The following is a 60039-nucleotide window of genomic DNA, read 5'->3' as shown; positions in this document are numbered from 1 at the left end:
CAAACATAAGTAACTCAATATACCTGGTAAATTGAATACGCCTGTCCACAGGGTTGTCATCAAAATGTATCCTGTCAGTAAAGTTTTTCCCTGGATAAAAATTCTGGCTGGCCCCTATGACATTTTGTGTTTTATTAATTAAAAATAATGATGTAATGTTCATATAAGTGAATGCACATACGTGTTTTGAAGAAAAAGAATATAAATGAGCACCAATGAACGCTTGACTTGACTTGGGGACTATGGGCTCCTCCTACATCCCATCCTTCTGCCACCCAAAAATCATTATTATCCTGAATTGTGCTTATTGTTTCCTTGCTTATAAAAAATATTTATGCACATACAAATACATCAAGAAACAATTCATTGTTTAGGTTTTCTTGGAAAACTACTGAGCTTTATAAAAATAGAATTATACAACTATGTAGACTTCTAGGATTTTTTCTGAACAAGAATGCTCTTCGCAGCATTCTTCATAATAATCCCAAACTGGCAGCAGTCTAATTGTCCATTTAATCTCAGAAAAGGTAAAGTATATATATACACAATGGAATGCTATCCAGTAATGAAGATGAGTAAGATACTGCTACCCTCAATAATATAGATCTCACACTCATAATGTTTACAAAAGAAGCTAGACACAAAACAATTCATGTCGTATGCTTCCATTAATATAAATTTTCAAAAGAAGCAAGATTAACTTATGATGCTAGCAGTCGAAACAGAGATTACTTTGGGGGAAGTGTGTAAGTGGCTGGGAGAGGGCACGAAGGGGAGTGTCGGAGATGCAGGTAATGTTCTGCTTTTAGGTCTGACTGGTGGGGAAACGAGGATGGTCCTTTTTGAAAAACCATAAAACTGTCTACTTATGATTTATTTACATTTTAATTTTAAAAGATTTATCTATGTTGTTCCATAAGGCAACATTTCATTTTAATGGAATAGAACTGGACATTCAGTACTTGGGAGTTTGGTGATGTGGGCATAATTGAAAACTTCAAATATCTTTAATTCTGCCTTGTTAAAATTGTTGAAGCCAGAGGCCATAAGTCCAATAGCAGAGATATTAAGAACATGAAGTACTGACAGGTGTGCTTTTCAGAATGAAGAACACGAGACTTTATCTGTACTTAAATAGATAAGAAAAGGTAGTGAATATGTACATTTATTTAAACTGAATCTATATTTATTTTCACCTTGTCCTAATGCAGTTTTTTTCCCTATGTGTATATACCAGGTAGGATAAAGAGCTTTTCTGTAATCTTCAAAGATTTGTTTTAATAATTCCAACGCCCGCTGACATAAAGCCAGACTATAAAAGTTTAGGACGGGGTGCCAGGTCATGATCTCAGAGTCAGGAGATCCAGCCCCGCCTTGGGCTCCACATTCAGCGGGGAGTCTGCTTCCCCTCTCCCCACCTTGGGTGTATGGGAGCCCTGCTCTCTCTCCCTCTCTCTCTCATATAAGCAAATCTTTAAAAAAAATAAAAGAAAAAGACAAAAATTTTATTTGTTTTATATTTGCTTCAGAAGATTGTATATCGTTCACCTAACGTTGCTGTTTGTCACAGGAGGCTCATTTTGGTCATCGATCTTGTGATAATCACTTACTGTGATCTCCCAGCTGGTTATAAGGAACCAAACAAGTATTGAGCGCTTTCTTACTGAGTTACAAAACACCTAAAAGCACTCCTCTTTGCCAAAATGTATTTTGCAAGTACAAAATAAGTAAATTACTTTAGTGGATCAAACGTTAAACACAACACAAAATCCCATCCTTTCACAATACACCTTTTGGAACCCGGTAAAATATGAGGTTGAAAAATGGCTCTTCTCTTAATAAAAATATCCTGGCACTCCACCCAAGAGGTTGCTCCTCATCTCCACAAACGTACTGATATTGGAGTCTCCTGGGACTCAGCGTAAGGACTTCTGTTCTTCCTACACCCACGCTCCTGGTGAGCCGGCCCCGTGCTTTTAAATTCGGCCTGCTACGTACAGATGCGCGTCACTTCCCAACACCCGCACGCCCAGAACCGCACCCCCCGGATCCTCATCCCCAAACGCACTCCTCCTCCCTCCGGGGCCCTTCCCCTTAGGGGTTAGCGGCAGCCCTGTCCTTCCAAGTCCCTCGTACAAAGCCCTCGGAGTTACACGTGGCTCCTCTCTCTGAAACCCCGGATCAAGGCACGTCTGAAACGCACGTAACGTCAAAGCACGTTCACACCCCAAACCCACCTCCCCAGCCCTCCCCTGACCCAAGGCGCGCCCGTGCTCTCCTGGATCTCGGCCATCACCCCCCACGGCTCCCCTTCCCGGCCCTCTGTCCTCGCCTGTCCATTCTCAGCACAGCGGCCTGGGCGCACCTCCTGCAACGCGCACGCCTTAGGACCAGGGCTGTGCGCCCCACTTCAACCTCTCGGGGCTCCCCCGCGGCCCGCTGGCCACCTCCTGCCTCGGCCCTTTGGACTCGCTGCTCCCGCTCCTGCACCTTGTCCCCCGACATCCGTGCGGCCACCCCTCCGTCGCCTCCACGTCCTCATGAGGCCTCCCGCTCCGTCGCGGCCCCTCCCAACACTCCCTGGCTTTCCATCCTGCTTTATTTTTCGGCAGTGCACCTACCACCATCTACCGCATTCATATTTTGCTCATTTATCCCATTTTCTGTCCCAAATAAAAGGCAAGGTCCGCGAGAGCAGGGGCTGTTATTTGCTTCCCGGTCCATTACTAGCTCCTAGGAAAGCTCCAGGCACACAGCAGGCGCTTCATAAATACCTGTCAGACGAAGGAGGGGTGCCCCTAAAGTGCTCGCACGCAGCTGCCGCTCCACAGCGTGCTGCGGAACCTTCCGGTCAGGGACCGTTCGGCCTCTGCGGGCCTTTCGCGGGAGGCAAAGGGCGCCCTCGCCTACGTGAGCCCGGAAGGCCGGCCAGCGCGCGGACGCGCTTTGGGGAGGCGGGTGTCCTCTCCCCCCACAGCTGCAAGGCCTCGCGCCCCAGACCCCGCTTGGGCCAACCCCGGGTCTTCTCTAAACGAACGGCAGGGGCCACCGGGCACGCGCGGCCATCAGCAGCGCGGGCGGGAAGAGCTGAGGCGCGCGGGGCATGCCGGGGACGCGCGGGGCATGCCGGGGGAGCACGTAGCACATGGGGCGTGTTGGGGGTTTGTGGGGCATGTCGGGAGAAAGCACGTGCCGCACGGGCGTGGGGCAGGCAGAAAGCGGCGCCAAGAACGGCCAAGCGCAGAGGTTGCTGGGAGCACGTGGCGCGCGGGCGGTGCTGGGGGCGTGTGGGCCGGCCGGGACGGCGCGCGGGGCGTGCTGGGGGCACCGCCCCCACAGCCGCGAGGGGAGCGCAGAGGCGGCAGGGGAGGAGCGCGGGCCCTCAGAGCAGAGGGCGAACGTCCCTTGGGAGACACCCGGGTGAGGGCTCCAGAGGGGCAGCACGCAGGCCCCGGCAGGCCCCGCCGGCCGCCGCACCCCCTCCTCGCGCCAGTGCGAAGGCCTGGGGGTCCGCCTCACGAGGCGACGGCTTCGAAAGCGCTGCTGGTTGTCTGTAACCGTCAGGGGGCTAGTCCGCTTGGGGGCCCGCGCCCCGACAAGCGCGGCGCCTCTCCGCGGGGTAGAGGGGAGGGCGCGGCGGGGCCGCGGGGCCCAGTGGGCACGGCTCGTTGTCATGCCTGGAGGCGGTGCTCCGCGTGTTGAAGCTGAAGAGCCGGGGGGTGCTTCCTGCGCGGTCCGTCAGCGCCCAGAGGACACGAGGCCCGCGGGCAGGCGGGGAGGCTGCGCGGACCGCCCCCGGGGCCAACACCGCGCGTGGCGCGAGGGCCCGGGGGCAGTGCTCCGGCCGGGGTCTGGGGCGAGGCCGGGCAGGAGGACGGGCTCTGCCCGCGCGCGGTGGTGGTCCTGGGCAGCGCGGCGGCGGCGGTGGTCCCGGGCGGCGCGGCGGCGGCGGTGGTCCCGGGCGGCGCGGCGGCGGCGGTGGTGCCGTTCCCGGGCAGCGCGGCGGCGCCCCCGCCGGGAGGTGTTGGGAGGGAAACGGCAGGAGTCGCCGTCGGCGGAAGCCGGCTAGGAGCGGACGAGGGAACCGCACACGGGCTGGTCTCGGAGCCGCGTCCCTCCAGGGCCTCGCAGTTGCTCCTCTGCGCCGTCACGAGTTCTGTGCTTTCTGTCCCGCCCCACTCACTTCTGATGCCCTTTATTATAACGCTTCAGGGAAAGTGGATTTTAGGCAGAATCGCGAAGTAGGTTGTCTTTGCCTTAGAACTTGCACTTTTCAAAAAGCCTTTTCATAACAGTAAGCGTTAGAATAGGAGAGCGGAAAAGCAGAAGGAATATTTCCCTTTTTAAGGTCAGAAATCCCACTGATGAGGTCATTAATACCGCATGGGAATTTGTGTTCACCTTTTCAAGAGTATTTCCCATTTTAAAAGAACCACGCGGTCCTGGAGGGACGGAGGTTCCGAACGCTCAGAAGGAGGCGGCGGCCTGGGAGCCTGCCAGCAGGGCACTGTCCGCGCCGTCGGGTACCGCGCACCGTCGCTCCCTGCGCGCTCGCTCAGGGCTGGTCGTGCCGCAGACTCCCGCGCTGATCCTCTGCTTGCTTCTCTTCTCAAAGGGAGAGAACATGTGGATGTTTAAAGGTTGGAAGCACTGGGATCTCGGTTACCTGCCGCCTGCTGTATGTGGGCGCGTGGGAGAAGCTGATGAACTCGGCTCCTTTACCGTTCCGGTTTTCTCTAGTACACAGGGTAGGCGTCGGAGGCCTGCGCTCTGAGCTATCAGCTGTAAAATATGTCCCCAAAGCTAAGTAATTTGGGGAAAGGAAACTAGATAACAAACACTAGAGACCTTCGTAAATACTTTTCACGTAAAAAAATGAAAAATATATTCAACCTGGAAGTGCTTTACAGAAATAACCTGAAACAACAGAAGACTTTGCTATACATTTAGATTTTCAAAAAATTATTATTGTCATAGGAAATTCTTTTTTTTCCTGAAAACAAAATGAAACTTAAGAATAGCCAGGAACTTTAAAAGAAGTTTATTAAATAAAGACAAGGGGGTAGAAATATATCTACTATCTAGATCAGAGTACGCATTTAATAAATAGCTCATTTTTGTATTATTGTACTCAAATTATTTTATTTATGATATAGAACTTCAGGCTTGTAATTCTACATTATCTTTTTGGAATGATTAAAATTTTCTAGTATGTATTGTAATGATTGCATAACTGTGATACTAAAAACCATTGAATTTAATAATATAAAAAAAGTGAATGGGGCACCCGGGTGGCTCAGTCGTTAAGTGTCTGCCTTCGGCTCAGGTCATGGTCCCAGGGTCCTGGGATCGAGCCCCACATTGGGCTCCCTGCTCGGCGGGAAGCCTGCTTCTCTCTCTCCCACTCACCCACTCACCCGCTTGTGTTCCTTCTTTCGCTATGTCTCTATCTGTCAAATAAATAAATAAAATCTTTATAAAAAAAAGATGAATTGGAGGTTATTTGTATTACATCTTAATAAAACTTGTAACAAAAAGTTCTAGCAGGTTAAACAATTCGTTTTTAAAGATTTTATTTATTTAGAGAGAGTATGTGTAGGGGAGAAAAGGGGTCAGAGGGAGAGAGCATCTCAAGCAGACTCCCCACGGAGAATAGAGCCTGGCTTGGGCTAGATCTCACAACCCTAAGATCATGACCTGAGCCAAAATCAAGAATCAGTTGCACAACCGAGTCACCTGGGCTAAACAATTCTTCAGGGCAAGATGTTAGTGATATTTAAACGCTAAAGTCTGCTAATTTGTTTTTATTGTCTTATTTGAACACAATATCAAATATTCTGTGATGGGTTGGTATTAAAACCTTTATGATAAGATAGTTTACTACCATTTTATTGCTGTTTGTTTATTTTTAAAGGCCTGATAGCGGAGACATTCAGTCAACAGGAAAATATGAATGATTCTAGGCAGCAATCACTGTTTTTCATCACACCTCCAGATTTACACAAACTCTGTGCTGTCAGGATAATATTGAGTAATGAGGTGGCAGATACTGAGATTAGAAGTATACAGATGAAGATGTGCAGGTAAAAAATCCATTCTATAAGTAAGGCTTTCTAAGTTTTTTGAGATCTTAGCTGTTTCAGAAGTATCTCCTTTAAAACAAAACACTCTCATTTAATCTGTGTATATAATTTTAAATACAGGAATTCAGTTATGTTCTGACCAGGTATATTGGATTATATTTAGGGAAGGGCTTAAAATATTTGAGATTGAATGTCACATTATTCGGTTTTTATATTTGTGACTTGTGTGATCTTTTTAATTTAAATTTTTTACGGACATTGATAAGTCAGGTTCCCAAAAACTTAGAGGTAGAAATTAATAAATATTTACTGAGTACCTTCTGTTTATGGACACTTTAGGAGATACTGTAAACATTTTAGATTAATGCAGTTTCTTAATTTGTGGGTCAATATATGATTTCTGAAGAGTATTTTTCCAAGAGCTGTTTTGAAATGTCTGACCCAAGATAGTCTTTGAAAAACAGCTTGATTGAAGCCTAAAGTATAACTCCATGATTGCTAAGAACCCACCGTGTATTAATTAGTCCCTTAAATTGTTTGAGTCACTCAAAGAAGGACTCTTAGAATACAGATTATATCTGTAACTGAATTTCTTGGAGAAGAACAAACACAAGATTGCTAGGAGCCAGAAATAAGGAAAACACTCTTGGGGTGTCTTCCCATTTTGCTCTTATTTACAAAAGTTTTCTTCTCCCCATTGTATATTTTCCTAATAAAGTACATCTGGGAGCCTGTACCCTTTGTGTTAAGGTATCATTTGATACCTGTTGGACATTTACCTGTGACTCTTTTTGGAAACAAGTGGGTGGAAAACCTGAGGTTTTCTGCTGTTTACCCTCAATTTGAGGGTGGCCATGCCCACAGAGTGAGGTGTCTTGATTCACTGTCCCAGTAACTGACAAAGAGACAGGAACAGATTGAGGAGAGGCTTAGCTATGTTAGACAAAGGCAGGCCTTGCAAAACCAAGTACCTGCTGCACCTGGTTCTGCACCAGGGTTCTGACCAGAAACAGACTGGCCCTTCTTACTTTTTGAGGTAACCCCTCCCTGCCACACACACTCTTTTATTTTTTAAGAGTTTATTTTCGTGATATTAATTTTGAAAATTTTCATGTGTTTTATCCACCTTTTCCTTGATCTTTGAAACAAAATTTTTTTTTAAGATTTTATTTATTTATTTGAGAGAGAAAATGAGAAATAGCACGAGAGGGAAGAGGGTCAGAGGGAGAAGCAGACGCCCCGCTAAGCAGGAAGCCGGACGTGGGACTCGATCCCGTGACTCCAGGATCATGACCTGAGCCGAAGGCAGTCACTTAACCAACTGAGCCACCCAGGCGCCCCTGAAACAAAATTCTTGATGATAATTTGAATTATGATTTTTGTTGTGAGTTCATTTGGCTGTTGAATGCTAAAATGAAACCACTACTCACTTCATTTAGGTTTGGAAAAAATTTCCTTTTTGAAGGAAAAGCGTCTAGTCAGTAGTTCTAACCCTGAAGTAGTTGATAACTTCACTGATAGATGAATCCTTAGACTCTTGCCTCCAGTACCTCCTGACTACCACTTAAAAAAAGGAAAACAGAAGTTAGAAGAGCTGGATTCTTAACAATATTTAGACATTTTCAAATCTCTATTTGGACAGAAATGGAGTTTTTTTTTTTTTTTTAAGATTTTATTTATTTGACAGAGAGAGATACAGCGAGAGAGGCAACACAAGCAGGGGGAGTGGGAGAGGGAGAAGCAGGCTTCCCGCCGAGCAGGGAGCCCGATGCGGGGCTCGATCCCAGGACCCCGGTACGATGACCTGAGCCAAAGGCAGACGCTCAACGACTGAGCCACCCAGGCACCCCCAGAAATGGAGTTTTAAATGAAGAATTTAGGTTCACAGACGAAAGAGATTGGGAAACTAAGATGCAGGGACAATATTCTTATCAATATCTGAAAGCTTGTAACAGTCTTAAACCTTGGCTGAGTGGCTAACTATTCAAGTTACCATGTTAAGCGTGGGGAGGGATACAGAAGTCTATATAACACAATCCTTCCCTAGAAAAAAATGTAAACTTTTGAATAGAACTAAGTAATTTTCAAAATGTTCTGATAAAGTAAAATCAGACAGAGGGCAAGTCCACTTTAAAATTATACATTTCATCTCCACAGGCAATTGCTGTATTTGCACCAAGATATTCTTACATCACCTGTGCCTGGAATATTAAGCCAAATTTGGGTAGTGATGGCGGTTAGTATTTTAAAATTTTATGAAGTATTATTACTTATTATTGGGAGCAATATTGATAAACAATAATTCAAGTATTAATTTTAGCTCAAATTGAAGGTGGTTTCTGAAGCCAAATTACCTTGTGTTGTAGTTTGAACCATTTATAGACTTTAACTTTGATATACCTGATGTTTAAAACTCATTTTTGTGGTTCTAATATTTACTTTTTCGTCACAAAGGCTAAGATAAAGACTATTAATGGATAGTAAAATTATAGCATAATTTTAAGATAGCATGGGCTTAATCTTTTTTTAATATTTTATTCTTTAGAATTCCACTTAATATAAAGGAAGAAGTTTCCTATCCCAATGTATCTCCAGTTGTTTTTAAAGAATTTAGATCAACGGTTTGTTTATTTTAAATTTGATATTTCCTTTCTTCTTTCTCCCCCCAAATATTTATTTATCTATTTGAGAGAGAGAGCGTGCATGCGCTTGCACACGCACACACACAGGGAGAAGGAGAAGCAGACTCCCCACTGAGTAGGGAGCCCAACATGGGGCTTGATCCCGGGACCCTGGGATCATGACCTGAGCCAAAGGCAGATTCGTAACTGACTGGGCCACCCAGGCCGCCTGACAGTTCTTTGTTTAATTTGGAAATTTTATTTAAAAAAATTTTAGGCGCACCTGCATGACTCAGTCAGTTAAACGTCTACCTCCGGCCCAGGTCATGATCCTAGGGTTGAGTCCCACTTCGGGCTCCTTGCTCAACAGGGAGCCAGCTTCTCCCTCTGTCTGTGGCTCCCACTGCTCGTGCATGTGTTGTCTCTCTCTCTCTCTAACAAATAGTCTTTAAAAAAATTAAAAATTAAAAAAAAACAAAATAAAAAAATTTACACATAATAAAATTACAGTGAGAAACATATTTCCCAGTGCTGTATGTCACTGGGAATAATAATGAAATGCCAAAAAATCTTTATAAAAATTATATTATCCTGAGATTTTTGTCAAAAATCTTTCTGAAAATCCTCATACTCTGAGAATTTAGATCTTTCAGAATTCAGTGAAATGAACATTTTTTAATACAATCCATCAAAAAATCTAGTTCCTTTATTTTTCTTCTATTTTATGTGTGGTTATATGTTCATCTTTTATTTTCTCATTCTTGATATCCTTTTTAAGAAAGATAAGCTGTTGACGGACAAGTAAACACTACTACCTCTTATTTGTATTCTTCTCTACCTGCAAATCTTTATGGAACAAGGAGGACATTGTTTCAGTGTTCTAGTAAATCCAAGCCTCCTAATCTTAGCAAGAATATTAAAAGAAAAGTAACCATCTAAAAACGTGTTTTGCTTTCTTACAAAGATATTACATACTATAAATTTTTTAAAATATTTAAAGTAGAAAATTGGATTTTTATACACACTATTTTGAAACTTGCTTTTCATTTCTCCTTGAACAGCCTCTCCTGGATGTTGTTCTGTTTCAATACATATATCTTATTCATTGTTAAGGCTGTCAAATATTTCATTGTTTGAGTGTATAATAATTTAGTTAATATTTTCTAATGCACATCTGAGTTTCTAGTTGTACTACTACAAGACTTCAGGAAGCATCATTGAAATTATATCATTTTTATTTGGTAGTTTCTATGGTTTAAATTCCTAGAAGTGTAATTGCAGTATATTTTGAACTAAAATCTAGGTAATGCTAAATTATTCTCTGAAAAGCTTGTACTAGATAGCATTTTAATAGCATATTGAGAGAATCTGTATTTCCACATTCTCATAAACACTGGGTATTAACAACCTTTACATATCTGCCAATCTTTTAGGTTAAAAATAATATCTTCTTTGATTTCTGTTTCTTTCATTGGTTAGTTGAAGCACCTTGGTCTTTTGAACTTTCTCTTGAGGTTACATTTGTGTCCATTTTCCTTATGTGCCTGGAAACTTCTTATTAAGAAAGGTGTTAAATATTATATGAAATTTATTAGCCTTTTCCTTTTCTACATTCATATCGCTCTCAGAAAGGCTTTTCCTCATTTTGAGAATGTACCCACAGATTCTGTTTTAGGCAGAAAATGATTATCACTTGCTTCTCCAAGGAATAGAAGCTGTTAGGATGATAGCCTGATGATGGGTTGGCTGCTGTAGGTTTAAATGTTTAAATTCTTTATATTGCATTATTTAATAATATATTTGTGTTAAGTAATTTTTATAAATGTGGATTTTTGTTGATTTGTTGTTATAGATACCATTTTATAAAGCTGGAAAACTTAATGCCTATATTGAAAAATATGGAGCTAAGGTAAGTTTTTAAAAGGATAATAATTCCAAATGCTATTTATACTGATGTTGTATTCAACTTCTTTTGTCAGCAAACAAAAATTAAAATATCTTTCTCATATGATATTGCTTTGCATGTAAAAGAACCACTTTTTTAGTTTTTAGAGTTTGTATAGAATTTTTTATTTTTTATTTTTTTAATTTTTTTTTAAGATTTTATTTATTTATTTGAGAGAGAGAATGAGATAGAGTGAGAGAGCATGAGGGGGGGAGGGTCCGAGGGAGAAGCAGACTCCCTGCTGAGCAGGTAGCCCCATGCGGGATTCGATCCCAGGACTCCAGGATCATGACCTGAGCCGAAGGCAGTCGCTTAACCAACTGAGCCACTCAGGCGCCCTAGAGTTTGTATAGAATTTTTATTTCTTCCATAAATACTTAGTAAAATTCACCAATCAAATTATCTGGGCCCGGCATTTTCCTTGTGGGAAGGTTTTTGACTACAATTTCAATGTCTTTGATAGATGATAGAATGATTCAAATTATCTATTTCAAGGAATTTGTCCATTTCACCTAACTTGTTATATTTATTGACATAAAGTTGCTTGTAATACTCTCTTAATTTCCTTTGCTGGAGAATATGTAGTTATGTCACCTGTCTCATTCCTGATATTGGTAATGTGTCTTGTCTTTTTTTTTTTTTTCCTCCGTAATCAGTCTTGCTAGAGGCTTAGCAAGCTTATTGATTTGCAAAAAAAAAAAAAAAAAAAGCTTTTGGTTTGGTAGATTTTCTCTGTTGTTTTACTGTTTTGTATCTCATTGCTTTTCATTTTCGTCTTTATTATTTACTTTCTTAGGCTTACTTTGGGTTTACTTTGCTCTTCTTTTTTTAGTTTCTTAAGGTGGAAACTGAGGTCATTGATTCAAGAACATTCCTTTCTAATATTAGATACATTTAGTGCTATAAACTTCCTCCTATGTATGTGTTCTGTTTTAATTTTCCTCAGTTCAAAATGCTTTCTAATTCCCCTTTGATTTCCTTTCTAACTGTGGGTTAGTTAGAAGTGTGTTATGTAGTTTCCACATATCCAGGGGTTTTCCAAGGATCCTTCTATTGTTTTCTAATTTAATTGTGGCTAGAGAACATGTTTTATATAACTTGAACGTTTTTTAATTTATTGAGACTTGTTTTATGGCCCAGAATATGGTCTTCCTTAGTAAATATTCCTTGTCTAATTAAAAACAATGTGTATTCTGCTGTTGTGTCAAGTAGTCTATGTCAATTTGGGTCTTATCTATCTATCTATCTTATATCTTATCTATCAACAGCAGTTGATAGTGTTGTTAAGCTACTATATTCTTCTTATTTTCTATCTATCTTTTGTATCAATTATTGAGAAAACATGGCACAAAATTTGGCCCTGACTTTAGCTGCAGTGGTCAGTGACCCCATCTTTGCCCTGAAAGGCATCCAGGTCATGAATCAGGTTGGTTACGGATGACAGAATTGCCCTGCATTTCCTCCTTGTATGCCAAGGCTGAATGTACGCTGATACTTTCTACTGTATCTGGGTTAATGCCTCAGTCCAAGCAGAAAGTCAATACAGAATCAAGGAGAAAACCATTTGGCTTTCTAAGGAAGATCCTGATAGTTTATGGGATTTGTTCAGCCGTTTAGGCCTGAGACCCTGGGTTCATGTTTGAGGTTAGTGTTACAGGTTGGCTTCATCCTGCTGCTTGAAGTCCTATTGATAATATCCTTAATTAAAATATCTATGAAACAATTTGAACCGATTTGGTCTTCTTCACTGCCAACAAATTAGTTACTTGTATCCTGGGAAAATTCACCAGAAAACAAAATAATACAAAAATGAAGGGTGAATAATATTGGGAAACAATTCTCCTTGGCTCTCTCATTTTTCTGCATATCTTGCTAAAAGCAGCAATGGCAGCATTTTCTTTTGGACTGTATTTGTAAGGATATTTGTATAGAAGAAAACCTTGGTTCTTTCCCTAGCCCTGGGTATTTTCCTTACATGCATGTGGCTAATCCATACTCAGCTGATGACTCAAGAGGGACTCTGCTGATCTCAGAGTTCACTCTCTGTGCAGCTCTCCCCGGTCTAATATTTTGCCCCCAAAACTAGCTCCCTTGGCCTCCTGGACTCTCAGCTATCCCTCAACTTAGGTACCACTCGTCCAGGGTTCTGCCTCCCTGCACCACAGCCTAGAAACCCTCTTTAATTGAGATACTGGGGTGTGTATGTGGGGGGGGGGGGTAATTGTAGGATTCCCATCTCTTAAGGATTGCTCTTCTTTCTTGCTAGATGTCCAGAGTCTTGTGAAATACCGTTTCATATAACTTGCTCAGTTCTTTAGTTACCTCAAGTGGGAGGATAAATCTGGATCCTATTACTTTTTATTAGTCAGAAGTAAAAGTCTTGATTTAAAAAAATTCTCTACCCGTAGAAATAGTCTGCTGGTTTCATGTGTGCCCATGTAAGTAATTGTTTTCTGATACTGAACTAGAGTGAACAACAATGAAAATCATAATATAGTTGTGGGCTGGTTTCCTCTGTGCAGAGCAGAACACAAAGTATAGTGTAGGGTCCTAGGGCAGAAGCTCTAAAACTTTAGGCTTATTGGGACGGGATAAGGAGGAAGAATTTGGCCATTGTAGCATGATAGTCCTCGTGGTTTCAAAGCGAATATGTTTTAACACTAATTTAACTTTAGAACCAGATAGGATTAGTTGTAGTGATGACTATAATTGATATCCAAAATAACCCAGGTTTTTGGGTGGTGATCTAAACACACATTTTCTTTGAGTTTATAGGGCTTGCCAATTGCTGGAAATTTGCCTGTGTTTTGTTCTTTAATATGTTTAGGTAGCGGCTCCACAAAGAGTAATTCCTGTAATTCTTCAAAACTGCCTTTCATATTCACTCACAGCTAAACTTGCTCCAGCCTGGAATAAAACTGGCCATCTCTTGGTGCAAGGTGACTTTATATCTTTCAGTCATTGGGGGTTTCTGAATTAGATTACTTCTAGTCTGTGCATCTGTTTTAAATTTCAAGATACATTATGTTTAAGGAATAATTTTTAAAGCATAGCTCCAGCTAAGCCTTCTCAGGCAAGTCCACAACAACATAAATGTCATCTTCTTACTTAGGATTATATCCAGAGGCCTGCTGATGTTTTTTCAAAGAATTTTTTAAAATTATGTAATACTTGATGTTTACAAAGGAATAAATATAAGTTATAGAGCATTATAGTAAAATGAATACAAATTACCAAAAATGGTTGGAACCAAAAGGCTATTCTGGATTTTGTGTTGAGGTCTGACCATTTTCTAAGTACTTGATGCCAGGAAATAAATGTTAGAAGGAAGAATTGGGTATTTCTGTCCTTTTAATTGAAAAGATAGTTTTTGAGTGGTTATATTTTTTCTCTGAACTGTCTTTAGATATTCCTTTGTGTAAAACTGCATTTTAAGGTATTTTCCTTAGCTTTGATAATTAAACATAAAAAGGTTGTATTTATTAAGCGTGATTTATAAGTTGTAATAATGTGGCATACCCTATGAATTTTTTAAGGGAGAGAATTTCTTTCTCAGATGGGAAAGCAAAGTGCTGTTGGTAAGTAAAAATGCATAAGTCAATAGATAAAACATTAATATGGCTAACAGTCATTAAAGAAAACAATGTTACAGATTGTTGGGTTGTTACAATCTTGATGATTATCAGAATATAATCAGGTATTATTATAATCACAATTTTACCCAGGACATCATCTCTGGGTCACAATATATGTTCTTATTTATAAGAGAAAAAAATTTACTTCTCGTCATTGGAATAAAATCTATATTTTTAATTTCTCTACTTAATTGAAATTATTACTCTGAAGAAGTTAAATTCTGCAGGCATTTGTAATGTATAGCTTCCAGAGTCATATCACTGAAAATTCTTTAGTACTGTTGTTAAGTAAAAGATGTATTTCTTATGAGAACATAATTCTTCTTTTCCATAAAAGAGAAAAAAAAGATTGTCTAAAGACAAAGATGACCTAAAATACACAGTTTATAGTATGGTCTCATTGTTTCATTGATAAGCATGGCTGTTCAAATAGACCTGTTCCTAAACAGTAGTCCACAGATAGCAGACAAGTGGAAGTCCTAAGACCAAGTAGACAATCAGTCATGGTAGCTTTCACTGCAGTTTGGGCATAGCCTGAGATCCTGAGCTAGCACTTATAATCCACAACTATTTAATTTGAGTTGACCTTCAGGCTGAAGCCTATTTGCCCTCCTTGCACTGGTTTTAAGTTGGACACGGCAGTCACTGTGCTGTAGCTCTGGATGAATGGGTTCATTACAGAAATTCAGTTTCATCCCCAGACACTGTCAAGAGACTATAGCTGTCAGAGGTTAAAGATAAAACTTTAGAAGAGAAAAATTCCTCACTCTTGTGTTAGAACTTTTCTTTTAGTTTTACCAAATGTAATATTCTATAGCAGAACTGATAAATTTTAAGTGTATAGCTCATTGGATTTTCACAGACTAACCATATCCTCATAACCAGTTCTCAAATCAAGAAACAGAACGTTACCCCATGCTTTCTTTCAGGTACTACCCCTTCCCAAGATAACCACTCTCTGACTTATCATAAGTAATTCTAATTATGAGAAAGCAAGGTAGAAGCCTTGGGTCTCTATGAGATCTGTATTGTATCTGCTGGTATATTGATGGGCATTTGTTAGGAAAAGACTATAAAGTTAGGAGCTTGGCATGGCACCTCTCCCAATTTAAGAAGACAGTGTCCGTTTTTCACATGTAAATAGAAATCAGGCTTGTAAAAGGTACTTGTTGAATTGTTCTAACTGTGGGATGTCTCACTGTTCTTACTGTAACCTTGCCCTGTGGCCCCCCAATACATACATGTCCATATATCCATGTTGTTTCAGGCCTCTGTCTCATCTGCAGACTCTCAAACATTATATGGTGATTTTTTTGAATTTTACCATGTGAGGAAAAAATACATATTCTTAATTGAGTTTCTAATGTGAATAAATAAAGTTAAGGTTATTTTTTTGTTACTTAAAATATTAACTTAATAAAATGGAGTAATAATTCCAGAAAATTCACAGTTAAATATTTTATTTTCAGTATTAGACATCAGCGTAACCGAAACTCAAGTTTGTCTAAGTATAGAAGCTTACACAATCAGACTGCCATTACCTGAGGTACCACATATTTTGATTTCTATAATTAACTTTGCTATATTTACTATATACTTTATTACCAATATGCTAGTAGGCTTTAATTTTTAACAAGAGTGATAAGAAGGGTTTTTTTATTATCAAAATCCATATTATTAAATGCTTGATATGTTGATACTCTTCTAAATCGGTTTACTCAAAGGAAACGTCAGTTTAACAATTTTTTTTTTAATTTTTAAAAGATTGTATTTATTTGAGAGAGAGCATGAGCAGAGGGGAGGGCCAGAGGGAGAGGGAGAAGCTGACTCCCCACTGAGCAGGGAACCTGACTCGGGGCTCCAACCTAGGACCCCAAGATCGTGACCTGACCTGAAGGCAGATGCTTAGCCAACTACAATTACACATTAATAGTAACTCAATAAATATTGTTTTCCTTCTTCTGTGACAGTGGTTCTCAGTAGAGGAGGGTGGAGAAGGAAATGAATGACTTTGTTCCCCATGAGTCATTTGGTAAAGTCTGAGGAAAAATTTGGTTATGACAAAGGGGGAGGGATATTTAGTGGTTTGAGGCTAGGTATGCTGCTAAAAAACACCCTATAGTGCTCAGGACAGCAACCCCACCTCCACCCCAACAAAGAGTTATCCAGCCTGAAGTGTCAGTAGTGTCCACGTTGAGACAGATGACTCCTCCTTTGCTTAGAGTGACCCTCTCATTAGCTATACATCCTGCCCATCGTTTAAGGGCCAGCTTCAATGCTATTCCATTCATATTTCTCTTTAATTTTTTTGATTACCTGCTATGTTGAGGCAATAGACAAGTCAAAAATAAATAGGCTCTGCTATCTGGCCCTCAGGAATTATATAAGCCAGTAGGGAAAATGACCTGCATAAAAATAAATGGAATGGGCAGCATGACATGAATATCTTGTACTGCTGAGGAACCTTTCCAAGGTTTGGACCCACTATGACCTCCCAGCCTCTTTTAAACCTTCATTCTATTCTGCACCATGCTCACATACTTAGGTGTATGTTTAGAATTATACTCATTTTTATATCCCCAATTTACTTTATAATAAGCTTCTTAAGGACTAATACCATGTCTTACTGCCCTTTGAATTTTCTGCAGATGAGACTTGTGCTTTATATATCTGAGTTTTGAATCAGTTAGAGATTGACAAAGAAGAGTAAGACATAGAGAGGTCAGAATACCGTCTTCATTACTAGGATGAGAATATAACTTATGGTCCCAAATGGATACTTTTGAGAGTGAAAGGGACAGTAACCTAAGGGGATACTGGCCCAACATATATGAACTGGGGTGTGATAAAAATAAAATCAGATCAATTAAAATTGTATTTATTGAATTTATTGTACATAAAAGAATAGTTTGTGAACCAAGAGTCTTCAAACTAACAGTGTAATGAAACTCAGAAGGGTGTTGTTGCAGGACAGTTTATATAATGAAAATGTAGAAGCTATTTTATCTTTATAATGATTGGTTATAGTAATGGGGTTTTCCAGATGACAGGGAATTAGTTAAAACTGATTGTCTTACTCTGTTTTGGAAAACAATTTAAGTTTTATTTATGATTTTAAGAGGCATTTACAAGAAATAATCGAAGTTAAATTTCAGTTGTGTTATAGAATGAGCTGGATTAGGTTTTACTTATGTGCTTAACTGGTTTTGTCTGCTTAAGGGATTTTCAAGTTTGGTTTTCATTTTATTTATTTTAACAGATATATGGTCACACTGTTTATTATGGGAAAAAAGAAACAGTTGTTAGAGAATGTGTCCTATCTGAACCCTCGAATTAGGTAGCTTCCCCGCCTACTTGTGGGAGTAATGGAAACCCACAGGCTCCCTTGAGAGATCAGGAACCGTTCCCCACATGACAGAATGCAGTACCCACCTTCTGCCAGCAAGCCAGTTCCCAAAAGGAAGAAGGAATTGTCCCAGTTTTATCAGCCAGATAAGTCACCTGATCTGCCCTCGGGAGAAATGAGTGGAAGGGCAGAGAGACATCAGGAGTATGTGTTAGAGCTTTCTCAACATGGAAGCAAACACCAGAAATGGAGAAGATGTACTCCTATCTTCTACTCAACATTATATACTCAGTAGACACTTATTCTATTCATTTAAATTGATTTCCTAAATTATAATCGATAATCAGCTCCTCCAAATCTCACTTTACCTAAATTTTTGATATGGCATTTTTCATGTTCTCACTGTTATAAAAATTAGTTTCATACATGTCTATGTTCCTATTAAGTTGTGATCTCTTTGAGAGTCTAGTTTTTCCCTTATTTATCTTTGTTCCCCAAATAGACTAAAAGATAATTGCATTGAATTTTCCTTTTATCAAAATGTAGTATTGGTTATAGGTCTGGTGAGGAGAATAAAAGTGAGGAGGAAGATGTTTACCCCTTCTCTCCTTTCCAGTTTATCTTCTACATTTTCATTCCCCTTAAGTAAGCTGGGACAGAGGTTAAGTAACTTGCTCTAGGTCATAAAGGTAGTAAGAAAGTGATTTAGGATTTAAAAGTTTTTCTTTTGACTCTGTCCTTTCTGCTACACTGCATTATACTTCCTTCACCTAGCCTTAGGTTTCTTGACTCAAATTTGTACGTCCCATAGAGCCTGACAGGAGTAGGTATTTATTATGTACTGAAAAAAATAACAACAGTGTTTGATAATATAGTACCAAACTAAGCATCATAAGAACCACATGACTTTAGGAGTTCAGAAAAAAAAAAAGGAGATGTTTGAGAGAATTCATATTTGAAACCTTGGAACTGTGACATTATTTTCTACCCTTTCCTTCTTGAAATCATATCCTTTTTTGGTTTCTCTGAAACTGCTTTATCCCGAATTTCCTACCACTCATTCATGGTTTTTCCTCTCTTACTGCACCTTAAATGTTGCTGTTCCCTAGGGTTCCATTTTCAGCCCACCTTTCCTTTCCATAGCAGGTTCAACTCTTCCAGTGGTAAGCCTATACACTTACTTCCCAAATATTCTTGTATAATTGCAATTTGTCCTTTCTCAGATATTTTCACATGAATGTACTGATGATGCTCAGTCTCAGTTATGCCTGAAACTGAATTATTTGTCACCCTCACTAGCCCTGACTCTGTTCTTCCTGTATTTGCTCTTGGTTACTGGCATCAATAGCCAATAAGTTAACCAGCTAGATTGCAGAGTTATCCTTGGGTCTCAGTCCCTACATCTAATCAGCCATTAATAGCCTACCTTGGTCTCTGAAATCCCTTCCTCTCTCTCCATTTCTGCTGCTCTGATTAAACTCTCTTCTTTTGCCTGAACTATTAAAATGGTTTCCATATTGGCCTTCTTTTTTCCAGTCTTTCCCCTTATTTATTCTCTAATTCTTCTTCAAAGTATCAACAGAGTTCTCGTTCTAAAACAGATGGCCCCAACCTAAATATCTCTAGTATCTCAACATTGCCTAGAGCAAATAAAGTCCAAATTCTTTAGCTTGGCATTATAAAGAAGAAGGTATATTTACTGAGTACCTTGTTAGTGCAGGTCTGTTCAGGAAAGGACACATTATAAATATTTGTTAAGTAAATACATGTAAGAGGTTAACTTTCTCTTGGGGCATATGGTGAACACTTGGGTAGTTAGCCAGTCTTCAAAAAAATCTATGTTGAGAAAAACCAATATAGACATTAAGTGCTGGTACCATGGAGATCTCTGCAGCAATTTGCTTGAATCTCTGAATAGTGTTGAAAATAGCCAGAAGGATATAAACTCAAGCTATATAAGTGAGTGTATATGAGAACCCATAAATTGAATATTTGGACATGATACCTACCCTCTCTGAATTCAATTTTAGGTTCTGTTTTCCCTCAAATAATCTATTTATTCACCTGCAGTCAGTCTTTCCTGACATTCACAGCCATCCCAGCACTGACTACGCTTTTGTTTTTTTTTAGATTTTATTTATTTATTTGACAGAGAGAGAGCACGCACACACAAGCAGAGGGAGCAGCAGAGGGAGAGGGAGAAGCAGGCTCCCCACTGAGCAAAGAGCCCAACGTGGGGCTGGATCCCAAGACCAGAGTCAAAGGCAGATGCTTAACCGGCTGAACCACCCAGGCGCCCCATGACAATCCTTTTCGTAGGTCACAAATTAGACAACTTAGCTCCTAAGTACAGTATATCACCGGGCAAATTTTCTCCCGTGCACAGGACAATATGAATCCTTATTCATTCTTACTGTCTTTGCTTTCTTACCTCACAACATAACCAGCAGTTCTTATCTTCCTATTCCTGCATTCATGTTTTTCTGCTCTGCCCTGCTCCCTAATTTCCATTAGTCTTAATAAATGCTATTAGAATTCAGGGAGGGATCAGTCACTGAATGTAGAGGAGATGGGTCTAGCTCTAGGCCTGTAAGGCTCTTACTGGTAGAACTCAGATAAATCAGAGTAAGGGCAGTGCTTTAAGCAAGTGTATTGTTATTTATGACTTGTCTAGGCAATAAAAAAAAAAAATGGCCAGTTTAGTTGGAGTTTGTTGAAAAACAGTAGTAGAGAATGAAGTTAGAACATTATTTCCCAAAATCTGTATGATGATAGGTTAAAAAGGGGGTGAGGGATTATGAACCATTCTCTCTGATCCTAACACAGTATCCTCTTAGGAGGACATTAATACTTTACTTAAAGTCTCTCCTTATCTTTGATTCACTGTATTAAAATGCCCCACAGGGTAAGAAAACCATAAGTAGAAAAGGATTGGTAAACTATCAGCTTAAATACCCTGCAGATGGGGCACCTGATGACCAGAGGAAAAGCATTCCAGGAGATGGAAAAGGGATACAGAAGGAGAGTATTGGCTCTGTGCTCTACCCTTCAAAGACCAAATAGAAGAACAACTCTGTAACTCATCCTCCATTAAAAAAAAAAAAAAATTAAGACACTATTCTTACAAAATGTAAATACCTTCCTTTAGAAGGAATTCAACTTCCTATAAGCATAATCAAAAAGTTGAAAACCAGTTGAAATAAGTATGAGAGAGGTTCAGGGTTGGAAAATGAGAGAAAGCATGAAATACTAGATATATTGTACAGAGAGAAATAGGGAGAGCTGAAACATTGATTACATTATGTAAAGTGTTATGTATCTCCCAATTTAAAGTAAGCCTTTAAAACTACTTTGTAATTGACTATGTATGTGTTTCTTTTTGTTTGACAAATTCTTTTGAGGACTTACACATTAAATCTTATTTCTATTAAAAGCTAAGAGAATTTGGTATTTCTCAGAGTATTATAAAGGATTTTGATACTGACAAGAATGCTGTCATTGAAGGACATTCAATTTTAAGCAACTGGTGCTACGTTTTGCCAAGGTGAGATTTCAATTTGTATCATCTGGGATGGGTCCAAGTTATAGTTAGGTCTCTCTCATTTTGCTTCAGCAACAATGTATACAGAAGTATAAAGGAATTTTTTTAAAGATTTTATTTATTTATTCATGAGAGAGAGAGAGAGTCAGAGGGAGAAGCAGGGTCCCAAGGAGCAGGGAGCCCGATGCGGGACTCGATTCCAGGTCCCTGGGATCATGACCTGAGCTGAAGGCAGACGCTCAACCATCCGAGCCACCCAGGTGCCCTATAAAGGCATTTTTGAAACTGAATTTTTGAAAGCGATTTGTAACTTAAAAAACATCATACAGAAGCCCTCAATTTCCTGTATCAAATTACTAAAACAATTTTATTACACACATATACTTTTGTTAAATATAGTCTTTACAAAAGTAAAATTTCCAGATATCTCATTATGAACCATTATAATAATAATATATAATATATATAATATAATGTAATAATATCAGTAAAACCTTTTAAACTGTGCATATAATTAATGTTTCATTATTATTTGATAGGAACTGTTTTAAGTTTGTACTGTCTTTAGGGGAAAAAATGGCTTGTTATTAATATAAATAGGACTATTGGGATGAAATTTTAACCTTCTTAGGAAAAAGAACTTTAAGTAACAGAATGTGCATAATAATTTAATCATCAAAGCAGAGAGGAGGTAGCTAGAGAACACAGATTTGACTCTGATTCATTTAGCTCTTAACAGAATTTTCCTTAAAGTCTAACAGTTACTAGGCATACTTCTGTATGGCCACATTTACTAAACATTATTTTCTGTTTATAACTGGCACATTGTATTAATTCAGTTTAGTTTTTCCTAACAATTCTGGTTGTTAAGATTTAATAAAATGATGTACTTGGAACTAGGAGCAAATGATTAGTTTATTACTTATGTATTGATAGTGGCTAAATCTTTTTGAGTATTCTCTAAATTAAATTATATAATTAAATAAAATTATATCCAAGCACTGGCTCATAATATTTTATCAACTCTTATTTTTCATAGTATGAAAAGGGGACAAATAATAAGTATTCTTCACACCACACCCCCTGACTGTCCTTTTCACTCATATGAAGATTTCCAGATGCACTGGAATGACCTGGTAAGGAATAGAAATGTATATTATGTTAGAAGCTATTCTTATAATTGAACCTAAGTTTAGCTTTCTCTTAAGAGAATTTCAGCTTTGTTCTTAATTTTTAGTACGGCTATAAACTTCCAGAAGATTGTGGAAATACTAAAATATACTGCAGCATCTACTTTAAAATGATAAGAGGAAAGATCTTCACATATCCTTTTATACACCACTTATAACAGAAGCCCCTGCCAACCTCATGATCCAGTCTTACTCCTGGCTCTGATGTTGTCCTCATTTTCAAACTTCTCTATGTCTAAATGAAACTGCATTCCCCTCTACATTTTTTCCCCAGCTTGAATGTTTTTTGTTTTCCTTAGAATTTTTCTATTTTTATTTGAGAATGAGCTTAATAATGATTATTTTTTTCTCTTAAGCACTATTGCAACAATTTAGGCAACAAAAGGAAATTTAGAGTAGATAGAAAAATGTTCACATGACTGCTAGTAGACAGTAAGAAAATCTTAGGATTCTCCTTAGCCAAGGGCTCCCTCCAGTGGTATTTTGGATATTATTGAAAGGGTAAAATTAAAAGAATTAGTCTTTTTACAAAGATTTTTGTCTTTGGAAGATTATTTAATTTTACAGGCAAAATTTAGAGGATCTGACTTTCACTTAATGCACCCCAATGATTTAAGAAAATATCTGTCTTACCATTATTTTAAATAAGTTAATAATATGAGTGTTCCGGTGAAACTTTTCAATTATAATTGGTACTGATTTCTCATTCCTATCTCTGTGTTCTGACCTGCTGGAGTTTCAGATTGGAAGAAGGAAGAGCCATGGTGTTCTCTTTCTCCATTCTACACTTCCTAACCCAAATCTTAATATAAAATTGAGGTTGACAGGGATCAACTACTCCCTTTCATTAGATGCAAAGGCGTTATTCCAAGTCCTCAGAATATTTTTCATCAGAAAAAGTAACTGCTCTTCTAAAAGAATTGCTTTTGGAGCTTGAATACACTCTATATGTGTTGTTTCTTTGTATTGAATTTTTATAGCTTTTGGAGATGAAACCTCTTTATTGTTTACTATCAACACTTATTTTTGTGATCTCTAAAGGTCATAGTGTCTTTCTTATAAATTAGTTTTGGAATATCTTAGTCTGCCAGTCTATACAGAAAGCTCTATAAGAAGGACACAATGAGCAGTCTTGATTTTGAGGGTTAAAAGAGAATGAAGCAAGATCCCTGTGATAAAACACATTTTGCTTTGGAAAATATGAAATAAGCAATATATGAAATAGGATTTATTTATGTGTGCCTTTTTAACAGTTAATATTGTCATACTTTTCTAATTCCATAGAAATTGCTATCCCTTGGGGCACCTGGATGGTGCAGTCAGTTAAGCGTCCAACTCTTGGTTTCAGCTCAGGTCATGATCTGTGTTGTGAGATCAAGGCCAGAGTCAGGCTTTGCACTCAGCGTGGAGTCTGCTTGAGATTCTCTTTCCCTCTGCTTCTCCCACTCGTGTGTGTGTGTGTGTGTGTGTGTGCGTGCGTGCGTGTGCGCATATGCATGCATTCTCTCTCTCTCAAATAAATCATTAAAAGAAAAAGAAAGAAATTGTTATCTCTTAAGTACAAAAACTGTTCTACTGTTCTTTAACGTTGTTCAGATATCCTCTCAGCTGCATCAGAAGTCAGCCCATACAGTTCTTTCCAAGGGTAGATTTGGAAGGTGTGTTGAAAAGTTTCATTTCAGACTTAAAATCTAAACTGCCTCATATCTGTGGCTTTCCCATAAAGATGACAACTAAACCATGCTACTACACACAAGAACTGATGAAACCTCATGTACAGGTAAGAGATTTCATGTCCTACTGAGCTCTCTAAGACATAGCATGTACCTATCTTGGACCTCTTGCTTTCTGTGAGGGACTGTCTAACCCATTGTACTAGAATTCTTTTCTCTCAGTTCAGTGTTTCCTTTAATGTTACTTGTTATTGTACTTGACCATTTATCATTGCCGTTTGTTGTCTTTTTTGTATTTATTGTGGCATTGTAGTAATAGTTGTTTACTGGTCTCTTCTAATTAGGCATGAGCTCCTGGAGGGCAGAGATCATATTCATTTTCTTATGCCAAGTGCCTGGTACAAAATAGGTGATCATTAAAAGATTTTTTCAATGAATAAATGATTTTATAGGGCAGTTTGGGAACATTTGTCTCATACAAATCCAAGTTTACTTTGAACTGCCACTTCATTTGAGTCTGCTTGATCCAAAAAGCCTTTGTGTATAGTTCTATTTACATAAATTGAATTAATTAAACAACATTTTCCTTATAAGATGATGTGCTAAGTAAAATCTTCCAAAAAAAAGTAGCAGCAATTAAGCAATACTGATGAAGAAAATATGCTGGCCTATCTTCACACTCACTAGAATAAGATTTCTTGTCAACAGACAATAAAATTGGAAGGGAGGTTTTGGAGAAACAAATATAAGGAATTTAATTTAAAATTTTCAACAGTGACCTTTCTTGTAAATGACAACTGTGTGTTTTCATAAAAGGGAAAGACAAAAGTTTGAACAATTTGAGCAGTTTGAATTGTAATATGAATTATATGAATATTTCTGTGTCTGCTTAATCTTTTTTCTTGACTAGGTCCTCTGTTTATTGTAGTTTCCACTGCTCCAATGATTTCAGCTTTCACATGGTGTTGACTTGCTATGGATTATGGCATTTTTTCAGCTTTTGTTTCTATGCTAATTGTTTCATTCTCTTTTTGATCCTCAACTAAAATTAACCAGAGCCAGGATCTGATAGGCCCCACTCATCTTTTCAGGCCAGGCTATATCATCTGTCACCCAGCTAGTATTTGGATTTGCTATCCTTGAGTCAAGAACACCTCATGTAAATGATATAAAAACATGGCACCCCAGACAGACATCAGGGTCAATAGGCAAGGCCATTTCCTACGAAGAGAATGCAAGGGGTGCCTGGGTGACTCAGTCAGGTAAGCATCCAACTCTTGATTTCAGCTTAGGTCATGATCTCAGAGTTGTGAGATTGAGCCCCACATCAGGCTCGGCATTCATGGAGGAGTCTGCTTGAGATTCTCTCTCCCTCTGCCCCTCCCCCTTGCGCTCTCTCTCTCTCTCTCTCTCTCTCTCTCTCTGGAATAAATGAATCTTTAGAAAAAAAAAGAAAGAAAAAGAATGTGAATGGACAAATTCCAACTGGCATCCTTATGATAATGAATCTTAAAGTTTTGCCCAAACATAACATTTTTAGTAGTTCCTGGCCAAGCCCAAATCTGAGAATTTAGAAGTAAATACATCATTATATAATGCATTTTTATTGGATATATTTATCGAATACTTACTATTTCCAGCCCATGTCTGTTTTAGAAATAGTGAATCTGGACAATATACTTGTGCAAATTTGCTTAACGGTAAAATAACACTTAATTGGAAATTCTGGTCTTTGTATTGCTCCTGACAGTAAGAACTTATCCTACTCAGTTTTATTTTTTTTAAGATTATTTATTTATTTATTTGAGAGAGAGAGAATGAGAGATAGAGAGCACGAGAGGGAACAGGGTCAGAGGGAGAAGCAGACTTCCTGCTGAGCAGGGAGCCCGATGTGGGACTCGATCCTGGGACTCCAGGATCATGACCTGAGCGGAAGGCAGTCGCTTAACCAACTGAGCCACCCAGGCGCCCTATCCTACTCAGTTTTATTGAGTGCTTCTGTGTGCCAGCTTCTTTTATGTGTATTATTTCATCTTAATCATCTTGGAATAAAGAATTGTTTTCCCACTTTTTGCAGAAGAAACTGAAGTTCAGAGCATCCAAGTAATTTAACCAAAGCCACGCAGTTAAATACATTGCAGAATTAGAACTGAAACCCAGAGGAAGATTCTTAGTCATGAAATTGGGAAAAGTTTAGATTGGTGTTTAAGAGCTCTGGTTCTAGGAACCCTTACTATGTGCATAATCTTAGGCAAGTTATTTGATCTCCTTGTGCCTCAGTTTTCTTGTAAAACAGGGCATGGTAGTGGTGGTAATAATAATATTTGTCACAAATTGGGCTCTCTAGGAAGCTGACTCTGGAGTCTAGTGCACATGTTTATTGGGGACTGAATTTGGAACACCTGTGGAAGGTGAGGATGGAAGAAGATGGGGTAAAGGGAGAAGTCATTAGCAAAGCAGGTACCAGGTAGCTTTGGCCAATCTTCCCAGGAGCTCTAAGACTAAAACAGCCCATCATGGTGGTTTTGCATTGTCCAAATAGCCAGGCCTTTATAACCCCTCCTCCATCTGTCATTGGATTTGGGCCACCCAGGGATAGGCATGTCCATAGGTGAGGTAGGTTTCTGGAACTAGGGCATCCCTGCAAGGGCCAGCTCCCAGCAGTGGGGGCAGCAGCCCTTTTGTGAAGGGGATCTGAGCAGCATGTCACTGCGTCCTTCACAGTACGTCACAGGGTGTTTTGTTTTTTGTTTTAGGATTAGATAATACCCAGAAGAGTTCCTAGTACTTAGCTCATAGTAAATGTTAGTTCCTATTATTGCTACACCACATGTTAGCTCTAAGATTCATGCAGCCTAAAAAGCGTAAGTTTAAGAAATGAAAAACAGGGCGCCTGGGTGGCTCAGTCGTTAAGCGTCTGCCTTCGGCTCAGGTCATGATCCCAGAGTCCTGGGATCCAGTCCCACATCGGGCTCCCTGCTCAGCGGGAAGCCTGCTTCTCCCTCTCCCACTCCTTCTGCTTGTGTTCCCTCTCTCGTTGTGTCTCTCTGTGTCAAATAAATAAATAAAATCTTTAAAAAAACAAAAAGTGAAAAACAAATTGATCAGACTATTTAATAAAACTCAACTGACTTTTAAAAAAATTAAATTAGCAAGAGTGCTTAACCAAACTAGTTTTCTTTTTTATTTGATGGAAGTTCTCAAAGATAAATAAATTAGTATAATAAACTCTCCTATGCCTGTCATCTAGCTCTTCTTTGATGTAGTTTTTGGGTGGGGAGTAAACTGGAGTATTTTAAAAGAAACCCAAGATATGATGTTCTTTCATCTGTAAAGACTTCAGTATGCATCTCTGACAGGAACTTTTAAAAATTATTTACAATAATTCCTTAATATCATCTAATACCAGTCCATATTCCAATTCCCTGTTTATCTCAAAGATTTAGGGGGCTTTGTTTAAATCGTAATCCAAGCAAGGTCCACATATTTTCATTTGGTGGTTATATCTTTTAGGTCTCTTTTATTCTATAACATTCCAAACCCCCTTCCCTTTTTTATTTATGTCAGTTATTTGCTGGATAAACGACCATTTTCCCTGGAGAACGTTGCTAAGGCTTTTGGTTTTCTTCTACAGTTTATGTTAATGTGCCAAGTTATGTTAAGATGTTTGTAAAGTTCTAGAAATTAAAAGTCAACTTAGCCACATTTGCCAGTGACACCTGGCAGAATAATGGTAATAATGTAGTAAAATATAAGATTTTTGTTGAGTTATGACTTCATAAAGCTTTGGTTTGTTGACCATTTAAGTATTTTAGTTCCATGAATTATTTATCATCTCATCTGCTGTTTACATTGTCCTTTTTGTAGTCTTTTTATAAATTTTGAATATAAACCTAGAGGTTTCACCCTTTGGGCTATTTACTCTATTTTAGAAGTTGAAAGAATGAGTAAATAATACATCGACAGGCTATGGGGCAAAATAAGCCCTTGGAAGTTATTCTCATCAGATGTATATTTCTGAGACAGATGAAGATGAAACAGGGTGTGAATATAAACATATTTCAGACACATATTCTACATAAGTTTTATGTCAGAATGCAAGTAATTCTACTCTCATCTAAATCTACCTAGAATGAGTTTTTCTTTTGGAATCTCAAGTAGTAGATATGTTGTTTAAAAGTTACTACAGTTTATAAAATGCAGGAGTCAAAAAAATGGCTTAGTTCTTGAATCCTTTTTTCATCAAATGGAAAAAAATCTATCTAAATATTTTAAGATGACTTAGTCACTTCTGATAAAACATCTCTTTGAGGTAGAATTTCATTCAAATTTAAGAATTGTTCTTCTCCCCTTGATAGCATCTATGTGCAGGAAAAGGCTGTGTGTGGTGAGGGCATCTGGTGTATTTACCTAAAATGATCCAGGAGAATGAATGCCTTAAGCTGTTTCTGGACACCTACAAAGATGGTGAGCTGGAGACATGGATTCTGTTAACTCGGCAACTGAAAAACCAAAGACATTAGTAATTGAACTTTTCAGCAGAAACTGCAGAAGTGTGGCTTTACCTTATTTCTTCCTTCCAAATAATGTATGAGTTTGTCTGATTAGTTGATCCTAAATTGCACCTGAACCCTAACTGCAAAGGAAAAAAATGTCCATTTTAGATTTCCAGGCACCAGTTTAGGAAGGAACACTAGATGGAGGGAAGAATGGATGTTGAACTTCAGTCCACCAATATCCATCACACAGGCACAGCTGGGTAATGCAGGGGCGAGAGGGCATTCGTTTCTTGACCTGGATTGGTCTGATGTTGGTGGTCTCTTGACAAAGATGACGTATAAGGTTTTCTTCTAAGCCCCCTTGTTCAGAGAGTCCTCAGAAGAACAGCTGCATCCCCTCTTCATTGTCTTCAGAAGTATATGTCAAACCCTGTTTTGGGTTGAATTGTGTCCTCCTTGCCCCTTATTCATGTGTTGAAGCCCTAACTCCTAGTATCTCAGGATTTGACCTTGTTTGAAATAGGGTCATTGCATATGTAATTAGTTAAGATCAGGTCATACTGGAATAGAGTGGGCCTCTAATCCAAGACGACTGGTATTGTTTATATAAAGGGGAAATTTGGAGACAGACACACGTGCAGGGATACCATCATGTGAATATGAAGATGACCATCTATCTACAAGCCAAGAGGAGAGGCTTAAAACAGATATTTTCTTCATGGCCGCAATCCTAACAACACTTTGATTTTGGACTTTCAGCCTCCAGAACTTTGAGGCAATACATTTCTGTTGCTTAAGCCCCTCAATTATGATACTTGTTAAAATAGCCCTATCAAACTAATACAAACCCGTTTTTGATGAATGCTTTTTCATTCAGGTTAGCAAATCTCCAGGGGTTATAAGCCAGCTCTTATTCTTAGTCAACCTCTGTATCCCTTCATTCAGGGTCATGAAACCTGGCTGGGTCTTCTGTGCCCTCTGAAAACTATGGGGAAGTAAAGCAAGGTGACTTCTTGCTTTACTGTCATGGATAAGCCTCCAACTTGAGAAGTGAGCCCTCCTCATCTGTTTTCAGCATCAACTCAAACCTCACCCAAGATTTTTCTTGGAGTCTTCCCACTTCTCCCAAGAATAGCCAGGGTGGGAAAAAGAATATTGTTCTCTGTGGTGACTTTGTATTATGTCAACTTAAGTATGCCAGAAGTATATTTTTCTGAATTCCTTTCTCTACACAGTGCAGGCTTAGGGTGGCACGTGACTGGAGAGGTGGAAGTGAAGCAAGAACCATGTTTACACTTGGAAAGTCTATGTGAAGCCTGAAAGACAACTCAGACCTCTGGGGATGTGCTATGGCACCTTGTTAGTTGGTGTGGAGTAGGAATTAGGCCGTGGTTCCTTCATCTCCTACTATATCTCTTCTTTAAGTCTCTCTAAATACTGCATCAGGTTTTTGTGCAGCTTCATTGCATAGTGCACCAGCCCTTCAGTAGGCCACCTGTATTGTGACATTGGAGGCTTGAGGGTGGTAAGAGATGACGTGGGTTCTGGTTCGAGCCAGCATGCTTTCTGACATGTACTCCCATTTTTCAAGATGGCCACAAGATTGTCCATCCACATGCCCTTATGACCAGTGACAACACTCATGCTGTTGCGAGGTAGGGGTCTTTGTTCCCTCCTCCTGTGTTTGGGCAAGACTGTGACAGAGGTGATGCTGCATGACTTCCAAGACTAGGTTAGGTGGAAGTTGTCTGTCTCGGAACTCTTGCTCTGGGATCCCAGACCACATGAGGGGGCTGCCTGAAGTTAGTCCAGGTTACAGCCAGCATCTAGCATCACACATGAGTGAGGAGGTGACAGCAGCCCCAGGATCATCTCACTGCAGCCCCACGAGAGACTCTGAACTAAACCAAATCAGCTCCCAGAATCGTGAGAGAGAAGAGCTAATTATTGTTTTGAACCACTAAGTTTTAGTGTGACTTACTCTGCTTAATAACTGGATCTCTCACTTTTCCTTTGCCTATTTACAACTCTTATCTCCGAAAACTCTCTCCAGCTCTCCTCTCAACTCCATTCAACAACTGAACCTCCAGTAGTGGAGAGAGGCAAACCAGTTCTGGTTTGCACATTATTCCTAGCAATTTTTAAAATTTTATTTCAAGTTGTGACTCTGTTTTTGATGCCAGAGGATGAGAAAAGAACTCCCCATCCCATGTTTCAGATTATTGTCACATGTCACTTTTATGGACTCTAGGACTCAATAGATATGTATTTTAAAAGACTATAAACACTTCCCATCAATAGGTGAATGGATCAACAAAATATGGGATTTCTATATAGTGTAATATTATTCAGGCATAGAAAGAAAGGAAATTTTGACCCCTGCTACAACATGGATGAACCTTGAAAACATGTTGAGTGAAATAAGCCAGACACAAAAAGACAAATATTGTATAATTCCACTTATACAAGATACCTAGTGAGGGCAAATTCATAGACCTAGAGAGTAGCATAGAGGTTCCCGGGGGCTGCAAGGAGAGAAAAATGGAATTGTTGTTGAAGACTACTGAGTTTCTGTTTGGAATGAAGAAAAGGTGGTGGAAATGATAATGGTGATGGTTATACAACAGGAGTGCAGTAAGGAATGTACTCAATGTCACTGAACTGTATACTGAAAAATGGTCAAAATGGTAACTTTATGTTTTATCTATATTACCACAATTTTTTAAAAAGACTAAACACTTGGCTGTCTTTGAGCTGTCTGACTCTTTGTCAGTCTGACAGATTCTTGTTGAATTGCTACCAGGCACCAGCACTCTTTTAGGCAACGAGAATACAAGATCATCAAGACACAAACAGCCAATGTCCTATAGTCAAAATCCTACTTATTCTTAAAGGCCTGCTATAGATGCAACCACCTCTTCCATTCATTTAATTTCTTAGAACAAGAATTTTGTAGTAACTGTGAATGATTTAAGAATCTGAAATATAGGGGCACCTGGGTGGCTCAGTAGATTGAGCATCCAACTCTTGGTTTCAGCTCAGGTCATGGTCTTAGGGTCGTGAGATAGAGCCCTACCTTGGGCAGCAGAGAGTATGCTTGGAAGCCTCTCCTTCTCCCTCTGCCCCTGCCCCTTCTTGTGCACTAGTGAGCTTTCTCTAAAATAAATCTTTTTTTAAAAATGTCAAGTATATGAGAATAAATACATCATGGTTCCTACCCTCAAAGAATCTAGTATCTACATAAGGTGATGGAACACGCATGCTGAAAGATAAGAACACCACCTTTTACTACTATTTTTTTGGTGACAAATACTGATAGCATATTCTTAGGAAGTTGAGGGGGGAAGAATGTAAAGAAGAGGGAAAGACATTCTGAACGAGAGCAGCACGGACCTATTTGGAGGACGATGGGTAGCTAATTGTAGTTTTCATAGTTGATTTATATAGAATGTAGAACATGTCTTCATCTAAAATATCTTGAAAGGTTGGTATCTTAAAAAGGATGCAAACCATAGAAGCGTACTTGTTTCCTCAAGAAAGCTCATTGGTTTTATTTGGTTTTTTTTTCTGTTTTATAGTAGTGTTACTTTATACTCTTATTTTGATATTTTATATGTTATTTCTTTTCCATTAAGAACATTTTTACATTTTAAAAATTTCCTAATCTCTATCCTTTCAGGAAAACAAAGTCAAGGCACCTAATCTGACCACTAAACAAATGTTCAAGTTCCCTCTGACTCAGGCGCCTTTCACACGACCTGCTCTGGCTGAGAGTCTTCCACCGTGTTCAGTAGTCATGGACCACAAGGTGGAGCATTCAGGCAGCCATCTGAAGAAGCCCTGGGTGTCCTCAACTCTGCACCTCCAGCAAGAAGCTGTCCAGAACAGAAAGAAATCCGTGTCTGACAAGGCACCCCAAGTACATTTGGAAGTACCAGAGCCCAACAGAGAAAAGATTCAAGTTCAAAGCACAAATTTTAGTTCCCAGAATAATATTGCTCCTCAATTCATACCAGTTTTCAAAAATCAGTCATTGCAAATGAACAAAAATATCTTAGAACCTGGCAACCTGAAAAGAAAACAGCATGTTGTTACAGAATCTAAATTGTTTTCACTTAAAACTAGCATGATGCAAAATGACAAACTGAATTTAGATCCAGCTATTAGCAAAAGACTTAATCATACCATTCAGATGAATGCTAGAAATTTAAATCGGAAGACTTCTAGACTACAAGAAAAAAACACTGGGTCCTGTGAAAATATGATAAAATATCCCCCTTCTAATGGAGAATCATCAACTGTGAGTTTAAATGAAAGTAAACACCTGTTTAATAGTTTAGCATTTCAGATGTCAAATAACAGTTTAGGTGTAACAAACAGTGCTGTTGACTTCCAAGTGAATGAAAAAGAACATTTAACAAGCAAATATATAACACAAATTTTAGGAAAAGGCCACAAGTCACTAAAAATAAAAAAACAACCGCACATTTTTGAATCAGACACAGAAACGGAAGATCCCCAACTACTACAGCAACAATCAATAAATCAAACTATGAAAGTTGATATAAATGACCACAAATTGGTAAGCAAAACAGCCCACAGGTCTAAAAGAAAATTGTGTCAGGAATCTTCAAAAACTTCAAAGAGACCTCATTCCAATACTATCCATTATGGACAGTCCAGTTTCTCTAGGAACAAGGTAAAAAAATCTGGGGTATTTATCATATGGTAGGCCTTTCAAACCCCTAAATAAAGATTTAAATGATTTTCCCCAGATCATCTAGAAACATAAAGAGAAACAGAGTATCTACCCTAACACAACTGCAAGTATATACAGCTAATTTTAACCAAGTGTGATTCTTTAATCTGATTACAGGTACATGATGTGGCCAAATCAAAAGCTCAGAAATCTCTCATCCCTAAAGCTTAGAACATGGATGTGAAGGAAGGAAATGTCCACCAGGTAACTTAGGTGATATATTTTGATTTATTTTTTGTTACATTATCTGAATTGGTATTGCCATGTATAGGGATCCCCAACCTCTTGGTAAGAAGGAGCTGCTTTTAAATTCCCTGAAGCCTTATAATCAGCAAGGAAATAGGAAATATTGGGAACAATGCAGCCCTTGAATAAGGACTGTACACAGAATCTGTTGCGTATAGTAAAGGCCCCCACAGAGGGATGAGATGGAGAAAGGTCCCACAGCTGGCTGTCTCCCACACTGCTCTGTGGTCTTTGCAGACTAAAAAGAGGGCATAACGGTAACAGACCACCTAAAGAGATAAGATTCCGCAACCACTAGAACGTGTACCTTTGGGACTTTTACCCAAGATAATTAACCTTATATGATGTTTCAAAGGTTAATCAAGTTAAAATTTACTCCACAAAATTGCAGTGCCCGCTAAAGTGTAACTTGAGATTTAGCTGATAATGCTGAGTCCAAGGCACTGAATTCACAAACCATGCATTTGGAAATTGCATTTTATTCCATTCTGCCATCTGTTTTATTCTGAGAACAAACATTTTACTAAAATATCCACAAATACTTTTTTTTGCATAGAATTACTGGAATATTTTCAAATTCCTGTGAACTAGAAAACATTTTCTTCTTTTCTCTTATGAATGCTGTTTCTTTCTGGAATAGAATTTCAGCCTGATTTCAATTAACCAAAAGGTACTTAATTCTGTTCCTATTTTTTAAAATTATCTTGTATTTCATGTAGTTTTTGACTTATATTTTAATGCACTCAGTAGGTGGTTAAGGAAAAAAGTGTGTGCTAGAATGCCTTAAAATTTTTCATTTTCATTTTTAAAAATCTATTCCAGATTTCATAATTTTTTAGAAGTATAACTCTTTCCCACTTTGAATTACTTAAGATCTAAGATAATTTTTAAATTAAAAAAATCATTCCATCACCTAGAAAGAATAGCATAATGAGAAAAATTACGGCTATCTTTATTGAAAATAATTTCTGCGAAATGTAAAGTTAGTATATACCCCTGTAAAAACTTTGAGTAATTACAAAACAGTTATGAGAAAAGTAAAAGAACAAAAACAAAATACCTGTAATTCCTCTTTGCAGAGATAACCACTCTGAATATGGATGGACATTCACACACTCCTATGAGCATGGAACCAGGCTCCATACACTGCTGGGGAACTTCCTTTATCACTTCACAATTGTTATTTTCATGGGTGCATAGTATTTATTCCATGGCTTGTGAGTATATTATATTAACTGTCACTACTGATTGACACTTAAGTTTTGTTCCCAACTTTTCACTGTGGCAACAATATTTTACAAATGGTTTTGAACAGATATTTTTAAAATATCCAGGTGTATAGTAGTTTTGTTAGTTGAAAATACCTTTATTTTGCCCTGTTTTTATGGAGATTTCTTTGAATATATTATTTTAATTATTGAAGATTTCAAGCTTTACAACCTATAGACAATAGTGTAAAGATCCTCTAAGTAGCCATCACCCAGCTTTAACAATTAATATTTTACCACTCTATTTCACTTATTTCTCACAGATCCATTTTTTTACTACACTATTTAAGACAAATTCAGTACATCAGACAGTTCACCCATAAACACTTTACTATAGCTCTCTACCAGACGAGGGATAGCGTATTTAAAGAAAAAAAGAATATGTGTATGTATATATTACATTTTTGGCCTATCTACAGTATCTTTACTAACTCACTAAATTTTACTTTAACATGTAAACTGACAGAAAGCCCTCAGTAAACATAAAACCTATTTTACAGAACAGCTAGAGCCTTCAGTCATACAACCAAAATAATGGCGTGAAGATTTATTTGTTCAGCATACGTATGTGCTCTGTGCCAGGCAGTGGACCAAGCACTGTGCTAGTGAAATAACAAAACTGCCATTGGCTATGCAGTCTAGCCTCTAGCCAGCCCATTCTGGGTCCCTAGCAAAGACGGAGAAGTGCATGTGCCGTGAAGCAAATGCAACGATGACGTTTGGGTCTATATTACAAATAAATTATTGAGCTTATAAAAGGGAGAAACAGAAATAGAGTTTCTCACCTAATTAGTATTATTCTGGCTTTCAAACATTTTAGATGTTTAATTTGCAAAATGTGATATAATTGTTGTGTAAGATACTTAAAAGAAATACAAAATCCTCATTAATATTCTACTGAAATAATTCTTCATTAAATTTTTAAAAACCCAGCAGAGAGCCGAGTGTAAGTTGAACCTTGATTTTTTTTAATGTGATTCACTGTTTTTGCTACTTCACTAAATCATTGCAATTAAAGGCAAAAGTGAATACAAACTCTGCTTCAAAACTGTAAATACAATTCTTGCTCTTGAAGTTGTACCTGGTTGATTAATTTACTGTAAGTGTTTCCTTTTTCCCAGAGTATTTCTATTTTGAAATATTTTGTCATTTTCAGAGGGAAACACAGCTGGTTTAAAGCCCATTTTGAGTGGGTCTTGTGCATTCTAAAACTGGTATGATAGATAACTAGTAGACTGCGATAAAAAAAAAAATGGCATGTCATTGTGTTTGTGAGGCTGTGGTGACAATATTTGTTAATGAAAATACTATGAATATTTTCATTAACATATTCTGTGAATATAGGATATATATTTGGTCACTCAATCATTACAACATGTACTTCCTTGAAACCAGTCTTTCCCTCTGCTCCATGCATTCCTAGCTGCCTTCCTGCTACTGTCCTCATGCTTTAGGTAATAAAAGATTTACTTTATTATAAGACTATGCAAAATAATTAAAAAGATAAATCCACTGCTTAGTGTGTAGTATCTTCCAACTCTTTATATAAATAACCTTGCTAGCTCCTCCTCTACTCCATTGTGTCTAAAGCTAATTTATAGGATGGTATTTCATTTAGATAAATGTTAATCTACATGGCAAAGCCTGTTTATGTTAGGATCAGTCTATTTTCTGGTGTAAAGTAGGTTTCTTTTTCTACTTACAATATTTATCTTAATGAAAACTTAACACACAAAATATATGTAACGTGTATATTTGATATATATGTACATATACGTATGTACATATTATATATATGTGTATATATATGATTTACTATAGAGATACATGAACAGATTGATTATTTACTATTTCATGTTCAGAGAAGAGGTTCCAGGCCAAATTGCTGTGCTCAGACTCACTGAAAAAATTAATGAAAATTTTGGTTCATTTTAAAGATTATAATTTTGAAAGCCAGGATAATTCCAAATCTAATAGGGAAAACTAAATTGCACTTCCTTGTTTAAGTTTTTGTTGATTTATATGCATTGTGGACACCACCCCACCCTGCCCTCAAATCATTCTTCATATTCCAATTGTATGTTAGTTTTAGAACCATTACAGTTTTAAACCATAAATAATTTTATGTTTGCCTATATGCAGAACCTTAAAATATTAGGTTTCATTTCATTTAAAAACCTATGGCAATATGCCAGAATTTATGTTAAGAATCATCTTTATAGAAATGTAAACATGTTTTTCATGTGCTATTTGTATTTTCAATTTCACAGTATTTTTTGCTTACTATATTTGAATTTTTCTATTTATATTTTTTTATATATTACTAAAATTATATTACACATTATATATTATTTTCTTTGTATTTGTTGCTTACCATATCAAATGGGTAAAATATATGGGTTTGTCAATGATTATTAACCAGTTCACTATCCAGTTTTTGCTCTCTTTTTCAAATTGCACATCCCATCTGGTGTTAATGCTGGAATTGACAATATATTGTATTTACTGACACTTAAGAATGGTCGGTATTTATAACTGTTTAAAGATGTCATGGTAATTATTTATTGGTGCTTAAAATGTCCATGTTGTATCCTACATAGTGTCTTATTTTAAATAAGAAAATAAAGGTATTCAGATAGGTGTATTTTCATGTTTTGGAGAGACTACACAGAGGAATAGAAACGCTTGGATAAATTCCAAACTCTTTTACATTTATGGTTCCATTTCTTCACATGCATTTGCTGCTGGAGCCATGTAAACTAGTTAGGTCATCACCACTTCCCAGAACTTCTATTCTCAAAAGTTGCTTCTTCATTTCATTCAGCCGATATTTATTTAGTATCTATTATATGCCAAGCACTATTGTAGGTGCTTGAGATACATCAGTGAACGCTAACCTTGGGATATATCAGTGAACACTGAGAAAGACAGACGATAAACATGACAAATAAATAATATAATGTATTAGAAAGTGACAAGTATAGGGAAAAGAAAAATAGAGAAAAGTAAGGGAGATGTTTAAGGTAGGCTTCCTTGAGCAAAGACGTGAAGAAGGTGAGCTCTCCAGGCAAAAAGAACAGGCTGTGTTTGTTCAAGAGAGGTCAGGGAGCCCAGAGTGGCTAGAATAAAAAGAGCCGGGAGCGGGGGACCAGAAGATCAGATCTGATATTGGGCCGTCAGCCCTGGCGAAGACAGTCACTTCAACACTGAGTGAGACGGGTCTGGGATCAGAGGGGTGACATGGTCTGACGTGGGTTTCAACAGACTCATTCTGACTGCTGCACTGAGAACAGACTGAGGCGAGAGGAGAGCAGGAGAGAAGAAGTGGGGTCAGCCCAGAGGCTGTGCAGTCATCCAGGGAAAGATGGAAGTGGTGTGCCACCATGGCAGCTGCGGAAGAGATGAGGAGTGGTCGAGGCTGCGCATGCCGTGAAGGACAGCGTACCCTGGAGGATTGGGATTGAGGGAGAGGTGCTGCGGGTGACCCCGAGGTGCTCGGCTTGGTGGCACCTCACTTGAAATGAGAAGGAGCAGGAACGGCGTTTCACGGTGTGGAGGCCATTGATGATGAGCAACTCCACGGAGTGATGCAGGCAAAAGCCTGACTGGGTGACGGGAGGGGGGAGCATTGGAAACCCTGAGTGTAGACAGCTCTTTTGAGAAGTGTCGTCAGTGGACTTCTCTGAGTCCTTGTTAATTACCCTTGACAACATTGTCCTTTGATTATCCCCTTTTTGAAACCGTATTTTCCCCCAGCCTCCATAATCTTACGTCTCTGGACACGAAGTTTCTATTTCTCTTACTGACTGGCATTGAGTGCCCAAGGACTTTGAAGGATGAACAATAGTCACGCCAGACACATTGGGACACAGGAGGAACGGGAGGAAGGGCATTCCAAAGAGAAACCAAATGAGAAAAGGCCTGAAGAGGTACACGTGTTCGGGAGTGAACGCTGGTTCTTGTGTGGTTAGCTTGTGCTTCATATGGGGACCAGAATGACTGCAGACCAGGCCACGGTGGTAAAGAAGAGTGTTAGGCCGGGCAATGCAATCATCTGGAAGCTGTTCCAGAAACCTAGTCCAGGCAGCAGAGAAAAGAAAATAGGACAGTACTGACAGACCTACAAGTGGCCATCAGGGAAACGGGCTGCAGAGGTAGGGTCAGAGGTGAAGCTGGATTTTCAATCTTGAACCACTGTAAGAAGAATGCCACCTTCTAAAAACACAGAGAATAGGGGTGTGGTGGGGAAAATATCACAGAAGATGGCTGATTCAGTCCATCGTGAACTGAGTTAGTGGCATTAGCAGAAGATGAAGATAGACCACAGAGACAGACAATAGACCAACAATATTAAAGCTCAGGGAAATGGGGCTTGGGGTATCATTCACATAGGACTACTGAAGATGCGTGTGAGTGTAGGGAGTGAGGAGAAGAACATGAATGACAATTTTGAGGACGCAGTATTGGTGTGTAAGGAATGGGGAAAGGGAGAATGTGCAGCGAGGAGCTGTCAGGGTAAGGTCAGAGAGGTGAGGAGTCCCCGAGCCAAGGAAAGGAGAGTGTGGAGGTGGCAAGATCAGCATCAGTGCGCGGGCCACGAGGTGCCGAGAGACAGCTTTGGTCTACAGCTCAAAGGGGGGTGGTCAGGCGCGCAGGGAGCAAGTGCTGGGGTCCCTGCGGGAAGTCTGGCTGCGGAGGGAGGACCCGCACACCCTGGTTTGAAGGGATGGCAAGATCAAAGGGACATCTGTGAACAAACAAGAGGGTAAAAACACGAACCAGGAACACATACCTGGTGAGAATGAATCAAATGGGTAGGATTTTTCCATCCTGAGCTTTTCCTCTATAATTTTTTAAAATTCTGGAACCTACTGCCAATATTAACAAAAATTCATAAACAGTTCATCAGCTTATTAGCTTTGGGTTTAAAAGGAATGTTCATGATTGATTTTCTTAATACTGCATGTATCTTTCATTCTGTTTTCTGCCAGAGAAAATTTTCCTAGTTGACACACACACACAAAATGCATCAATATTTTATTGTCTTCTACGAAGATCATCCTGGCTGTTAACTATATATTCATTATATTATTAAATTTCTGAATTTATTCAAAGAATATTTTGCTATTGACATTTATCCATGAAAGAAATTACATATATGCATAATATTTTTAAATTTTGTTCCACTAGCTTTTTTCCAGAGCATCGATGGGAATTATTTCTAGTTGGTAGCCTGTATTACTATAGAAAAGTAGTAGAAATCTGCAGTTATAATTAAGGAGAAACTTGGCAAAACATAATTGGCTCTGTGGTTTATTATATAGCTACTTATCTTACCACTAAAATAATTTAGGAATAAAATATTTAAATCTCTGAAAAACATGAGTTAAGCTGCCTTAAAATCATGGGTCTACACTTGGAACATATATTAATATAATCATTTAGCTCAAATGAGTAATACAATGGAATTTTATAAACATACTGTTTTAAACCATTAAAAGTTTTATTTAAAAAACATTTTTTCCCAAATCCATTCCTAGTTTTGCTCCATACCAGTGTTGCCATACTGAGATAAATAAACATGGGACTACTTGTATGAAGCAGAGAGCCTCCCCTGCCCTCTTCTTTCAGCTCTGGACTTGGTGAACTTGTTTTGGTCTGAGTCAGAATTTGAAAACTAGCTTCCTCGACGAGTTCCTGTTTTCGATAAAGACAGGCTAGGTTATTTAAACTAAACCTGTCACAGAAAACCAATAATGATGGATACATTTTTTAAAGTTCATAGAAACATTCAAGAACCAAAATGACAGAAGGAATTACCAGTATAAATGCTAAGAGAAAACCAGAAAAGTAAACAGAGAATTCAAAATTACTTTTGCTCTTAAGATATTTGATAACCCAGACTGGAAATGTAGCTGTGTTTTGATGATGTTGAAGAGTGAGGGGAACAGAAATGTAAACCCTTGGCGCCTGTCAAAGGCGGGGAGCCTACTGGAGATGCCCACCTCACTCTGCAGTAGACGTGTTTTGCTGGGAACCTGAAGACTGTGCCCAAGGTGAAGGTACCATCAGCTACCACCCCCAGGAGCCTGGGGGGGGGTGCAGAAAAATAGGGGGAAAACATGAGCTCCAGTGAATCTCTGCCCATATTCACCAAGGTGATCCAAGAAAATTCAAACCAAGAATATAAAATAATATCAGAACTATAAAGGTGCCAGAAATATCAAAAACTTTAGGGAGGAAACTAAATGTTTTTGAATGGTATTAAAGAATATCAAAGTGAATGGAGGGCTGTGCCATATTCATAGACTGGAAACTGGGTAGTGGAAAGATTCAGTTGTGATTTTGAGCCACATTTCAACATGTTTGTTTTTAGAACTTGATAAGTTTATTCTAAAATTGATATGGGCATGCAGAAGTCACAAATAAAGACTCTTAAAAGAAGGAGATAACTTGCTCTCCAGATAACAAGATTTATACAAAGCTATGATAATTAAAACAATACGGTATTGGTGTTCAGACTGACAAACCACTGAAACAGAAGAGCCCAGTAGACTGTATATAAATAAGATTTCATACTATTACTGTTCATAATGGCTCAAAGGCAATCTAAATCGCCATTATGAATCTTACTACCATGATAGAAATGAGATGTGAATGAGCTTGCATCCATGTGAAGTTTAAAAACAGGAAAAATTCGCGGAACCGCCATCTTCCAGTAATTTGCCAAAATGACCAACACAAAGGGAAAGAGGAGAGGTACCCGCTATATGTTCTCTAGACCTTTTAGAAAACATGGAGTTGTTCCTTTGGCCACATACATGCGAATCTATAAGAAAGGTGATATTGTGGACATCAAGGGAATGGGCACTGTTCAAAAAGGAATGCCCCACAAATGTTACCAGGGCAAAACTGGAAGAGTCTACAGTGTTACTCAGCATGCTGTTGGCATTGTTGTAAACAAACAAGTTAAGGGCAAGATTCTTGCCAAGAGAATTAATGTACACGTTGAGCATATTAAACACTCAAAGAGCCGAGACAGCGTCCTGAAGCGTGTGAAGGAAAATGATCAGAAAAAGAAGGAAGCCAAAGAGAAAGGTACTTGGGTTCAGCTGAAGCGCCAGCCGGCCCCACCCAGAGCAGCACACTGTGTGAGAACTAACGGAAAGGAGCCTGGACTGCTGGAACCCATTCCCTATGAATTCATGGCATGATAAATGTAAAGAAAATAAAAGACCTCAAGACTAAAAAAAAAAATAAAAAAATAAAAACAGGAAAAATTCAACCATGTTGTTTAAGGATTTTTCGTTATAATTTTTTATTCTTCCTTTCAATGTTGTTTAAAGGCTGCAATATATTAAAGAAATCTTTGCTAATATAAGTGTTAATTCTCTGCAGACAACCATATAATCCTTAAAAATCACATAAGCAATATAAAGGTTTCTGCAACCTACATATGCCTCTTTTGGGAAAAAAGAAAAAGCAATGTATTAACAATTTAATTGGAGATTTAAAAAATGGTTTTCTTACCAAACTTTATATTAAATGAACCTATCATCAGAGCAGTGAACTCAAGTCAGATCAAGCAAAAGAACCGTGTAAAAATTATAAAGAAAATCAAGGGAATAATTATTTAAAAATTCAGCATGGTGGTGTGTCATGAGGGAGAGAAGGGGCTATGGCTGGGGCAGGTAAATGGTAGGGCAGTCCTTCTGGGATACTAGCAATATCTGTTCTGTGTCTTGTCCCTGGGTGGTAGTTATACAGGCATTGACTTAATTATTACTCATTAAACTGTACCTATACGTTTATATACTTTTCAGTGTGTGTATTATATTACACAGTGTTTTGTTTTTTAAAGAGAAAAATAAAATGGGAAAATATAACAACCTTCACATAGTGTAGAATACTGAAGGGGATTTCCTTTAGGACCATAAGAAAGTAAACTGGGGCTGTAGGTCATAAGGATTGCATTCTGACCATTCTCTGAAGAATGGCGGGTGCCCAGGACTCTCAGAATGAGCTGCTTTACAGAAATATAGGGATGAGAGGTTGCAAGATAGCATAGTAGGAGGACCCTAGGCTCAAAAAAAAAAAATCCCAACAGAGGCATCTGTGTTGAGTGGTAAGGGCAGAGGGCAACAGAAACCTGCAGCACTATAGCATGGAACTAAGTGATCAAATCAGGTCAGATGCTTTGAGAAGTTTTAACTAGAAATGGTTAGTGTGAAAAGAGTTAACTGACCTTAGGTCTACAGTCATATTGCATGGTTTTACTTTGTGGACCTCAGTTTTAAGATCAATTCATGTGAGTTCTGGAAAAACAAAAAACAAAAAACCTATAATCTCTGCTTCCAACTTAGATTTATTCAACCCTTATCCACATAATGAGGATGCTGAGGGGTCGTCCTGAGGAAGAAAGCAGGGAGGGAAGTCCCATGGCAGCTACGTGTGACCAATAAGAGTCTAAGGTATTATTTTTTTTATTTCATGGATTTGCTTCAGGGTTCAATATAAAGAAGACAGTGCATTAGAAAACCATTCCTTTATTAACTTGGAAAGCAAATATAAGTAACCATACTGTGGAATATAGGAAGTGTTATTAAGAAATGGCCAAGTCCTAGCACATCTCGTAAACTTTAAAAGAGAGGAGGGAAATGCCCCCACCCCTGCCAAAAACACAAAACCTAAATTGTTAGGGAATGGAGTTTGGGGGGAGAGAATTCACAATTAATGTCACTATTGCAAGTTGGAGGGGGAGAGTTGATGGGAAATGGACTTCAAAATTTCAGGAGCATTATTAGGAACTTGCAGGATGCCTCCCCATGATGCTCCCCTTCTGTTACTTATGGCATACGTGGTCTCTTCCCACTGCAGAGCCACTCTCGAGTCCCAGACACACAGAAGCCATGAGAGAAATACTCACGGTTGTTTAAAGCCACTGAGTTTGGGGGTTAATGGGTTACACAGCAGTAGACGAACAGTACAACGGCACAGTGTAGAAACGAGGACGAAGAACAGGGCTCACAAGCAACAGTGCTAGGCAAGCCCCTGAGAACATGAGTATGAAAGACATGAGCAGACACCTGTGCCATGCTGTCGGGCTCACTGGCGTGCTCTCCATTTGTGTAGGAGGACAACCGTTCAAAGTGGAGCCGGGAGGCCTTGCCACTGGAGTCTGATGCCCTGGGACGTTGGGACGTCTGTGTTTCCCAGTCTACCGCAGGGTGGGAAATACTGATCTGCCTGTGCTGGGAGGTGACAGAGCACCAGGTCTTTGTCCCTGGTTAGCGAGTGTTTCCCACAGATGCTAGTTCCTCCGGGAAGCCTGCTAACCCCCTACACCAGGGTTGGTGCCCCTCCCTGGTACCCTGCATTTCCCTCTCAGGGATTTGTCAGTGTTGTAATGGCCCTTCTCCTTCTCTCCCTGCCTTCTGTGGGGGCCGCGTGGCATTTCTGCCTTGGAAACACGTGGGGGGCGGGCGATGCAGAGGGACCCGATCAACTGGCCAGGGACAAACGGAACACTCATGCAGCATTCTTTCTGCTAAACTGCATTGCTTCCCATTTTCAAGATTTTTTAAATGTGTGATATAAGAAGGATTTAGAAGACATATTCACATGATCATTTTCATGGGTATTGGTGACCTCTGAACACATACAACCCTTCAAAACCTTTCCTCAAGTAAGCAGTTCTTCATCTTTTCTCTGCTTCACTGCCCCCTTGTAAACTTGCTCCCTTTAGACACTTCTCACCCCACTTAGTGGATCTCTAGATGGAGGGAGGGTTTGGCAGTGGTGCATGGAGCTTAGACATTGGCAAAAGCCCTTCAAGAACTGAGGAGTGTGGGAGGGGAATTCTTCCCTTCTCTCCTCTGTTTCCCTTGAGACTCACTCTTGGGTTAGGCCAAAATGCCCAAAAGTCCTCCCAGCTTATAGCACTGAGACCTATTTGAGAAAGTGTAAGCTTCTCTCAGTTTTCAGCAGAAAGACCTGTTCCCTCAGAGATCATGCCTGAGGCTTCCAGAGTCCATTCGGTGTTAGCATATCTCTGTGCTAACCTCACCCAGGCCACAAGATTGCCTTGTAGCTGCTGAGGATGCCACAGGCCTGGCAGAGCCATCGATGCCAGTGCCACCCACGCAGTGTCCCGGCTCAGAAGGTGCCCGTGAACTTCAGCAAGCATGCTTTGGCACTCTGTATAAATGGCAGTTAATGATTATGACCCAGACTTTCATGGCATAGCTATAAAACAAAGAACTTCTATGTTATAAAATTGAGCAAGCTCTGTATTTCCCACAGCAATAAATTCAGCTTGCCTTTTTCGTCCTAAGAACTAGTTTTGGGACTTTGTAAACTAAAGTAAGCCACGCTATATATGGGGCTGCTAAAATGAAACAAAGAAAAGTATTTTTAGTCCTATTTCTCTTTAACCACATTTACCACATTTCATTACTTCTCTGCCTACTATTGCTCTGTGGTCCCTAAGGAAATAACTAGATGAAATTGAGAATAAAAGCAACATGAAGTAGGATATTCAATATGCCAGGTTGCATATACCCAGTGAGGTCACACAACGATTAAATTTAGCTCTGGTTAACCTGATTTCCAGTGCAGTTCAATCTTGGGGGCTATGAGAAACAGAAGGTTTCTTCCACAGTGTCAGAAAATACTTATGTTGAAACATACAGTTTTGCGTGTCCCTGCCATATAAGAACATTGACACACATCAGGCAGGTTCTCCTTTGAGAGATTACTGAACATTGTATTTGTGCCATCAACTTGACAGAGATTTTATTTGGCCCAAGAGCACATTAGCCCAGCGTTCCTCTCCCCACACGCGCACTACGCATCTTCATCCTGTTGTGCTCTAGGAGCAGGTATAGAGCTCCATCTGGGTGTGGGGAGCCATGACATTTCTGACGGACAGCCCCGTTTAGTCTAAGTCTCCCCAAACTTTCCGACTTTGAATGTATTGTCCCATTGTTTGAAAAGAGGTCCCAAAGTGTAAACCAACTATATAAGTCAGAAGGAAGAATTTTCAGACATTTAAAGTTAATTACATAACAAGGCTGTGTAATTTCTTCCTGGGGAGATGGAGAATGGGATTTCCAAATCAAACTGGTTTACTTTTGTCTGGACTGGTTTTAATTAACTGGCAATTCCTCTGGAACATATGGAGATAGACCAGATCTCCTCTCAAGGTCCCTTCAAACCAGCCTGCCCTGTGCTGAATGACAATGTAAGAACAGGAAGAGATCTTGGCCGAGGAGTCCAGTTCCTTCAACTCAACTCTGAGGGAACCAAGATACACAGAGTAAGCATAGTTCACATTATTATTTTAATCCTAAGGAAAAAATAATTCTGTTGCTCTACAGTCCCATCTTAAAAAAAAAACACAACTTTTTATTGTAAAAAATACCATTAATTCAAAAGCACTTATAAAGTATACATGTGCAACTTAAAGATTAAAAATGAAACAAATATCTTCTCCTACTGTCCAAGTTAAGGGACAACCTTACCAAACTTCAGAGGCTCCCTATGCACCCCTTACTCCCCCCACAGAAAGGAGGTCACCATCTCCCTGAATACTTTGTTAATCATTCTCTTGCTTTTCTTTACAGTTTGAGCACATATGTAGCTATATCCCCACACAATATATTTGAAAGTTGTGTAGGTTAACTCAACGCTGTGTGCATTCTTCTGCGACTTCCTTCTCTCATTCATCGTCATGACTTGAGGTCCAACCGTGCTGATGCCCTTGCTCTTGTTCGTTCCTTTTCCTTTGCTGTACTATCCCACTATATGAATAGACCATGGTTTATCCATTCCACTGCTGACGGACTTTGGATCATTTCCAGTTGGCATTTTTCTTTGTTTTCCACTTGTTTTGTGTGTGATTTGCATATGTGCAAGTTCTTCAGACTCTGGAGTTAATATGTGAAGGGAGAGCCAACTTTAAATTGTAAAGTGACATTTGAGGTGAGTCCTGGGTGGTAGGAAGGAGGCAGTCATGTGAAGATTGGGAGCAGAATGTTCCAAGGAGAAAGAACAACAAACACAAAGGCTCTAGGGTGGAAAATGGTGGCGGGGGGGAGGAAGAGCAAGATGGCCCAGGCGGCCAGGGCGTCAGTGCCCGTGGAGAGTGGTCAGAGGTGGGGTCAGAGAGACAGCAGAGGCCAGGTGGTGAGGCAGTGGGAGGCTGGTAAAGAGGCCGCTCTGGGGGATGTGTGGAGAACAGGTCACACTTGGACAAGACCTAAAGCCCGGAGAGCACTGGAGGGGCTGCCAGGCCATCCAGGCAAGACATGGTGAAGGCTTTAGAAAAGAAGAGAACCACTGGCGGTGGAGAGACAGACTGAACTCAAAAATATTATGGAGATAGATGAACTTCATAGTGGGTTGGATATGAAGTGAGAAAAAGAGAAATGGGCTTGAGTCCTGCATTTTTGTCTTGAAATACCAGTGACTCATCATGGGAGTTACTGAGTTTCAGAAGAGAGGGGAAGGATGGAGGCATTTTGAAGAGCTGGGGGAACTAAATGTTTTTGTTTTAGCAGTGTTAGGCTTAAGTTGCCTAACGGACATCCAAGGGAAGTGTATCAGTTAGGCAGTTAATCTGTGAATCTAGAGAAAGGTCTGACCTGGAGAGACACATTTGCAGTCATTAGCATATCACTGGTAGTTAAAGTCCAGGGAGAAAATAAGATTACCCAGACAAGGTATAGAAGGGAAGAGGTCCGAGATCTGACCCTAAGGTACCCCCAACAGTTTTGGACAAGCCGAAGAAGAGCCAGCAAAGGATGTGGAAGTCAGAGAACCAACAAGGATGATGTCGTGGGAGCCAGGAGCTGGGACTGTCCTTTGGAAGGAAGGTAGGCTCTACTGAATGTTGCCAACAAGTCGGGGACAGTGAGGACAGAGAAATGCATGAACAAGCAGAGATGGAAAAAGCGGTTTTCCTGGAGGGGCGGGGCCGTACCCGACCAGAGCTGATGGAAGTGAATATGAGGTGAAGCAGTGGAGCTGAAGTCAGGATCGGATAAAGGGAAAGCGGTCAGCAACTGGAGTAGGGAGGGTCTGGCAGCTGGAGAGGGTATGGGGTGACAGGGGCTTTGCTTTGTGCAAGATGGAAGTTATTAGAGAAAGTTTGCACACTGATGGCAAGGATTCTCAAGCAGGGAACACTGAGGTAGGAGGAGTGTCCTTGAGAAAGGAAGAGAGGGTCCAAACACCAGAGGAGAAGCTGACCTGTGATTTGAGCAGAGGTGCCCATGAAGATTAATATTCAATGTGCTCACCACCAAGTAATTTATAACAGTAAAAACTAAAAGCCCACATGTTCAACAAGAGGAGAAGAGTTTCTTGTAATTTATATCTGCAAAATGGCAGGTTATACAGATTGCTTCTTGGAGTCACATATGTGGACACAAGTGATACACAAAAACATACATTTGAATTTTGAGAAGGAAAATGTACATCTGTATTACCTGTATAAAAACTTATGAAGGGAAATGCATCAGAACATCACCAGTGGTTACTTTGCATCCTGATTTGCGTGATCTTTCTTTCTTCTGTACCTTTTAAAAAATGTCCCAAGTGTTTATAATGAGCATGAACTATTTGTATCATCAGGAAGAAGACAATTCATTTATTTTGAAAAACAGATGGCACAAGACATAGCATTTTCTCTTTTGGCCAGACATCCATTTCCTTTTGCCTGATATATGCAAAAATATTGAAGGAGTGATACTGTTTAAATTTAGATTAATTCCACATTGGTTTTTCTTTTTTATTCTTATCTGTTGCATCTCCTCATGGTGTTAGGCATGTTTCACTCCTACATGTGCCAAGTTGTTGCTTATGCTCTTTCTTGAGCACTGGGCAATCCCCCAGGTACTTCTAAATAGTCCTGCCAGGAAAGTTGACAGGAATACTGCCAGGGAAGTCACCCAGCACCTTCGTGATGGGAAGATGACGAAGCGGGAGGGCCCTGGAGCCTTTTAGGGAATCCCAGTAACTCATTTAATTGAGAAATGTGGCTTCAAGCAGTTGAAGCCACAAGCAGATCAGCTTTCTCAATGCTGAATATTTAAGTAACTGCTGGAGCCAGAGTAAGTATATGGGTCCCAGGAACCACTCAGATTCCCAAAGAGAATTCAGGGCTGTTGTCAAACTGGAGGAGCCAGTGGATGCCAGCAAACAACTGACGTTGACTGCAAGCTGTGATCCAAAAATCCTGACCTCACTGACCTGTAACCACAGATGTAGTGGTCATATTTCCACTCGAGTAGGCTTTCATTCATTTTCAAATATTTACTTAGCACTTACAAGGCACAGAAGTTATGCTAGAAGCCAGATATGCAGTATCAAATATAAAAGGCCTGGTTGCTGTCCCCCCATCCAGTGGGGAAGAGACACAATGCAACACGTTTTGAGGATGTGTTAAATGCTACCACAAAGGAAGCACTATGAGCTATTATGGAAGTGATAGCAGGAGTGTGGCTTCCAGAAAGAAGGGAAGTTTAAGCTAGGATATTTCTGAGGGTGGGAATTAGTGGTGTGAACTGGAGGAAAGGGTGAAGGGGGGTGGGCGGCAGGGAACGTGTGTATGAGAAGACCCAGAGGAAGGCGCGAGAACTCCAAGGGGCCAGGGAAGACCAGCAGGGCTAGAACACAAGGCAGGAAGGGCAGCGAGAGCAGCTGTAGAGGAGGGTCTGGAGACTTAGGTTGAAGGAAGGCAAGACTGGAGATGGGAGATCACTTAGGGGGCTGCAGTCACATGATGTGGAGAAATAAACTGCTTGAGAAATATCCAGGAAGTAGAGCTGCCAGGACTTAGTGGTTAACTGATATAAGGGAAGCTTAGATCACGGGTGTCAGATCTTTCTCTTTTCTAATATAAGCATTCAGTGCTATCCATGTCCCTCTAAGCACTGCTCTAGCTGTATCCCACAATTTTGGCATGTTGTGTTTTCATCTTCATTCAGCTTAAAATACTTACAAATTCTATTTAGAAGTTTGTTTAATTTCCAAATATTTGTGGCTTTCGCAGATCCCTTTCTGTCATTGTTTTCTAGTTTAATGCTACTGTGGTCATTCGTTTTAAATTTATTTACTGAGACTTTTTTTTTATAGCCCAGGATTTAGTCTGTGTTACTGTGCCTCCCCAAGACCAGTTGATTCCCTTCTCTTTTTAAGCTGACCTCACCTTGCCTTACCTGACTTCTTTGTCTTCTTCTTCTTCAACGATCTCTCCCCGGTACATAGGAGTGAAGAGAAGGTCAGGCCTGCATGCATTTCCTGCAGTCTGCAGATTTTTTCTCAACACTGCCTGTGAAGAACTATGCACCAATGCCACAAAAATAAGCAGTAAAATATTGGCACACTGTAGTCTAAATCCATATTTGGAAAATAAATTAAAGAATCACAGTCTGCAGAAATGAGACACTGACCACAATATTTACAACCTTTACATTATTATGCAGAGTTTAGCCTCCCTGGGGCAGAGCCACACAGTTGCAAACATCTCCTTCCCAGAAGGTCTTTCCCCATTAGGGTGGCTTCCCAGAAGAAAAAGACATTCGTCTTCAAAGGCCAATTCAACCTCCTATCTCTTAAGATATTGCAGGAACTTTAGAATTTTAATTACCATTCTCTCTTCAATGAGGATGTATACATATAACTTGATATCTGGTCTCCCCCAGCGGCATCGCCCTTTATTATTATTGTTCAGTGAGGAAGAGAATCATGTGTTGGGCTGGGAACATGAGCTGGGAATTGTGGATTCTGCTTTACCTCCTGTGAGTAGCTAGAATGTAAGCTTCTGAATGCACGTGGGTGCCTACTGATGTCTAATACCAGCTCCCGGCCCCTCTACCTTCTGCTCTCCTCTAACCACAGTGGCCCCTGGAAAGTGCTTGTTCAACTTGGTTCTCACAACACTGTAATTCTGCTAAGATTTGAGACGCTGGTCTCTGCAGAGAACTCGTTGCCGAGATGGGATCCTCTTTGATCGCGTCCTCAGGGAACGCGGTACAGGTCCCTGCCTCCTGACCTAACAAAGGAGCAACTGATAAAACTAAGTGAGGAAATTCTGGAGTTGGTAGTTTAATTTCTCTAAGTCCTTAAAGTCACCAATTCCAGGGAATTTGGTAGTATTTAAAGGGAAGAAAACAAGGAGTTGTTTGGGTTTGGGTTTTTTTTTCCTGTCATTCGGAACGTTGTCCATGGAAGGAGGAAGTGGGATAGAACCGGGGCTATAAAGCGGGTTAAGAAGTCATGTGGTAGCCTGCAGCGACTTTAATCGAGACCAACTTGAGGGCACTTTTTATTCTCTGTTGAAGGTTATTTCTTCTTGGGGGTCTTAAAAACCATGAAGTCTACCCACACTCCTTAACTGGAAATTTCTAGCCTCATCTGTGCCACATCTGAGGAGATCACCTGTGCTTCTGTGGACATCTTGAGAAGCTCTGTTCGAACCCTCACATTTTATTTGATTTCTCCATCAGGCTCCGGTTTTGAATTCCACAAGTCCTGACTCAACCACAGCCCTAATGAGAGAAGATGTCCTGCATTCTCGAGTGTCCCTAAGGAGTATCGGGAACCTCCATGTCCCATGAGGCTTCCAAGCCAGGGCAGTAGCTCAGCTTCTCCGAGAGTGACTGTCTGTCCCTGTCCTTAGGCCACCGGCCCTGCCCCCGTCACATCAGGACCCAGCAGTCGGCAGCTGTCCGAGGTCGTCAGAGCCCCAGCTGTCGCCGCAGGGGACTTCTACAGTACGGTCATGCTCTGAATGTCACTGTCCACCACATCACAGTGCAGGGTTCTTCACTGTAGTCTGCGCTTGTACCCCAGAAGCTTCTACTGGCCTGTTGAGCAGCCCGCATCTGTTCCCAGGTGGATCTGGTAGTTTGCATTTGAGGTAAGACGTGGGAGACCGCGCAGTTTCTTCTAAGATGATTACGTAGAAAAAATCCAGAAAATAATGTGTTTTTAAGAAAGCAGTGGTGGGAATTACTGGAGAGGCATGCTGTGGAGGCTGTTCCCTCAGCCCCTGACAGCAGAGGCATCCACCCCAAACGGTGGCGATGTTGAGGCTGAGTGACCCCGAGCCATTGCGGGGCTCCCGGCGGTGACAGCACTGCCAGAGTTAGGTTTTCTGTAACCCAGTCACAGGAAAACGGGGTCTCTTCTGCAGAGTGTGTTTACGTGGGGAAAATAGCTTTGACTCACAGTACACGTAGTAGAGCCTTGTGAGTGGGTTTAGACAGCGGTGCTCGAGGAGCATAAGGGCCGGGCGTTCCCCCTGAGCTGGTTGGGGGAGACCCGAGGGCCAGGCCCAGGAAGGATGCTGGAATCTTACGGGTCTCTTTGGGCACAGACGGTCCCAGGCTGACCCGAGTGGATACACTGTGGGAGAGAAGGTGTGAAGGTGGGTTGGGGTCCAATTAGGGGCCCTAACGGGCTCCAGACTTCACTCAAGGCCAGATGCTGATTGGTGGGCACTTGGTAACTTTGTGAAGCGAGAGGCAAGGGTAGAAGGAAGACATGCACCTCCGATCCCCCTCCCCCACAGTCGTGAGGCCTCTCAGGATGTCAGTTCACAGTCCGCGGCTTTCCCTCTGGCCACTGAGAAGTAGACTTGACCCCTTTGCCAGTAAGAGATGGCAGTGAGGAAAATAAAGATGTTTTGAACAGTGGGAGCCACCAGAACCATGGTCCCTGCTATCTCATACTCGTTCATTCAACAGATAACTGATCGAGGGCCTTCTGTGTACAAGGTGCTCTCAACACTGGTTCCTTAGGGAATCAGATCTCAGGTGAGAATGAACCTGAGGGGCAATCCAGGACCTCAGAAAAGGCCCTCAATAAACCCATGACTCGAGTGAGCTCCCAAAGCCACAAGAGGAACAGATGGAGTCTGGTGTCGCCTGCCTATGGCTGGAGAACACAGACAAGCCCGTGTCAGAGGCCAGTGAGGACACGCTTCAAAGCCATGTCATGCTGGTGGTTCCTGGAACGGGAAGACGGTCGCTACGCTACATGACTGTCTTCCTTTGTGTTTTCAAGCCCCAGAAACAGCACTGAATGGAACTGTTGGTGTTTGTTCCAACACCGGATCCAAGTAATTCCAAAACCTAAATCTCAGCCCCAGCCTGTCTGCAACCCCGTCGGTCTGTCATGATGGCTGACTGCAGAGCATCAACCGCTGAAATGTCACCACGGATCGCCCTCCTGACAGAGAATCAGACCACACGGGCAGTGCGTGGTGAGTGTGAGTTCCTGCCTTGTTCACACAAGGGCTAGCTCTTTACGCAAGTTCACGATGTAAGTCGAGAAGTGCCGCCTTCCTTATTTGGGGGAATTAACCCAGGGAAGAAGGAAGAAAGAAGAAATGCTGTCCAAAGGGTCCTGAAAGCTGCAGGTTTGGCTCCTGGGAATAAAGTACTAGGAGGTGCCAGCGCCCAGTGGCCCTTGAGCCAGGGCTCCAGCCGGCTTGGCGAGGGGAGCTTGCAGGGGGGCGGGGAGGCCACCCTCCCGCAGGTGTGATTAGGAGCCGCTGATGATCAAAAACACTAGCTTATCCTTTCACTTCTGGAACCAGGCTGGTGAGCAGATTGCTTTAGACACAAATGTGCCTCAAAACTGATACCCACTGTGCTGTCCAGTCCCCTCCCCACAGCTTAGCAGACTCCCTACTGACAGCTCTTAGGTCACCACAAGGTTTTGGAAAGTTTCATTTGGGCTCTTTAAGATGCAGTCATATACATTTGAAGGTATAAATCTCCTGTTTGATTGGCAGCCCCATCCTCCCACAGTGCAGGCTAGCATCACGGCCCCAGGGGGGTGTGCGTGTGCGTGCGTGTGTGTGTGTGTGTGTGTGCATGTGTGTATGTATGTATTGCAGAGGGGTAGTGAGGGAAATCGGGGGCAGGTTCTGCTCTTCCCCTACCTTTCCCCCTCCTGGCTTACCCTCTGAGAGGGGGTCAGGGACAAAGAGAGAAAGAGACAAAGCCTGTGCCCCATGCCTGCCCTGCAGAGTGGTGCTCCCCACCCACCTTGGCTGGTCATGACAGCGCTGCAGCCCCTCCAAGGGGGGCTAATGGGCAGGCGACTGGCCAGTAACCCTGTGTGTCTAGCAGAGCCTGCTGAGACCCTGCCTCCATATAAGGTCACTTCTCTGATGCCTGGTGCGGCGGGTCCAGGCAAGGGTACAGCTTTCTCCAGCCCCACCGCCTCTGCCTTTAGGAACTGGGACCTCAGGCCAGGGTAAGATATTGCATATATTTTTATATACGATGTATATTGTATATAATCTAATACACAAACATATAGCTTTATATAGTTCTGTAACTATATTATATATACCCGCCTCTTCACTCCCGTACCTTTAAGAATCTTTCCTCTTCACCAGAAATGTGTTTCTCCACGTGGCACCACTAAAACCCAGCCCAGACACCTCCCCCTTTTCCTCCTGCATGTCCTCTCACTTCAATGGAACATAACACACTGTCCCTCCCAGGCCATCAGCTCCTCAAGGGCTGATGCTGCACATACTTCATTGTTTTTGCCCCTAGCACCTGAGGAAATATTGAAAGAGCTTCAGAAATCCTATAACAAATTGCCTTTAGATATGTCATTTACTATTTGTGTTCATTCCACTGGCTGCGGCAACTACCACTCTCCTTCCATTGTTAGCTTTGCAGCCAGCACAGGCCCATTCACAGAGTGAAGGAACGTGGAGAGGGACCAGAAACGTGGCCTAGGTGACCAGAGCTAGAGGCGTGTCGGATGAAGGAAGGGCAGAGCCATCCCAGTCATACAGTCACTTCTCTGAGTTGCCTGTGCCCTGTGTTTGTATCTTCCTTATTAATCGAGATTGCAAGTAAGACCTTAGATAAATATGTCAGCCTGCACAAGGCAATGCCCATAAAATGTTTATTGATGGCCAGATACAAATTGCTTAGGGAGGCGTTCAAATTCCTGGATAAGAGAGCCTTAAATGTCATCCTCCCTTGGGCCTGCCTGGGACCAGTTTGGACGGAGGGGACGTGCTGCTTGAGGTGGCAGGTGTACCCATGAGGACGGCTCAGATTTTAATAAATGGGAGTTGGATGCAAAAGCAGATTCAGAGACTGGGAAATCCGAGCATGGTTGAGGGAAATGGTGTTTACACGTAACTTTGTGGGACACACCATGTCTACATGAGGCGAGGGGCATTTTCGCTGTACCGCTCTATCCCAGGTGGCCGAGAGGCTGGACGCACAAAACTCAGATGTGTAGACTTATTGTGTGTCCAGGCAGAAGAGGCCAGAAAACGCCTTTCAGCTGCTGCTGATGAATGAACGGCATCTGCCTAGGGAATGCTCATCGAAGCGTTGGCACACCCATCATGAAGGCCGTTCCCCAAACCGGGGTGTTTGCTCTTCTTCAGTCAGACACAGTTCGAGAATCCCCAACAGAATATAATGATGAACTCTGACCTTCAGTCTGAAGATGCTGATGTGTGGGTGGAGCTCTCTGCACAGAGTTTGGGGAGCACAGACCCCCGTCTGCCAGAAAAGCAGTTGAAGGAACACAGCTGGGCTCTCTATTCAGGAACATCATTTATGATTTTCAAATGGACGGCAAATGGCTCCTAATAAAGTGTTTACAGAGTAGCTGATTTACTCAAGTAGCCGTGTGGTTTTAAAATCTGGAAGGCATCTGAACAGGTGACAGATGACTTTGCCTGCCTGGATGGAGTCGGGGTGATGCAAGGCAATAAAATAGAGACGTTTGTCTACAAGCAAACCCATATCTTTCTCTGTTCTGCCATCCAAATGTGCTGACCCCGAGTGCCCCAGTGAGCCTGAGGTTCTCTGCAGGGTATGAACAGGCTGTCCTGTGAGGCATGCACGCCTGAGAGCCGGGTACACACCAGAGTGAGGATGAAAGGCCAAGACCATAGACTAGCTGCTCAATAAATATTTATTGAATTGATTATTATTGATTGATTAATTATAACTTAATAGATAAGAAGACTGATGATTCCTCTTAGGTGTCAGCCTAGACTACGGCTAGGCCGTAGTCTCCAGTTACTTAATGAAACACAATGTTGCTGTGAAGGTATTTCATAGATGTGGTTAACACCGACAATCAGTTGACTTTCAGCACAGCGGATTACCCTTGATAATGTCGATGGGCCTCACCCAATCAGTTGGAGGCCTTAAGAGCAAGACGGAGATTTCCCAGAAAAAAAGAAATCCTGCCTGAAGATGGTAACATTAACCCTGCCTGCATTTGCAGCCTTCCAGCCTGCCCACTGGATTTCAGACCTGCCAGCCCCACAATCGCATAGGCCAGTTCCTTAGAATAAATCTCTGAATATATACGTATGTTCTGCTTCTCTGGAGAACCCCCACAGGCACAGAAATCCTCAGCCTTCCTCCTCCATGTTGCTCCTAGAACTAAGTCCCTCAGGCAAGAGATTGAAAAACACTTTTCCAGTGAAGCTGAGCAGCTCAAGGAAATTCCTGAACACAAATACTAGCATCACAGGTTCCCTGGTTCCAGAGCTCAGCAGGTCTCCCCACAATGAACCCTACGTCCATAGAACCCACCCAGATCCTCAGAGCTTACCATTAGCTTCTCAGTCCCCAATACTTAAATCTGAGTATCTTCCCTCTGACATGAAAGAGAGACCAACACAGGAGACAACCAGGTGGAGGGAACAGAGACTCGAGGAAGAAGAAAACTTCAGAAGTACTCTCATTGGTATTCTCAGCAAGATGATTGAACAAGATACTATTTTTCAGAAAAGGAAAACTCAGAGAATAACAACAAAAAAGAACTCTTGGATATTAAGATATGACAGCAAGGTGGAAAACTCAGTAGAAGTATTAGGAGGTAAAAGTCAGGAAAACTCCAGGATATAGAGAAAAAGGAAAAATATGGGGAAAAGGACAGAAAAGTTAAGAAAAGAGAGAATAAGTTCAGGAGACCTAATAACTGAAAAGAAAATGCAAAGAATGTGTGTGAGAGAGGAAATCATCAGAGAAATAATTCAAGAAAACTTCTGGAAGTACAAGACATGAGTTACCTGACTGGAAGGACCCACTGAGCACCCAATATAATAATTGATTCTTTTGCAACATTGGAAGCAAAAAAGAAAGAAAGAAAGAAAGAAAGAAAGAAAAAATCCTGCAAATGTCCAGAGAGAAAAAATAGGTGGCATACACACAAGCAAGAATCAGAAAAGTATCACAGCTCAGCAGTGGAAGTTAGAAGGCAATGAAGTAAATTCTCCAGTATTCTGAAGGAAAATTAAATTTCCAGTTTAGACGTCTATGTTCAGCCAAACTGTCAACCGTGCATCAGATGGATCAAGATATTTTAGACACGCAAGGTGTAAAATAAATTAATTCCCATGCTCCCTTTCTTGGAAAGCTACTAGAAAATGTACTTCCCCAAAACGAGAGGGTGGGAGATGGGGGGCACAGGAAGTAAGACACCCAGGACAGAAAGGCACTGAGGAGAGTCTGCAGCGCCAGCAGAGGGCGGGCCCAGGGGTGTTCACCGGGCCCACAGGCACCCATCAGTCCTGGGCAGAGTAGAGGGGTCTCAGGCAAGCTCAGAAAGTGAAGTCAGTGCTTCCACATGTCTTGAGAGGAGATTTGGACAGATGCAGAACAGTTTGAGGCTGAATTCATAATAAAAACGTGAAAACCAAATAAGTAAAAAAAAAAAAAGATGATTGTAAAGTTCAAGGAAAACAGAACTTTGGACAGCAAATTGCTCATGGCGCATCGATGAATAAATATTCTTTAGTTATAGTAACGTAAACACTACACACTGACCTAAACAATATTATGATAGGCCAGTATGGGGGAGGGAGGTGCCCGCTCAGGGGCACTGTTAAATCCCAGGGCACCATGCACTCAGCTCTAGATCAACGTGGGGCTCCAGCCCCCACCAGCAGAAAAGGAGAGACAGATCGCAACACCATGAGAACACAAAGGAGAGAAAAATGCTTCAAGTCTCTAACACACATCATATCTTCTCGTTAGACTTGGAAAACATTTGCCCAGTTCCAGATCTCTGGACATATTCTCAAGAAACATGGCTACTTCCATCTATTATAAGAGTCCCCAGGGAGAGCATGGTTGAGTACTTAGGATTCCAATTTATATATTATGGTCTTGTGTTTCCCAACTTGAAATACCACAGCTAATGTGTCAACATTAAAAATGCAGCACTCGAGGTATATGCTAATGTTTAATTTAATTTTGCATTTCCCTGGCACCTGGAGAAATTAAGAGCCTGGGGAAAATAATGATTAGCAATTATTTGTGACTTAGATCACCCTGCAATTGCAAAAACCACTTTTAAGTGCTTTTAAGGTATTTTTTTCTCAGCACCCCTCCGTGAGAAGGTGGCTCTGCTCCAGACAAGTTAAGCAAGGTGATTCCCACAAATCACAAGGAGTATGTAAGGGAGAATGGAATTCTCATGACCTTCCATCCAGGTTCATCTGTGTGTGTAAAATTTAGGGGGCACTTCCTCAGCACAAAACTGAGTATAACCTGGTATCAAGTGGTTACACTCTGCAGCTGTCCACGCCACTAGCAACAGAAGAAGGAAACCCTTCACCCAGGTAGACGTTCCTAGGTAGAATGTGCAAAACTCTTGTATTATTTTCCTCTGACACGGTAAATCCTGTCTTCCTCATACTTTTACATCTCATTCTATAACGTTAAAAAACAGTATTCTTTAGAAGGCCGTATTCTTTCAAATGGTACAGAGTGCCCTGCGCCGGAGCTATGACCCTTTCTCCTCAGTTGTGCAGTCAAAGTAGCTGCTGGTCCGAGGGATGCCCTGGCAGGTCCCCAAAAGAGCACAACATAAGCGACAGTGTTTCTCAATCTCTTCTATTTTAAAAAGGGGAGGTAATGCTTAATATAAAAGAAATGCATTGCTAACTGTGAGATTTAATGTGTCCTTGAATCTCCAAGCTCAGCCCTGGGAGGGGGCCCTGAAGATGACACGGGCTCCTGCAGGCCAGACCCCTGAGCCTCCTGTGGGGGCTTGTCCGCTGGGGCAGGGACCACACCTCTCCCCGTGCCCCGTGATGCTGTGGGGCTGGTGCGAGGACCAGGGCGCTCACAACCTCTGGCCAGGCAGTGCCTTTCTCAGGTGACCTCAGGCAGTTGTAGAAGCATCTAAGGCGGGCTTCTATCCTTTTCACTGCTATTGTCAGGCTCAGGGTTTGAACAATGGCATGTGTGGGGTTTCCCACCCCCACCCCCATATTTCTGTTCACCATATTTGAAGTGATTAAGCAGAATTCATTTAAGAGGGGTAAAACCTTTTAAGGTGAAAAAAAGAGAGACCGTGAACCACTTTGGATTTTGTTTTTAAAGAAAATTCCTAAGCTTTAAAACTGTCACCTTTAAGACAGAACAGTGTCCCACATACATTCCTGTTGAGAATCTCCAGCTACCCAGGCAACGTGTTCTATTTTTTTTTTTTTTTTGCTTCCTAATCTTAAAATTCACATTTCTTAAACAACCAGTGGGCTTGTCTTATATTTCCAGCTACAGAGTTATGTAAAGGCTATTATTTTTCAGGGGAGGGAAGAGAACTATTAAAGAAGCCAGCCTAAAAGGGGAAAAAGCCAGCAGATTGCAGCAATGATTTGAAGTTCCAGCACATTTCTGCGCTTAAAATAATCCGGTTCCAGACTGCCCCACTTGCCGTGGAGCCACCTCCTCAGGCCTGCCCACGGCTGCATCTGGGGACCGGAGCCGGAAGAAACGGGGCTCCTCTGTGAGCAGCCCTCCTTTCCTCTGTAAGCTCTGGAGCTTTCTCATGCAATCAAAGGACATAAAAATGAGGTGGAAGTTGATAATAGACAAATCAAGATAAAAAACAAAGAAGGCAGAGGGAGGGATGTGGGCTTTCTCAACAATGCAGCCATCAGTCTGTAAGGGGAAAATCAACGGCCAAGAGAAGCTTTTTATCACACTTAGTCAATCAACACCTGACCACTAGATGTAGTGCCTGTGTTGGACTTGGGGGGGGGAGGGGTCAAAGTTAGAAGCAGCACAGGACATGCCTCCAGGGTCTCAGAGTGCACAGGGAGGGGTGAGAGACAGAATGATGGCCCCATGGTCCTAATTCCCAGAAACTATGGTATGTTACCTTACATGGCATACTTTGCAGCCGTGATTGAGTTAATCTTGGGTGAGG

The 60039-nt window shown here is 40.8% G+C and overlaps 2 protein-coding genes across 2 annotated transcripts; both read left to right on the top strand.

Moving 5' to 3' along the window:
- The first annotated feature begins 3358 nt into the window (after positions 1 to 3358).
- CUNH18orf63 (chromosome unknown C18orf63 homolog) lies at positions 3359 to 37566 on the top strand. The gene is made up of 14 exons (XM_025886849.2): positions 3359 to 3420; positions 5915 to 6083; positions 8241 to 8319; positions 10557 to 10613; positions 13477 to 13588; positions 14186 to 14227; positions 15754 to 15830; positions 21065 to 21174; positions 22211 to 22307; positions 22409 to 22494; positions 23958 to 24141; positions 32213 to 33232; positions 33410 to 33496; positions 34618 to 37566. Exons 2-13 carry the CDS (start codon positions 5950 to 5952, stop codon positions 33461 to 33463), a joined length of 2052 nt encoding a protein of 683 aa, XP_025742634.1. The 5' UTR covers positions 3359 to 3420; positions 5915 to 5949; the 3' UTR covers positions 33464 to 33496; positions 34618 to 37566.
- A 3945-nt stretch (positions 37567 to 41511) lies between these two features.
- LOC112835366 (large ribosomal subunit protein eL21-like) lies at positions 41512 to 42046 on the top strand. Its single transcript, XM_073897958.1, has one exon. The coding sequence runs from the start codon at positions 41538 to 41540 to the stop codon at positions 42018 to 42020; it is 483 nt and encodes a 160-aa protein (XP_073754059.1). The 5' UTR covers positions 41512 to 41537; the 3' UTR covers positions 42021 to 42046.
- Positions 42047 to 60039: the final 17993 nt, after the last annotated feature.

Source organism: Callorhinus ursinus, unplaced genomic scaffold, assembly GCF_003265705.2.
Source record: "Callorhinus ursinus isolate GAN/ISIS: 27379988/994484 unplaced genomic scaffold, GSC_fseal_2.0 scaffold11, whole genome shotgun sequence".
Taxonomy (NCBI): Eukaryota; Metazoa; Chordata; class Mammalia; order Carnivora; family Otariidae; genus Callorhinus; species Callorhinus ursinus.
The sequence above is the reverse complement of the archived record's forward strand: the minus strand, read 5'-3'. Positions and strand labels throughout refer to the sequence as shown.

Bases quoted from the DNA above. Each gene is read 5' to 3' on its own strand.
- CUNH18orf63 (XM_025886849.2), top strand. From the start codon at position 5,950: ATGAATGATTCTAGGCAGCAATCACTGTTTTTCATCACACCTCCAGAT. The intron at 10,614-13,476 runs GTAAGTTTTTAA...TAATATGTTTAG, and splicing joins TTGAAAAATATGGAGCTAAG to GTAGCGGCTCCACAAAGAGT. The intron at 21,175-22,210 runs GTGAGATTTCAA...TATTTTTCATAG, and splicing joins TGGTGCTACGTTTTGCCAAG to TATGAAAAGGGGACAAATAA.
- LOC112835366 (XM_073897958.1), top strand. From the start codon at position 41,538: ATGACCAACACAAAGGGAAAGAGGAGAGGTACCCGCTATATGTTCTCT.